A 72089-nucleotide genomic window follows, 5' to 3' on the forward strand; every position below is an offset into this window, starting at 1 on the left:
AGTATAGTCAAGATAGTTGTCAAGAGCAAAGTATAAACATTTCCAGCAAATGCACTTAATAGAAGTTTGTTCGCCAAGTGCTGCAGCCTCCTTTCTTGGTTATGGTGAGGAAAACGCCTTTTTCATTAAGTGGGGGAAAAAATCCCCTCCCCCCCCTTAAAAAAAATCCGAAACCTTTGAATGTAAAGCTTTTTCTAGCCTTTTGCTCTGTCGTCCATCGGCTTTAGCAGCAATCAGAACCTACTGATGACTCCAAAGTCTACCAGGGTACCCCCGTCATGTTCTCCTTTTCACAAACATTAGCTGTGATAGAACAGCCCTGCTCGCACACGGGCCCGAGCTGATCAGCAAAGGGATGCGGTGCGTGAACCTGCAACTGCCACCCAACGGGGATGCAGAAGAAGCCCCTGCTGTGCATAAAACATGGCCACATTCCGGGGAGACCAGCGTCCGTGGGAGTTTGGCCATTGGACTTCGCTGGGACCAGAGGTTGACCCCAGCCTCCAAGGGGGCTTAGGTGATAAGATCTGCCAAGAGATAGCTGAACACAGGAAAGAGAGACACTGCGGCAGCAATTGAGCTATAATCAGTATCTGCCTTTGCTTGAATCACTTTGCTCCACCCTGAACATGCAGTACAGCAGGGCTGGAAGCTCCTCCAGCCAAGAACTTGGGACTCCAGGGAAGGGGTGTGTTTGTTCCTCTTCTGAACTAACTACTTCGTTCCAAAAGCAACCACAGTTGTCTTGAGCTACTGTCACCAGTTCAATATGCCTTTAGCAGGAAACAGAAGCTTTCTGTGAATGAAAAAGGCCTGAAGACGATGCTTCAGTTTTAATTAACTAATGTACCCTATAGATTCATGCTTTTTCCTTGAAATGTCAGTTGGCTGCTCTAATTGCTGTTCTCAGTGACACAGTTTAATTCCCCCTCCCCAGACTGCCCTTGCCTTTTCCCAGGGCGCTCTCACTGAGAACACCCATGAGAGCCCTTGCTCGTAGCTGGAGTGTGGGAGGAGCTGCTTCCCATTAGGGAACCTACTGATGACTCCAAGATGACTCTACACAGACAGCTATAGAAAACTCTCCCAGACTACATCCCTCCTTGCTCCCACATGATAGAAATGTTGGCTGGAGAGGAGCTCTGGAGGTCTCTCATCCAACCTCCCACTCAAAGCAGGACTGTTGCCAACACTAGATCAAATCAGCCATGGCTTTGCCTCAAGAAGTCTTGAAAACCTCTAGGGGTGGAGATCCCACCACTTCTCTGGGTGTCTGTTCCGCCCACTTTCTGCTATTTCTATTTCTAGGAACTTACCCATCTCCAAAGCAACTCTATTCTACCAGAAGGACAATAATTTCTAGATGTTTTGCAATACACCCCACCCCCTGTCCTTCAAGGACCTGATGACCCAGAAACACACAAGAAGTTGAACACCTATTATGGGAACTAGGAACATTAAGCCTTCTGTTTAGATCCTCAAAATCCCCACCAGACTGTTCCTCAAGCTTACAGGCTGGAGGCACCTGCAGTATTAGCAGTAAAGTTCTTGGGGCCCCTGAAGTTCTGCTCCTGGGGTGGCCAGAAGCGGCTTGTTGCCTATCTCAAGCTTTGGTTTCGTTCACATACATGAAAATAAGATATTATTCTGCCTCTCTCAGCTTAAGGCTCAATTTGCTAACGTGTTCTCAGAGCATTCCCATCAGATCTACCTGACGTAGCAGGATTTATGTACTGACTGCATATGTAATATCCTACCCATTCACCTGTACACGCGTGTTTGCAATCTCTTTCCTTCCTTCTGGCCCAAGTGATTCTGTACAAAGCAGAATAGCTCTGACAGAGCAGAGCAGGAAGGTAACGGTGCCAGGCACCTCTGGGAATGGGTGCTTGCACCTTTGGGTGCAGTAGAAAACCCAGTCCCTGTCTCTTGGCCCCTCGGCAGGCAGCCAACGCTGGGTCTTCTGCTTGAAAGGACAGCTTTGTATGCCCACCTTTGGGACAAAAATCCGTATGTGACAGAGAGGCAGATTCCAATAGAGGGCTAAAAGGGGTGGATAATCCCCATGAGAGCATGATTTAAGCCATTGTTTTATTTCTTACCAGCTAGCATGGATGGCACGGTTGTTTAGCTGGTGGTAGGACTCATAGAAATGTTATGAGGATTATAGTGAAAACGTCAGTGTCCTGGTATTTTCACCACCAATTAGAAGCGTCAGTGGTGATATGGTTGCCATCAAGTCCACACAAAGGAAAAAAAAATCCCACAGAGGAAGGATCCAATATGTACAAATCAGAGGAAGTTGAAATTCCAGACTCAAACCAGAGGGTAGTTTTTCTTCTAATGATAAAGCTAAAATAATTGGTGACTGAAACAACTCAAGAGGAGTTGCAAAGGCATATTCCATTGCTTGGAAATTGTAGGGAAAGGAATGGATATTTCTCCAAGAGTCATTTTAATCAAATTAGGAATTAATCCAGACATGTCCTATGGTCTATCATACATGTGAAATCAGATTAGATGGTCACAGTGGTTTCTTCTGGTCTTACAATCAATGAAAAGAAATGCAATTGTGGTGATAGTGAAACAGTGAAGAAATACCCTGCTGAACTAGCAGGGAGGCTAACGGACATATGAAAATATTACGAATTCTAGAACTTATATAATAGATTGCATTCACTTCAGCAAGAATTCCACTATTGTTATTTTTTTCCACATTTAATTTAAAGAGGCAATATCCTTTTAAGCTTTCATTCTGCAGCGGGGTACATTAAATTTAAAATAGAAAAGTGCTGCAGAATAGATCTAGGGATGTTCAGGGCTGGAGGACAACTTAATGAAGCAGAAACTGAAATACCATACGTCTCCAATAGCTTTAATTTATACAAATATTATCTTTTTGTCTTTCATAACATGATGCAGAGGAGCTCAGAGTACAGTGTAATTTCTTTGCTTTTCAAGACAATTTTATCCATTTTAGTACCTGGGTTTGAAACCAGCCCAATTCAAACCAAAAGGGCTATAAAGATTCTTTGCTCTAATTGCTGAAACAGGCTTGCACATATAAAATCAGTTTAATGGCTGGAAAAGGCTGCGTGGTGTATAAAAAGGGATAAGTACCAGACCACCTAGAGTCCAGCCCTGCCACAGGTATTCCGGCTGGTCAGTGCTGTCAGGCGCAGATGGCTCAGCGTCGGTGGCAGAGCGGTGACAGCTCTTGCCTCACGCTGTGACGGAAACTGGAAACCTCCTAACACAGGTTACCCTTGCAGATCCACCACACCGTGCTTTAAAGGACTTGGTTTTGTAGGACTGTATTGGGCACACCTTTGCAATTTTTTTGGCCTTTCTTATTCCACCCCAAGCTCAGAAAGCCGGTAAATGGGACTGTGGCCCCAAACCATTCCATGCTGGCAATAAAGCCAAGAGCAGTAGCGGCAGCAGGAGGGAGCTGTGGTTGAGCATGCACTTGAGACGGGATTTATTCCCTGCTGGTGAAGGATGACCTGCTGGCATGGGCTCAGAGAAGGATCAGGGAGCAGTAAGGCTAATATCCCCAGCACCGGGGCAGCCACAGGCAGGCAGTCTCCTTTGGTGTGGCTCTTCCCGACCAGGGGTGAAGGACCAGTGTCACCCAAGCGGGCAACTTGCTCTATGCTGGGATCCTTGGAAGTCTCCCCTTGCCTCTCAGCCCTTCTGGTTGAGCGCAAAAGCAGTCAACGCTTTTAGGTCAGAAATAGTAACTTTTGATGTACTTGACCTCCCAGATATTTAGGGACGTCGGCGTACCACTTCATATACTCCATAGGATACCAGACCCATCTCTGCTTCTAGCTCACTGCACGATCTTGGTTAAAGCAACCTTCATGTAAATTAATTTTAATTTCTGTGAGGAGAAAAAATATCATGTACTAATCTCTGAAAAGGACTTTGAAACTTAAATAGCAGGTATTTAATGTCTAGCACCTTATTTATTCACAGATGCTCAAGACATGTAAAACTGGGCTTTTTTTTCCACTCAATGTGTTAGAAGTGGGGAGAAAGAGAGAGAAAGAAAAAACACATTGCTGGAAGACATCTTCATTCTGAATAAAAGTAGAGTTCATTAGTAAAGAGGGTTCATCTTTTCTTTATTCTTCATAACATGCGTTTTCATGATTGGTTACAAGTCTGGCATTTCTTCTTCCTTCATATGCTGCCAACAGTTTTCTATGATCTTAATTTTCCCCCTTCTATGAAAACCTCAGGAAAAAAAATTCCATATATTAGCCTGCAAGTATTTGATTGACACATAGATTAATGTTACACAATTAAGGAGTGTTATCAGGTGAGTGCTTCAAAAATCACAATATTTCACAGGCAGGCAGGCTTCCTGACACCACGGTAAGTAGAAATACTTTATAAAAATTATTTAGAATCACCATCTATCATCATGAGAAACCTTGTGTTGTGCTAAAATAATTGACAGGTTGATAGCTGTGAAATGTTTCCAATCCAATAAAATACAACACAGTATTTCCAATAACACCACCGATACACAAGGATTTACAATGGTTACCAATTTATTACCAAAAATGATGGAGTTCTAATTTGCGAGCAACTTGAGTGTATTTCAACTCCATGATCAGTGTCCTTCATACCATCACTAATCCAATCATTTATTTCATGAATAAACGAGCCATGAATATGCATATTAGATGTAGCTCAGCATGGGCTGCTCTGCCACCTTACATCCAGAAGGTCACGGACATAAATCTTCTAAGATGCTAAATATTCCCTTTACCTCGGCTAGGTATCGAGCAGCTCCCCAGTTCCCTAATGCCGTTAGAGAGCTGTAACTGGGTAGAAATGCTCACACATTCACCCCCTCATGGTTAGCGTGGACGAAAGAGAAGCTAGAATTAAAAGGATGAAGCACGAAAAGAACCCGCCAGGTTCTCACAGGCGGTTGGTTCATCAGTCACTTAATGTGAGCCTAATGGCTCTGCCTCTTCCAGGGGCGCTGCGGGGTCCCGCAGTGAGCATCAGGACTTCGTCTGCGCTTGCTTCAATGATCCATTTAAGCTGGGCTGGAAATGGGTCCTCTCCTCCACAACCAGTGCAGGAAACGCTTTTGGGGATCTTCAAAGAAAAGCCCAAATTGCTGCATCATTTGTGCCCCCTTGGTGCTGGTGGACGAGGCATCAGCTCAGGGCTGTGGGCCAGCCAGACCCTCTCCCCTGCCTCCTCCTCCTCCTTCTCCTGTGTTTCCTACTCTTCCCTTTCCTCCTGACAGGTTTGGAGGCAGTAGGAAGAGTATGGACTTCTCCTCTACTCAGAAGCATCAAAAAAAGAACTGGAAGATGCAACACCTCTTTTATTCACGCATTTCCCTTGCATCGTTGGAGTTATTTGGGCTAATTCAGATCTTGTTAAACAGGGGTTTAAGGCACAGAGAATCTCCGACATTGATGGGGGGTAAAGCTTCCGCTAATGTTAAAACAATCAAACAAAAAAAAATAGGTGTTCGTGATTCAGACCTGTTCTCTCAGCTATAGGAACAGCAAAAGCAGCAGGTAAAATTTTTGGCTTTTTATGCAAGTTTTTTTAAACTTTGGACTGTCGGGTTTTTTTTTCTTTTAAGACAAACATTTTTTTTCAAGCAGCCATTGAGATATTTCCAGCAAGGTTCAAGTATCAGGGATTTCCTTTCCCCACCCTGCCCCCAAAATTAACAACAGAGAGAAGGAACATAATATCCTAGAGTAACAATTAACCTTCAGCACGCTTGCTTGTCACGCAGCGTATGCAGATGCAGGAGGAAGAAAAGCTCAACTGAATGCACACTGAAGTACCGTCCTTTCAAATTCTCACTAGAGGACGCAGGTTTATAAAGGAGTCCATTAAAAAATGGGACCCAATTCTGCGTTAGGCTCTTGTGAGGCACGGAGGTAAACGTGGTCATCCTTCTCCAAGGTCTTCCTGCAAGAGGAGAACCTTCAACAGGAATATTCCTAACTCCTAGGTTATCAAAAAAATATACGTAGCTATATATATAACTATATATATAACTCTTGATATAATTACATATATAGCTATATATGTGTATAGCTATATATATAGTTATACAGATAGTTGTGATGAACATCGCTTCCAGCCCCCTTGCAGCTACCTGACATTTTTCACTAGATAAGCTCAACGAACATCAAAAAATCCTACTTGGACCCAAAAAGCGTTGTTCAGTTTTGCCAGCAGTAATCTGGGAAGGGTTATTGATAGCTGTTTGGCATTGCCTGTCTGTGCAGTCCCGCAGAGAGAGCTGGGTCTGAAACTTGGGAACCAGCGTGGGTTCCCTGCCTCCTGCCCCATGCGGTATTGCTCCGTCCCCCAGCAGTGAAAAAAAATTATCACTGTCCAAACTGTAGCAATTCCTGTCAGAAGGAGGTGTTTGCTTTCAGAGACGTGCTTTTTTCCCCAGTGTTATGTATAATTGTTCCAAAAAAAGAGATATTATAGTAGGTTATTGCATTATTTAGATGGTATGCAGAATTGGATTACAAATTCCAGGGGAAAGAAGCCCAACACCCGTCAGGAGTTATTCAAGCAGATTAAATATATCCACTGGTCTTAAATCCAGGCAGTGGGCTGGTTTCAACACCGCATGAAATAAATCTGGGCAGGTCAGGTTGGCTTTTTACCCCCCTTTTCTTTACCCAACCTGGCTTAGACAGCTTCACTCAAATATTTTCTTTCACATGTTGCTGGCAAAAGCATCAAAACCCTAGCTGGGCTTATATTACAGCCGACAAATCACAGTAATTCATGATCAGAGCTACTGTAGTTATTCAGAGCAACTAGTGCAGCCACGGGGGCTGAGAGTGACTGACTGCGCTGCAAAAATTACCTGCTAGAATTTCTCAGAGCAGCCAAGGAATTTCAGCTAGCAGCTCTTTTCCTTAAAGAAGCACCTTGCGAAAAGGGTTGGCCCCGTTGTACCTCATCTCTAGATCAGTCCCAGCTATCAGAGGAGCAGGATGACTGGGACTGAGTTGCCCACAGAGGTCTATGGTGTTGAAAACGTTGTTATTGTCAATGAAAAAAACGCAAAGTCAATTTAACAGTTCTCCAAGCATCCCTGGTTAATGAAGGAGGTTGTCCCTGGAAATGATAACAAATAGGATAATATTCCCACTTTTCATCCGCGCAGTCACCTGCTGTATTCCACTGATGGGGATGAACGGTCGCAGGTCCCTGCGCGGGGAGAGTCCTCGCTCCTCACCAGCACGTGCAGACCTTGCTACCACAGTCATCTCACGGCTTACAAAATTACGCTGTTTTTTAAATAGTGGCTTAAATTCCTTAACACACCGGTGCTGACGACATCTGAATAATCTACTTGTAATGAAAAGTGAAACTCTCATCACCATTTCAAGTTACAAACACCAGTTCTGTTCAGGAGAAGTTTCAGGGCCTCTTTTTCTAAATTTAGCCAGGTTTCAAAATTACTGGAGGACAACCAGTCACAGCCTGGATTCCTCATTTGATTTTACCCTCTCTTTTTAAGGGTTCCTTTATTTGTCTAGAGAGGTATAGAAAAGAGTTTAAAGTTGATGTATTTTGATCCTTCACATTTTAAACCCTCCTTTTTTAACTGGCAGCTTCTGGCTTTTCCAACAAGTGTTTCCAATACCTTTACAAACTGGTGCATTGTCTGATAGACTGCATCTTCAAAAGCTACCTCTTTGCAGGGGAACAGCGCTGTAGTTTTATTCCAGGAAGCTTGCTGAATGACACAAGGATCTTTTGTGGGCATTTTGCTCTTTTTCTTTCTAGGATTCCTTACTCTAAAATAGAAGTAACTTTAGAGAAAAAAAAAAAAAAAGTACAAGACTGCTCTTTGTGTATTCAGCTAGCTAACTGTCATGATTTTATGAGGAGTCTCATGACACTTGGTATTTTTCTTAAAACCCTAGACCTTGGAGTCGTGTGTATATACGAGAGTTTCGCCATTAATTAAGAGAAGAAGGTTTCCAGCCTGCATAGATGTGGCCAAAACCTGAAAATAGTGAACCCTGAGAGCCGAAGGGAAGAGTCCCTCAACTACTTTTAGAGAAGCTCACATTTTAGGAGCTAAAATCCTGGTTTCTGGAGGGGCAGGGAGGTGCCGAGGCAGGGGAGATGATAGGAATCATTTGCCTAACATTGAGCTATGATACCTCTGCCACTGAAACACCTCCTCTGAAACTCAGCCCTCTGTTTTTATTGTGTTAGGCTAATTGGAGTAAGAGGCCATTCAAACCTTCAATAGGAAATGAGATCTGGGGAAAGCCCACACCCAGAAGACAGGATTAAAAGGAGCTTCCTTGAATCCCAGCCCATCTCTTGCAGAGAGACCGTGAAAGTTTCAGGTGCACCCATTCTACTCTGAAAATTCAAATTCTAAAGTGGAATCAAGCAGAAGCAAAATGCTGTCCCTTACTCAGCTGACAAGTTAAGAGAGGAATTGGAGGGATCCTCACAGGCTGCAGGTCAGCATCCAGATTTATCATATCTGAGGCTTTCCATCTCTCAAGCTGCTCTAGGCCACCGAGAAGTTCACTTTAAAGACAGATGCTGCAGTCTCTTCTCCCATAGTTAGGCTTTATCAGGACAAAGGTTTTTTTGGTCAATACTGTAGACTCTTCCCTTAAAGCTCCCACAGGGAAGCAGAGAGTGGATAACCCACTTCGCAGAACAGGCCTTGCTCAGCTCAGTATTTTTTCCTGTGTCGTAACAGACATTTGATAACAAAGCAAACCTGCATAAGCAAGTCAGCCCATGGCAAAAAGAGTAATCCACTTAAGTTGGGTGGTTTCTGTGGTGCAATCCAGTGTAACACTGCTTCCCCTCTGGCAGTCCTTGCTAGAATCTAAGACATGTTATAAGTAAAACAAGTTTGTGAGGCTCAGACAAGAGACCACTTTGTAAAGTAACTTGTGCGTGCATGACTTGAAAGAGCGAGAAGAAAGCGCGTTTGGGACACATGATTACAGGAGCTGGCAGCAGGTAAAGGCCTCCTTTCCTGTTTTAGCTGGCTTATTAGTAATATGACTGCAGCACCTTAGATGCCAGCTGTGAATTAGGACTCCACTGGACCTGGCACCTAAAGATGTTCCTTGCCCTAAAACTCCTGTGTGTGGAGGGCCTCTTCTGAGTTGTGCAGATAAAGCAACTTAGCCCTTCAAATGCCTGGCACCTCGTTAGAGCTCATCGGAGAGCCCGGCATCTGCTCCTCTTGAGGTACACGTGTGAACAGTCACACTGTCAAACGGGGACTGGGAGGCACCTAAATGCAGTTGCAGATGAATATGGGACAGTTAGAGCACAGCCTCTGAAACCTTGCAAGGTTCAAGTCTTTTCTCCGTACATTTCTCTGTTACGCCCTGATCCTAGAAAGAACATCTTCATTTAACTTTTCTGCAGGCAGTTTCGGGTTTTGCAAGTGAGTCCAGGATAGGTTTGTACCAGACACGAGGCATCTGCTATAGCAACCTCTCAGTCCTGTTGCAGCTCTCGGGCTGGTCTGCCAGAGCCCTCACTACTCCCGAGCTGTGATCACGGGTTAAGCCACACGGAGCTGCTCTGCAGTATACACAAACGAAGCCATTGAGCTGCCTCCCATATGTGTAAGAGCTAGACCTGTCCTCAGCAGTCATCAGCTAAGGCACTAACTCTTCATCCTGCCCAGGTGTTTGCATTCCTCTACAGGAGGAACGATGCAGCCAGGCCTTTGGAGGAACATCACCTACTTTGGAAGAGGGATGTCACACTTTGCGTTCTTCCTCCCCGCTTTTACCAGCCGCTGTTTAGGTAGGGCCTCCAACACCATTCATTAGAGGGGTGGCAGAGACCCAGCTAGAATATACTTCACTGAGATCAAAGCATCATGCAAAAATCCCATATCCAGTGTATTTACAAGAGATCAAATAACATCTATAAAGCATATGATTTTTTTTTAAACTCTACTGATTCTACATTGAACAGCTGGTTATTTCATATATTATGGGGGTCTGTCTCCCAAGTACAGGGAGCTGAGGAAGAAAGATCAGTCATGTTTCACAACTCTCCCTTTTCCTGACTTTCTCTCCCATCCTTCTTTCAGCCCCTGCAAGCAGGAAATAAACAGCGCCTGAAGGATCTCTGTACCCTGTGACTACTTCTACCACCTCATAGCAACCAGCTAATTCTTGCTTATCAAAGACCCTCACATGAAATATAATAATCACCTACATTGAGAAAGAAGTTCTGGCACTATGCTTTCAAAACAAGAGTTTGCTGACCAGAAGACCTTTGCTCAAGAGACTCACCCGGTTTTCCCAAGCATCCCACTTTGAGAAGAGGCACAGGGGCTGTCTATAAACTCACAGCTGCTTGCCCTTTACTCCAGCCTTCCTCCATGGACATCAGCTGTTTTTCCCCACCAGCTCATCATGTTGCTTAAGATAAGAGACTTCTTTCCTTCCACTTTCCTAGAACACTTGTCGCAGTATCTGCAGGCAGTAATTTGTGGTCCAGACAGGCTGGGACAACTTTCTGAAGGGTTTTACTCTCCTGCAAGGCTATGCTTAGCTTGTTAAGCAGTCACTGGTGGAGGTTTATGGCAGGCCTTGCCAGGTAGGAAAGGATAATATGATACACTCTGGGAAATTTAAGAAGGGTAAGGGTAATTTTAGGCTCAATTTGGCAAACATTTTATACAGGCACCCAATGGGAAGAAAGAACAGTCATACAGTTAAAATACTGGCTTTGTACACAGCACTTGGCCTTTGGCTTTTCCAGAGGCTTCCTGTATAACCTCTGTCAAAATCACTTTGCGAAAATTCTTTTTGAAGTTCTTTAGGCAAGAAAAGTAATGAGGAAATTGCACTCAAGATTTATCTTGCATTCATACCTCAGTTTCCCTTATGTAAAAATGAAAGCAACAATGTTAGTTCTTCTCCGTCGTTGTTCGTTTCTCCCAGACTCAGGGTGGGGAGCTCCTCTGAGGAGAGGCTGCACTCTGCGATGAAGACTGAGCTTCAGATGATGTTCACCTGCGCCGTTGGCCCTTGTTGTGGTGTGGTGGGGCCGTGCCACCCTCACAAGGCACCAACTGGAGGATGTCTGGGGAAGGACCGGTCCGGTGGCACTTGGCCTCTTCCAGATACAGGTCTGAGATGGAGCTGGGGTTTGCTGAGCAGCTGGTGAGCAAGGCTGCTTGGAGAAGGCCCCCAATGTACATGCACCCAGTGGTGTTGGATGGTGTTGGGTTGATGCCCCACACAACAAGGACTCTGAGCTTCCAAGGTCCCTGTAGATCCTTACGCAGGGGTAAGGAGCAACTCAACGGGTTTGGGAGGAGTTTGTGCATTTGTTTTTTCTTGATGCCACTTGGGCTGAAATCACTTGACAGTGTTCTTTGATGAGTGGGAGGGAGTAGGTGAAGCCTTGTGGAAAATCTTTACTAAAATACTTGAGGTTACTCATTTTAGCATATCAATTTATTGAGACATTTGGCATAAATTCTGTAGCCATTCTCCCCAAAGACTTCAGCAATTCGATCCTTTTTTTTTCTAAAGCATTGTATACTTTAATTAATAGCTTTTATATTTTAGAATAGCCAAAGGCAAGCTTCTTTAACCAGAAAAATGTATATATTGACACACCTTTAAGGCAGTAAACTTTTCTGCATATTAATATTGAAAAGAAGCTCATTAATTAGGCAGTCACACACGCACACACACACAAATCTTCTGATAGAATAAGTGCATTGAAAGTTTTAGATCACTTGGGACAAGTTCTGCCTGGAGCAAAGCTGCAAAGTTAATGCTCTGTATTAACTCTAGCAATCAACCCCCAAAATGGCTGCATCCCTCAAGGCCAGTCGTTCCATTTGATCAGATTGCAAAGCAAATTAGCATTCTCTTTGCCCCGGCTATGATGCTTCCTATTCTTTTCATGAATGATTTATTGGTCTCCCCTGCCCAGGATATGCTTGTTTTACCATCTACCTTTTCAGTGATGTTTGCCCCAACAAAAGGTGTCCCCTGTGGTTTTGGTGCTGACTGGAACCTGCGCTAGATGCTACTCTCTCTTGTACTGAAAAGCAGCATTGTTGCATGGTGGCAGGAGTTCGCTCTAGTGACTGCTTTCCCATTCATCTTCCTTCAAATTCTGGCTTCTTTATTTGGATAAAACTCCCTTTTACAGAAATGCTCGCAGACTTCAGGGAAAGCCCTGCCTTTGCAAGGAGATGATAGCCAAACACTGCAGAGGTGACTCACGGCAGCTGGTCCTCTTGGAGGATATCTTGCAAAAAAAAAAAAAAAAACCTGGGAGTGAAGCAAGAATTCCCACACAGGGTGTTTTTCAGGTATTCCGAACCCTCACACAGAGGCTGCAGGGCAGAGGTGTTCCCCAGTGTGCCCTGCAGTGCTGGCCCCCACCCTGGCGATGCTGGTGGGTACCAGGGCTCCCTCACAGCCTGGGTCTCTTTGCCATGGAAACTCGGGTCAGGGGCGTTTGCGGGAGAAAATTGTCTCATTGCAGTCCTAGAATTGCTGCAAATTCTCCTCCGTTCTGCACTTCAGGTGTAGCAAAAGCGCATCTGCTAGAACAGCTGAAAGTCTTTGTTCTGGGGGTTCTTCAGCAACTTCTATTTTTTTGTTTGTTTTGAAAATAGCTGTAAAAAAACCAATGAGTAAAAATAAGATTGGGATGATGCTTTCGCCCTCTTCCTCTCCCATATCTCTGCACTGGCTTGAAAAGGTTCTTGAGAGACAAGAGTCCTACCCCACTTCTCGTTTCTCACTTCCTATTTCATGAAACTTTGTTATCAGTAAAACCCTGTCTGATTTTCAGGAAAACTCTCCTACAAGGTTTGGAAGAGTCAGTCACTTTGGCTAAAACCTGAGTTGTCTGTTCCTACACGTTCCTGAACAGAATAAGTCTTTTGTCTCGGTGTAGTCCTTTTTCCTTTGCTCCTGCAATTATTGACAAATAAATGAGGAATCAATTCTAATGAGCTCCACTAACCCACTGTACAGACCTGATGCACCATGTGTATTAAGTAGAGACCTGAACTTCAGACAGGTACCCCAAAATGAACATGAACTTCATCAGCTATAGTTTGACTACCACACATACCTACATTGATTTCCATGAGTTATTGCTTATTTTCATCTGTGCAATCAAGACTAAAATCACATCTGTGTCTTCTGATGTCCAGAGAACAGTGACATGAGAACTGGTCTCGTTAGCACTCATGGGAGATGCCGGTACAGCCTGGGAAGAGAACGTGCAGCTTCTGACTTCTTAAAATTTAATGACACAGTTTATGGGGCTTTGATCCTCTAAGTTATCTTTACTTACAAGCAGGCTCATGAAAGTCAATGGGACCTATTTACAATATAGAAAGTTAAACACAGGAGTCAGTCTGTGCAAGATCTATAGCTGCCAAACCAATATTGCCTTGTACAAATGTCACAACATTTTCTAATTCATTAATAAATGAAGAGATTTTTTCCTTTTCACCGAATATTGAAAACAATTGGATTCTCTGTGCCCGTTACAAGTGTCCCTCATGGGCTGGGGGGATATTTCTGCACTAGATCTGAATACATATTATTTTGTATTTTGAGCTGCTCTATACATCTCTCCTCATGGCTACATTTCTCTAAAATTCTTGAGGATGGTTCAATAATCCTATAGCATTGCTATAACTGTCAATGAAGTGCCTCTGGCCATTTTCATAGGTTTTAGGCATAGCTTAACAGCAGCTTATTTGAGTGAAAACAATCCAGGAATGGAAGAAATATTCCTCGCCAGCTGGAGTTATGCTGTGGGCAGCTTTGTGTTGTGTGCGAGTGTCCATTACCTGCTGTAGAAGAGAAGCTGTTAAACCAGTCAAACCAGCACATTGATCCCAAATGAGCTAACAAGTTCTTCTGTCCTGCAAAACTTTGTAGATAAAGGATTGGTTTCTATTCCATTCCATTCCATTCCATTCCATTCCTGTGGTCATCACCAAAGCACGGGAGAGTCTTTGCTCAGATGCTGAGAGAAACAGCTAATTCATTGAATTTTCTACGCTGGCAGATGACCAGTATGGAAGAACTTCGGCCTGAATGTTCTAGGTTTGGCAAAGTTATAATTAAGACAAAAAAACATTTGGTTACCTTAACAAAGGGCAGAGTTGCCTATAAATATGTGCCATTGTGCTGGGAGGTATCATAAAAAATAATTAAAACCAAACTGCTGTTGTCAATGTTGACAGACATTAGTCACGTCACCAGCCTGCGATGCATTGCCAGGATGAGGTAGGACTGCTCTCATCCTGAGGTAAGATGCCGAGTATCCAACCAGCTTAGCAGAAGATGCTGAGACAGCCTGGGCTTTCCTGGAGCTAAGCCCTGGAACCACATCGTCTGACACTGAAGGGTAGTGTAATGCTCCTGTATTCATAAAGGGCTTTCCTGAAGCCCAGTGATCTCACTCCTTCAGTTTTTTGAAGACCGAGCCCTGACTCTTTCCACAAACGACACGCCAAATAGACCAGTTAAACGGGGCAACTTGGAAAGACTACAGGAACCAGTAGTTCTGATGGCAGTTTCATTTTGTTCATTAGTGAAGAAGAATACCTACCGGGCCCTGACAAGATAAAAAAAAATGAATAGTTGTCTGAGAGTTGGGTGTTTCTTCAGATTTTGTGCTCACTTACTAACCCCGAGATAATGATAAATACATCTGCTCTGCTTCTTTGGGTGTCTACTTGTCTGTGCCCCTGCTTGTTACGTGCCTGTCCTTGCTTGCCCTCGTGTCTGTAGAAAAGGCACAGCGCTCAGCAGAGGCATGGGGCCAGCCCTTCCACACACGCGAGTGTGAAAAGGCACATGGCCTTTCCCCAGTGCACCTGCAGAATAAGAGAAAGAGGCTTTTCTTGATCTAGGCAAGACATGTGGCTGACCACACTTAGGTGGAAAAAAAAAAAAAAAAAAGATATATTCTACTGCTTTGCTTGAAACTTGGCATGGAGCTTCAAAGTTAGTTTTAAGTACAGGACGTTGCACTGCGCTGCCCTGGAGTTGCCAAAGTTGCTAATGGACAGTGGAGGCCTGGATACAGCCAGAAAAGACCTGCCAAGGCAACAGAAAGCTAAAAATCATTTTCTGGGAGAAGGTACTCACCATCAGCAGCACCCACATACTGCTCCCAGGAGTTCTTTTAGTTGTTTCCTTCTACTGAAAGGTTTCTTTGCAGCAGTCGTCCAGAGGATGGGTCTCCAGAAGTGCAGAACAGCTGCTGCATCCTGTGTTGGCAAACACAGGATTTTAAACTGTGTCCTGATGCTCTCCAGCGAAGCGTTGAGCATCAGCTAAACAGATTGCCTTCCTTTGTGGGATGCGTTAGTGACTGCTGAGGATGTCTTGTAGGGATCCCTCCCATGGGAATGTGGGACTAACTACTGTGAGGAACCCACCTTTCCCTCTCCAGGACACATGAGTCAACAGTAGTTCATCTTCCCGAGCCCCAGAAGAGCCCCTAGCCCTCACTAGCTCTCTGCAAAATGATGAAGAACTATGACACCTCCTGAGTCATGGCACTCTTGCAGCTTGAAGCTCCCAGGCTCTAGGGTCACTGCCCTGACGACTTGCTTCTGAAGTATGGTGAGCAGAAAATCACAAGTATTTCCCCACACAATATTTTGGAAAGAAAAAAAAAATCATTTTCACTTTTTCCATTCTTTTGGAAGAAACTTTCCAGCTACTTGCTTAAAAACAAACAAACAAACCCCAAAGCAGAAAACATCCAGCTTCTCGCTATTTCCAGTGTTTTCGAATTATCCTTTCAGTTTGGGGATTATTTTTTGATGTTGCTGAAAACCAAACTGTTTAGATATTTGCTTTTTTTAATGGTTTCAGCAAAACACATTGAAAAGATTTGGCTTCATCTGAATGTGGGTTAGGAACAAAATTCTCAAATATTTTGCAGGAAGAGAAATCCCTTTCCACCCAGCTCGGCCATCTGCCTGCCATAGTAATGCTCATTTCCTTGCTTACTTTACCCCTTTCCTCCCTCTTATGTTTGCACTGATTCTGAATTTCTCTGGACAGGGACTTTACCTTCCTTTACAATTGTTCGGCACTATATTTAGGGTATTACTTTCATGCAGATGAGAAGTAACGATAATGGATTTGAAAAAGTACATTTAAGTCTAAAGGCTATTTAAGATTCCCCATTCAATTTCATAGAATAATTAGCAGGCAAATCTATACAGAGCTTTAATTTTCAGTCTTTTCTGAGGTTAATTTCTTCAGGGTTCAGTCACAGTGCTAAGTGCTTTTTCTAGAAGTTTCTAGAAACATTTTTCTTGGTTGTTCCTCAGGACATAAGAATGCATTGGCCTTGATTCTTTGGCTTGTGGAAGCTGAATGTAAAAGCCCTTGGAAAAACTTGGACCACTGGACTTGGCTTAAAATGTTCAGCAATTCCATTTAGACATCCGGACTTTACTCAAAGTACTCAAGCCTAGAAATACAAGTTTTTCTCCCAAAGGGAAATAGAGTTTTTAGCAGGACTTCCTGACTGCTGCTGGTGGTGATATTACTGGGACAATCACCATTGTGGCAGTTCTTTGATGCTTCTCCTTCTGGCCCTTGCTGCAAAGTAGGAAGTAGCGAAGTGCCTGAAAACATAATTAATACCAGTAAAACTTTGATCAGTATTTTCATTAACGCATCTGCAAGTGTTTCAACTATATCAGGTAATAAAACCTCCCAGGGTCTTTTAATTGCCTTTTTATTACAGAAGGAGCTGATTGCACCACCACCAGTTACAGCAGGCTGAAACTTCACATGGCAAGCAAACGTGGTTAGGACAACCCAGCGCTCTCAGACCACAAGGCACGGAGTGGTGGAACTGGGAGCAAGCCCCATCAGCTTCAACTTGCCTATAGCAGTTTACTAGATAAATGCAGTTAAAAGACCTACCATTAGAAAAAAAAAAAAAAGATACTAGAATGTTATGGGTTCCAGTTTGCCAACATTTTCATGTGCCTTTGTTAACCAGATTGTTAATAATTGAATGACAATATCCCTTTGCAACACACAGGAGGTGACAGACACGCAAGTACTCTTTCCTAGCCTGGTTTCACAGTGTTAACGCCGTGTGCATGGCTGCTTGTGGCTATCAGTTTCTTCCTAGTAGCTTTTGGACCTGTTACCCAATTTCAACCTATTTGTCAGAGCATTCAAATACATTCAATGTGTATAAGTCTTAGGAAAATAGGTGCCTGGGTTCAGGAAAGTGATTTTGTCAGTGCTTCCACTAAACCTGCTGTATGAGCTCATCCCCTGTGAGACATCAGAAAATCGAGTCAGTCTTGAGCTACACGTCCAAGGGCTACATTGGTTCTGCTGCTCACGGGACTCTGGAAATGATTCATCTCACTCATGCACTCCTACACACACAGGCACTTTCCCTGCTCTCACCACAAGCAGTGCTTGGCAGGATGGTTTTCTGCAGCTGCATAGATACCCTTATGATCTCTTCTTTTCGCTGTCCTGTTTATCTCTGGGTAACAGGCATCACCTCTTCACGCCATCCTTCCCTGCTCTAATTTTATGCCATCTAGCTCTTCCTAATACCCAGGCCCCTTCATTAAATAATTGCTGTAAGGTGACTGACTGTGCATATGCTTCCTTTTCAGTGGTCCCATTTATGTTTTACCAACAAATGTCCCTAAAATACCGTCCCTGCTGCTTAAATGCTTTCTTGTCCTTATATGCTATTACTTGATCCATTTTTAATTCCACTTAGATCCCAGTTCTGCAACTTTCCTCTTGCATGTAATTTTTTTCTGAAGGCCTTTGGAGTATCTCTGTTTAGCATCTGTTGATTTGGAAATCACCTTCTTATCAACAGCAAGATCAAGTGAAAAATTATGTCAACCCTCTACTGCTGGGATCATTTATAGCACATTCCTCCTACCAGTTCATTCTTTTCCACACTTTTTCTTCATCCAGAAGAAGTGGGCCGGAGGGCAAAGGTGCAATCTGGTTCATAGTTGAACCTCCCCAAAGTGCAAAGGTGTGGGTAAGTATATTAGAGACACGGGGGTTAAATCCGCTATAGGGATCTCTGGTTTATTTTTCCCTAGAGCTTGGGTAACGTTTCCTCTTATTTTGTTCCCTCTCATGTTTTTATCCTGCAGTTTGAGGTAAAATCATCCTGAAGTCTCCCACGCCCTCCTAGTCATCTTTACTCCCTGCCATCTCAGCTCTTCTAAACCTTTCATTACTCAGAAACCCACTTCCACCTTCTCTCGTCTCTCTCACCTCTTTTGCACAAGTCTGTGACCTTCAGCCCCACTGGCTTTCCTTTCTCACCAGCGTTTTGTTACGTCTGATGTTGAAATCTCTTCTGTGTGCAGACGCTGTGAGTTCCCCTTTCCAGGTTGTCATGGTTCTTGTGTTGTTGTAAGAAAACAACCGATCGTGTTCCTACCACAAATCACTGTAAGACCATTTAGGGCAACTTGGCCTCCTTATCTGAGATCAGATCAGGGCCAGAACTAAAAACCTGTGCCACAAACTTTGGGGAGCCTGGATCCAATTCTGCATATTATGGCAAGATGTGGAAGCATCAGGCAGATGCACATTTTTATTCCACCACTTTATCTCTAGTCCACACAGTCTTAGTCACACCCAAGAACTTCTCAACACCCTAAAACAAGATCTTCAGTAAAAGCCATTAATATGGCACAGGAAAAGACCAGGAGACAATGAGAAGTCTGTTGATGTTCTAGGTCTTAGGTTAAATGACCAAAGCAGTCACTCCTTGGAAGCTGACAGCTGCCCATGCTACAGAAGAAAGCAAAGATGGTACCTTCTCCTCTGACCTTGGAGAAAATCTCGTCTCAACTCCAAGAAAAGGAAACAGCTTAACCTTACGTATATACATAAAAATGTCCGTGTGTCCAAAGTAAGACACACAAATAGAGAGAAACAGGGGATTTTTTTAATGTTCTTCATTGGGTAGGAAGTTCTCTCATGAATTTGCAGAAATGGACTCTCAAGAGAAGCTGGGGTTGTAACGTTTTCCCGAGCACCTGAACATAAAGACCTATTTCTCCTTGTAGCCTTTCTCCAAGGGCAGCCTGTTTGCTTTTTCATGAAACTGACTTGTTTTCTGCTCCCTCTGCTCTGGGATCTTCAGGGCTGCTCATCTTCCCATGCAGCCGGTTCTTCTGTCCATGTTCTCAGGAGCTCGTAGCGCGCACAGCTTCTCATTATCTGCTGCCAAACTAGTGATTTACTCGCAGCGGTGTTCCCATTGCAACACCACATTGCAATCCCCCGTTGTGGTGTCTCCAAAGAACCGTACGATTATAATACAAATGTTCAGAGGGTGGCTGCGAATCTGAAGGCGCAATGCTGGGTTGGGTTTGGCAGACTCGCAGGTAGCAAGCTTGGGTGGGTGCGGATTTCTGCCTGAATAATTAATCCATCCCTAGAAGCGTTATTTGAGGCTTGGGTGTCAGAGCAGATTTTGTTGAATTTTAATATTTCCTGTAACTCACACATCTCATCGTTGCCCAGTTATTGTTTCCAATGCTCTCTGGAACGATACCACCTTCCACTCGGTGGCAAGTTGCGGCTCTGTGAACACGTTAAATCTCTCATCCCATTCCAAAGTATTTTCAGCCCTCCAGCAAAGTATTTGTAATCTTGTCACCCCATGTGTTTTGATCTTCCAACACCCAGCAAGGGTGAATAAACTCGCCTTGTAACAGCTCCTCATTAAGGGAAAATGGCATATGACACACCCAATGAAACAAAGCAATGAGTAACAGTAATATTATAGACATATTTAAAATGTAGGTCTCAGATTCCAGCGATCATGGGTCCTGCTAAACCATTTCCATCCCAGCAACCCATCCTGTACCTACGAGTTATCCAAGCGAGGTGGGAAGCGTGAGGGAAGGGGAGACACCGCGGCGGTAGACCTGAATAAATGAGGCAGCCCCAGAGGCTGCTTTCCAGTTGCAACATTTTGGGATGAGTTGAGAAAGAAAGAAAATAAAGCAAGCAAAGTGCGTAGGAAGCACATTTCTTGTGGTAGTCAAGTGACACCCAAGTGTTCGGAAAAGCGCATGCCGACTGCATGTAGCTTCATGTGCAATTAGGAGGGACGTGGCCATTTACCGCAGCTGTGAATGCAGTTGCAATTAGTACAGTGAAAGTACAGGCCTGAAGTTTCCAAGTACAAAAATGCCATTTATACCGCTGTTTAGGAAAAGAAAAAAGGACATTAAACTGCAGTGGTTCCTGTTTCTTGGCAGGAATGGTAGAATTTTGTCACAGCACAAATTTGTGAATTCCCTTAAGATGTTATTGCTCATGCACAAACACCCGTGAGGTGATCCCTGTTTCTTTGGCAAACTGACCACTTTCTGGAGACTCTGCTCTGTAAAAATAAACCAAATGGAGTAGTTCTTTCCCTTTGGATTTTTCTCACTCAGGAAACACCTATGCCCAAATCCTTAGCTGGTGCAAATCTGCAAAGCTCCTCTGACTTCAGTAACGTGATGCCAAGTTCCTCCGTCAGAGAATGTGACCTGTTATTTTGGCTGAGCCTGTAAATGGCCAATTCTATGTTTTTGGACCAATTGTTAGGTAGCTAATCCTCCAATTTGCACATGCAGACTGTCTGAGCACTCCCCTGTGAGTTTGTGCCTGAGCAAAACTGTAGCCAACACAAAGCGAGTGGGCAAGCATCTAGGTGTGTGATTCAAAGCATGCAAACGTGAAGGCTGAGTTTAGATTTCCCCCAAACACAGCCCTTTAAATCTTTTTTTTTTTTTTTGCAAGCTCCTCACACACAAAAAACCCCACACATACACTCCCTCAAAACCCACTCTCGCAAAAACAGCTGTAAGAGAGGAAAAGACAATGAGGCGCATTGTGGAGGAGCAGTCAGTCAAATCTCCCCCTGCCTTCCCCACCCCGAGCCAGCACATGCCGGGAGTCAATCAGCTCTTCGGGGAGCACAGGGAAAACATACACCCACAGAAAGTACTCAGATAATCCCACTCCCTCAAATCCTTTCGGATTTCGGTGGTTTCAGTGTGGGACTTCCTTTCCACCGGCTTCTCTACTCCAAAACAATATTTTAAAATGAAGTTTTTTTGGGGAAAAGTGTATTTATTTTTTCTGGGTATCTTTTTCATCCTCATTGCGTTCTTCCAGAGAGAGAAAAGTCATTTTTACAAGGAGAGACTGATTAAGCCTGAGACTGTCGAAAGTGGAGCCTAAATGGAAGTTTATGCAGACACCTGCCAGTGCGGTCAGTGGAGGCTCTGCCGTAGCCAGCCCTGAAGAGGAAAAAGGAAGGTTCCTGGCCAGCGGCTTAAGAACCTAAACCATTAAGTTCTTCATTAGAAAAAAAATAACTCAGGGTTTTTACTTTAATTGTTTGACTCGTTCCTGAGAATAGCTGTGCAAACTACTTAGAATAATCTGAATTTTCAACAGGCTTGTTAGAGCCGCATGTGTCCAGCAAAGCCATCCCTGGCTGACCCCACTTGCAAGTGCTTCCACTGACCTCAGCGAGCTGGCCAGCGTGGAGAGGCTCACCCACATCGCTACTTGCAGTATTTTATTTACTACGGTAACGATGCAATGACACAAAGGCTCAGGAGCTATGGAACAATTACCTGTGAGATCGTGTGTGCCCGCTAAGCCCTTTTGAAAATGTGATTGAAGTGCTTGTGGAACAGGACTCCTTGCTGGTTGATGCTGATTTGTGGTACCCATCAGTATGTGGTGAGTCACAAGCAGCCTTTCTTCTGCTGTTTCCATCTTTCTTCTTCCAAGCAGCCTGGGGTCACGACGTGTCCAGCACTTAGAGTCTGTTTATGAACAAAATGCTGGGATTGCGAGATCCTCGTCTTTTGTGACGGAAGCAAGAGTCAGTGGAGCAAAAGGCAACTTTCCCTCCACATCCACTATCCAGTGACACATCCCTCCTTGTAGTGCCATTTCTGCCACTGGGAAGAGCAGGGGAGCGTTGAGCAAGCTCCGGGCCATCTGCATCCCAGGAGCACTTTTGGGCAGCTAGGGGATTTGCTGAGACCAGCAAGGAGGATGGGATGTGACAGGGCCCTGTCATGGTGGTGATGGTGGGACACCTGGCATGGTGGACCTTGTCCTTACCAACAAGGAAGGGCTGGTGGGGAGGGTCACAAACATGATCAGAGGGCTGGAGCACCTCTCCTGTGAGGACAGAGAGTTGGGATTGTTCAGCCTGGAGAAGAGAAGGCTCCCAGGAGTCCTTATAGCAGCCTTCCAGTACCTAAAGGGGTCCTACAGGAAGGATGGGGAGGGACTCTTGATCAGAGAGGGGAGTGATAGGATGAAGCGTAACGGTTTTAAACTGAAAGATGGTAGATTTAGATTAGATATTGGGAAGAAATTCTTTCCTGTGAGGGTGGTGAGGTCCTGGAACAGATTGTCCAGGGAGGCTGTGGCTGCCCCATCCCTGGAGGTGTTCAAGGCCAGGCTGGATGGGGCTTGGAGCAACCCCCCATGGCAAGGGGGTTGGAACTAGATGATCTTTAAGGTCCCTTCTAACCTGAATCATTCTATGATTCTATGATCCCAGCAAACACAGCTGCCTTGAGAAGGGAACTAGCTGATGGCAGTGTGCCCTGGTGCTGCCTGAGGCTGCCTGTGCCACCGGCTCCCCACAGCCCTACTCATGGTGGGATCCAAGGAATGAGAGCCATTCCTCGGTGCCCTGCAACCAGCACAGCTCGGGTGGGGTGTCTGGAAGAGATGGGCCAGCACATCATTGCTCTGTGTCCAAATACATCGCACAGGCATTTAATTTGTTCTCTAATTCCTGAGGATTTATGAGCCTCCATCTTCACTAATTTGCCTCAATACAACATCAGAAGGTGTTTGAGCATGTCCAGGAAGTATTAACATGGGACTAAGTGCTTCTAAAAATACTATGCCTGTTAGAGAGGGTTAAATTTAAAGTAAGGTTGGGTTTGGGGTTTTTTTTTTTTTGGTTTTGTTTTTGCCAGCAGCAGTACCCTTGAAGAGTCCAGTAACCTGTCTGCATCTTCAGAAAATTGCAGGTGTTTAAGCGGGCAGTGCTGAAAGGCAGACTGGGAGATAATACTTGTTTTTTACCCCTCCAAGGTTCTTCTGCTGCCGCTACGACTCCTCCGTGGGGTCCGATGGAGGATGCTTGGGCTCTGCATCAATGGGTCACCCCAAGCCTGTTGGGCAGGTTTGGCCGCCGAGGTGGGGATTATGTTCCGGGATGGTTCGCTGGGGCTGATTGTGCAGGACCCATCCTTTCCATGCACTTGCTTGCTGTCACCACAAACCCAATTCTGTGCTGTCCTGAAGCACAGCGGGTTCTTATCTCTCTTGCCTCTGTGGCTTCTGATTTACTGCGATTGAACTCCCAGCTAGTCTATTGCTGGGCAAACCTGCTGCAAATGCAGGCAATAAAACCAAAATGCTCCTTGCAGTTTGTAGTCTAGCACGCCGAAATAAAAAGGGTGAAAAGATTGTGCCTCTCTTCTTAGATAGGTTACCCCCAAGGATTTTTCTCTTCTACCCTCCTTTCTACCTGCCAGCCAGACAATATCTTTTACCAGTGCTCTCCCTTCCTTTTAAAAGACCTAGAGGCTCTAGAGGTTAGGAGATACCTTACTTGTTTTACTCTTCCTTCCCATTTTCTCCCCTCCATTTTTTTTTTTTTTTGCGCTCTTAAATATTGAATTCTGTCTTTAAAACTTCAAAACTTTGTCCTAATGTGATGCTAGAGCAAGGATGTCAGTCAGAGCCAGTCAGATTGGGAAAGGTTCCCCGTGACCACAGCGAGCCCTGCTCGGCCATCGCACCTTCTAGCCTTGAACTGCCCCGACGAGGAGCGGTTTGAGGGGAGGGAGACAGGGGAAAGTGATAGGGAACGAGAAATGGCTGCAGGTAGGCTCGAGGGAAAGGAAGCTCACTTCTGGGACACCTCAAACAGCTGCTGAGCAAAAGCATTAATAACTTGGGAAAAGAATAAAAGGGATGGGCGAAGCAAAACAAGAGGACCTGCCTGAATTCCCAGTCGGGTTTTGCACACACCAGTGACGATGATTCACTGTCTGGTTTTCACTTTGTTCCTTTCCTTTGGGACTTGGCAGTTTCCTAACTCCTGTAAAGCTCTGCCTGTCCTTTCACTTTTCCTGATCCTTTTGCTTTTTTCCTTTGGTTACTTTATTAGCAATGACCCAAACTACAGAAAATTTGCCCCCCTCCCCTTCTGTTTATTTAATTTAATTTAATTTAGTTTAATTATGCTATAAATTATTTAAGTGCTTTAAGAGCATAAATGAGAAAATAATTATTATTATTTTGTCAGACCTCGCCTCACTATTAAGAGGGCATTAATATTGGAAAGTTGATAAAAAATGTCTTCTTGGAAAGAGATATGTAGTGAAATGAAATCAGCCTCCATTATTCCTTTCCCATTTTTGTAGACATCTTCCCAAATTAAAATGGCCACCAAATATGCCTACTAAGCTATGGCAAGACTTACAGCAATGCTACTCCCCGAGCAAACCCTTCCCATTGAACCCTGGTGATCTCTCTGACTGGTGGCACTGGTGTGACATGTGGCTCCCCACACCTGGGTGGTGAAAGCTGGCACTGAGGCTTTGGTGGGGTGGGGATCTGGTCCTTTTTACTGGTAATGACAAAAATGTGGGTCTGGTCGCCCTGGCAGGGAGAAGAAAAGGCAGGATAAGACCTGCACACATCTCTTAACGCTGTTTTTTACCCTTTATGACTCTAAACCAAGCTGCAAGGCAGGCAGGAGGGAGGGCAGGGCGGCTGCCTGCATCTGCCGACGCCGCCAGCAAAGGACGAGGGAGCAGGTTGTCCCTGGAGAAATCACTTCTGGACTGTCAAAGACCTGCGGCAAACTTCCTGATAAGTGACATTTTTCCTCTAATGATTTTGCTTTAGTCAGAAAGAAAACATTGCCTTGTGTTTTGCTACAAGGTGAGTTGCCTCTCTTGTCTCACTCACTGCAAATTTCTTTTTCTTTTAAGCTTAGAACAGCGACATCCTCTTTACAGAAATCTACTTACTTTTCACTGAAGTTCACTAATTCGATCCCCAAACTTCCAAACTGAATATTTTAACCAGGTCTTTAATAAATACAGTGCTGGATGTCCCAGCCTGCAGCAGGAGGCTTCTCCTGCATGTCCCAGTAGTGCCGCAGCTTTCTCCACAGGAGAGCTGCCCGTGGCAGGTCCCGTGAGCCCCTTTTGCTCCATTTGGGTCCTGGTAATCCCTTTGATCTGTTCCCGTTCAGGTCCTGGTAATCCCTTTGGTCTGTTCCTCCAGCGCGTTGCAGAGGCGATGCCGGCTCCTCGGGAGAGCAGCCACCGCGAGGTGTTTGCTGCTGTCCCCCCTCGGCACCCAGACAACAGCCCCGACTCACAGGCAGCCACGTTCAGCCCCAAAGGGATGGTTTTAATAACACTTTCTGTTTCAAGGGGGAATAAAACTGTATTTTCTTCTCATCTCAGCCTCTGTTCCCTTCAGCTCTCATCAGGCAGCGGTTTGGGATGTTTATTGCTCTCTGTAATTTCTTTTGGGAACCCCTGATTTTTATTTTATGCAAGGCCTAATGCAAGTGTCTCCCAGTTTCAGAGAAGGGAAATTAATTTGTTTCCTCTTGATAGCAAAGTGTTTGCTTTTGCCATCAAGTTGAGCTCTAGATGGTATTCACCCTGGGCAGTGGCCTGGGCCTGCGGTCCTGCAGGGCTGAATTTGGGAATAAGCCTTGGTGAATAATTTATTTTTCAGTTTGGCTGCTGGGAGTCAAGGGGAAATTCAGTTTAATTCAAACTAAATCTCCCTCCTTCCCTGCACACATGTGTTTCCTTTTTTTTTTGCTGCACTTACCCAGGCTGCACAATGGGTAGTTTTGCTACCAGAGGCATGTATTTTGGCCTGTACATTTTTATATTTCTGTGCTGAGCTTGAAGACATCACTACCTATAGCCAGGGCGGGGGCCACAATGGAGCAAAACCACTCTCTGCATCCTGCCAAGATGCCAAAAGAATGTATTGTGATGGGGATAAAAAGGTGGCTTCAATCGCCATTCCCTCACCCACTTGCTGCTGCCGCGGGGCATGGCCAGACCCGGGGACGTTGTCGGTGGCCAGGGACAGATGCTGGGAGGTGGATGGTCCCTGCATGGCAGAAGGCAGCATCCACGTGAAGGGGACAGGAAAGTTCTTCGAGTCCTGTGCAAAGAGGAATCGGGAGTCTCTGAGCCCACCAACGTGTTTCACTTCCTCTGAAGATGGAAACTGGAAGCGATTCCTGGCAGTGACCTGCTTTATCATTGTGAACTGAACGTGGGTTTGACCTTGTTTGAAAGGTGAGGAAGGATCTCTCTGACTGTACATATTCTGCCTAGTGCGAGAGCTCTAGTATTTGACAAGTAAATATACTGCAAAAGGAACTTTGTTGCCATCGCTAATGTAGCCTGACAAAGTTCCTGGACCACTCCATAGCCACCAACTTGCTGCGGCTGTTTAAGGAGATGCTGATGAAATTTTTAGCCTAACAGTCTCCATCACCAGTTAATTCCTCTGCAGTGTTGAGTAGTGGTTATTTTTCAACTTACACTTGCTCCCCTCTCCACCTTAAAGGATTCCGGTACCTCCTTGCAGCCCATGTTTGCTGTAGGTGAGTCCATGCAGAGGAGGCTCCCAGGTCTTCCCGGGCTCCGTGCTGGACTGCTCCTCACAGCAGAAACGTGGGCTGTGTTGCTCCCATCTCACCCGTGCTCTCTGCAATGGAATTTATCCTTCCTGAGCAACAGGCGATGTGAGTCAGGACCGACCTTTTGAAAGGACAGTTGTTTTTTGCTGGCGAGGAATTCTTGAAAGAGGAAGTGGCTCTTGCACCCCAGTTCCTTTCGCTCAATTGGGTCACTTCTCAGAGTAACCCAAGGTAAGAGGATGAAAAATCACGTGCATCTCCCATCACGGTTCTCCTCTCCTTTCACAACTGTGCCACATACATTGGCAGTGCCCGTGGAAGTTCAGCACTGTTAAACCCTCCTGTCCTCCAGGGCAACAGAGAGTTTCCAGGGGCCTGCCCAGTTCAGCCTCTCCAGAAGCCAATGGGATTTTTCCAGGGGAAAAATGCAGCTTCAGTCACTTACTTTGGAGGTAGAAGATACCCAGAGTGAGGTTTTCAGTTTTACCCTTCTTGCAAATTTTCATTCAGAGACGCTTTCAGTCCAAATTCTTCTGTTTCAGGCAGAAAAAAAAGTTAACCTGAACTAAAGCTTCCCCAGCTGGGGTTAGCCGAGCACTGAACTTCTCTCTGGCGAAATAGGGCTACACGTGTCACTAAATCAGTAGGACATTATTTTGAAATGCCACTTGCCAAAGCAGGCTTGCTAAGAATAATATGTTTTTTATTCAAAACAGAGGGGCCGATTTCTCATTACTTTGTAGAGGTATTTACAGCTAAACCACCTTGTCTAGGTTATACAGGGTCACTCGGTGTCTGAATACCAGACAGGTGAGATACACGTGTATTACCTCCAGTTTGTTTTTTTTTACCATGCCTTCCATATAAGGTATATTTTCACTTCAAAACTTAACCTCTCTGTACATCAGGCTGGGGGAATTCACCATGCTGTGATTCAAAGCTCAGGCGAGCACCAGAGGAGATCACCCAGGGAGGGTGTGGATTTGTATCCCCAGATGCTTTTGAGAACAGGTTAGACAGACCAGGAGCTCCGTCAGTAGATCTGATCCCGCCTTAGGGAACTGAGGTGAACTACATGACCTCCCCGCGTCCCTTCCAGACTATTTTCCACAGCTCCAAGACCGGAGTTACAGCAGGAAAGGGAATTTGGCTCTTTGAGCATTTGGTTACTCTGCGAGTTCTGAATTTAACACATGCCGTTTTGTGGTCGGCAAAGCACCGGAGCACCGAGGATGGTACCGTGAAGGAGGCTCTTCTCTGGAATACAGAAATGCCAGCGGTCAACTCCAGGGAAGGTCTCCTACTGAGGACACAGGAGCATCACCAAAGCGTAGAAGCAGTCTCCAAAAGAGGTTGGACAACACCGGTGTCTGCTAATAAGAGGCTGAAGGGGGCCCTGCTGTAACTGCGGCATAACAGTCCCAGAAAGAAGCAACCTTTCTTTTTTTTTCCCCCCCACAAACACAGTGAGATTTGTTCTCCTCCTGTTAGCAACTGAAACATATATATCAGCCTTAACCCTCAGGCTAACATTAAGCTCATTGACTCATAGGCTTTTCAAATCAGGAGGGATTATTAGGCTCACCTTGTCTGCCCCCTTGCAGAGGCCTGAGAACCTCACCCAGGTATGCCTCCATAAAGTCATTAAATCCTGTTTGATCAAGTGCAAAGCCCTCACCTGACCTGGAGAGAGGAAAGGCAAGAGGGCAACGCAGCCACATGGCTGGTCCCATGTTGTATCACCAGGGGTGCGCACACTGCACAAGCTGTCTCTTGTACGTCTTCATCCACCATTACTTCTTCCAGTGAATCTGTACCTGACTGTCACATAACTTCCAGAGAGGGACAGAGTGACTAAGCCACCATCTCCCTTGGCTCTAACAGTCAAAGACTTCTTCTGTACATTTGCATCTGATTTGTAGTTTGAGTTTTCCCAGTTTTAGCCAAAAGAATTTTTGAGCAAAAAGCTACCTTTATTTTTGTCCTCAGTAATACTGCTTAGCTTTTATCCAGTACTCTTTATTGGCAGAGCTGAACGTGATCTACCAAGAGGGTCAGTATTTCCTCCCTGCCCCTCCGGGGAAAACTGGGACACAAAATAATTTAGGATAAGTTGTATTATTATGGGTTCATATTTCTAAAAAATAAAGGACCGCAAAAAGTGCTTTTTCTGTTCTCTTGATTGCACACAGTCTGATAATAATGGCATATGCAAAGTTATCTTCCTAAAAAAATATGATTTCTTGTCATCAATAACACTGTAAAAGCAGCTCTTTGGAAGATAATGCTCCATAAATCTGAACCATTCACTCCTGCATCTGCATTTTCTTTCTCTTTGAAAAGTTTTGTGATAGCAGAGAAATAAAGCCTACAAACTCAAATTAATCTAGTCTCCAGCTAGTCCTCAATAAAAGTGGTTAAATCAATAGGAAGCAATAGAATCAAAAAGTAGAGAGAAGTAATGGTACCCCAACAGAGGCATGAGAGAGGCAACTGCAGAGCCTATGGAGCTGTAACGCTGGGTAGTGGATTAGTCAGGAGGCACAAGCTGCTAAACAGAGCAGCACCCCCCCCTCCCCTTCAGTGTACTAATTAATCAGGCATAAAAAGCTCATCAAGGAGCAGTCCAGCAATGAGAACCAGACTGAAGCAAGGTTATCCTGAAGGTTAAAGGCACAGGATCTTCTTTTATTACTTAAAAAAAACAAAAGAAAATCCCCCTTGCCATCCTCCCCTGACACACTACTCAAGGGGTGACTTAAACCAACCCCCTCTTGCAGGGGAGGGAAGATTGACAGCTGTCGCTGAGGCATTAAATCTTCTCGGGAGGGGAAAGCGAACGACAAGGGCTAATACTGAGGATGGCTCATCAGCTTTGCCTTTCATTTTCCTGTCCTTTGTTCTTCAGCCTGGAGCTGTCATTGCATTTACATCGGTAGCCCTTGGTAGTTTGCTGGCTGTTGCCTTTTCATTTAAGCTGGAAAAGCTCAGCTCTCCAGGCAGACACCAAAATGAGCCCCTGCGCCTGGAAGTGCTCAGCATCATGTGAGCATGGTGGGAAAATCCAATTGCAGAGGTTTTATCCACTCCCATGATTTCTGACGTACACCCAAAACCTCAGTCTTCACTGGAGGTGCTAAACATTGGAGAATGGGGCCTTGCCTTCAGTTTTGGGAAATGTTTTTTGTTGATGACTGCGTGGAAGAAACCCCATGCATCATATGGCAGAGTGTTTTCTGGGCCTTTGGAGGACAAGCAAACTGCTATTGATCTTGTTCCTCAGGCCACCAGGAAATGGTCATTGTCAAGCAGGACCACCTTGGTTCTGTAAACGTTAGGGGTGATGTACACTACTGCCCTCTACTGCCATGATCACCCAGATTTAACCACAGGTCATGCGTTAGAGTCATACCTGAGTCGTCTTTAGCTCAAATGGGAAATCTGTTCTTGGAACAGGACTGTCTATGCTAGGTCCTTGCAACCCTTGTGAAGTTCTCGATGGCCATGGCACACAGCAGAGAAGCAGCCATGACATGCTAGTTAACAAGATATATTACAGCCTGGTAACTAACTTTAATATATCCCAAAACAGTCATTGATTCAATCAGCGTTGTCAACTAAGTGCTTCACAGAAGAACCGATGGTTGTCTTTTCTTCATATTGCTCCAGCTCATTGCAACTGCTCCTGAAGCGGGCAGTCTCAGAAGTGCAGCGAAGAGCCGGATTAGCCAGGACAGTGCCCTCATCCAGATGTCATGCCTGGCTTTTTTATGTGGACTGGAGTTAGGAACTTGCAGCCAGAACTTCAAAGGATCGATGGGATTAAATAATATAGTCTTTCCAGAATCTGTGCTTCTATTGACCTCTCTGCTCCTCAAAAGTAAGAACAATATCATTTCTTTCTCTTGGCCTCTGTCTCTTGTGGTTCTACCATAATCTTTTTCAGGCCTGCGTTAATGACTTATCAAATGTGATTAATGCCCCTAGCCTGAAGGGATGTTGGTATCAGAGAGTAACAGAAGGAGCAATGGTCGTAATGGAAGCGATGCTGGAGAAATGCCACTGCTTTGCAGCCCTGAGTTGTTGGAGAGCTGACTCGTCTGCAAAACTGCACTCTGTAACACTTCAGTGCTGCTGACCATGTTTGCCCAAAAGCAAGCATCATTTCTTGGGAAAAGGGAAGAGGACTCAGACCCCACACTCCGTTTGGTGGCTGCTGGCATCAGTCAGGGGATGAAGTGGCCGGAAAGACAAAACCCTAATATAAACAGGCAGAATGGAGAGGGGGGACAGGGAAGAGAGGCGAGGGAGGAAGTGCTAACCAAAGGAAATACAAATTAGATCTGAAGTATATAGCACTAAAAAGGTTACTTGGCTGTTACTGAGATAAATGAATGGAGAATGAGACAGACATGAAGAGCCTGAAAGTGTTTGCAGTGGGTTGAAGTACCAGGACTCTCACACTCTGTGCAATCTCTCTGCAAAGTAAAATACTTTAACGGCGCTGAGCTTTTCTGTTGACTACAAGCTGCTTTGGAGGAGGTGTCCTTCCGTCTTGTTCTTCTACTCCGTACTGGACTTCTCTTAATCAGGAATGAATACCCAGGTTAAACTAGGTAGGAGCTTTGCAATGCAGAGGAGAGATTATTGGCTCTTATGTTTTGGCTACAGGAGAAATGAAGCTAAACTGAAGCATGATGGAGTTATTGGAGAAGAGTGATGTTTTTTCCAAGCTTTATGTTCATGAGGAAGCAAATGCTGCTCCACCTTGGGCCAAAGGCTATGTCTACACCTAGCTAAGATAGACTACCCCAAGGATAGCCTGAAGCCAAGCACCTCATGTTGCTATTTTCTGCAGCCAGAACTCAGCCTGAGTCTGTGAGCTGGTAGATGCCATCTGCCTCTGCCAGGAGTAGTGCTTGGTCCCTCACAGGAAAGGCTCAAGCACATTTTGTCTGCCCTACATTGGTCATATAAGAGGCTGCAAGGCATAGCACGGAGTGCCATGGCTAAGCAGCAGAGGATACACCCAGGACCTCTCCTGTCCCACTGTCAGCTGGATCACCCACAACTAGCCTGAAGGATGCTTCCACAGGTGAGTGGAGTGAAAGGGAAGTGAACATTGCCTCAGGTGACACTTTGAGTTTGCGTTCACAGAGTAAAGTAGCTGCAGCCAGTGGATCCTTACTGGAATAATTGGAAAGTCTTGCATAGGGCACCTAAATCTACTTCTAAATTAGGTGCAAGAATGAGTTTCAATAAATGCACCAGAGAAGGAGTAGGATCATCAACCACAAAGCCCAAAGAGAAAATTTATAGCTTAGGTATAACTTCAGTGTTGACCTGTATTTACAAAATATGGAGACCCACCAGCATGTTAGGCGCAAATTTAGACACTGGTAAAGAAGTGCCCATAAAAGCTCCTCTATATCGAACAGAAAGATGTCATCACCACAAACTGCCTGTACCAAAACGAATCAAGAAGCTGTTGATGTACTTGGTACATGCCCTTTAGGTACCAAACATACATCCACATATTAAGCCATCACTAGGACGAGGAAGATGAGTGTGTTTGGAAAAAGAACCTTGAGGGCAGAACAACTGTCCCAGCATCAAAGCTGCAAGAAAGGCGGGAGTGCCAAGGTATAGTTTTCATCCAGTGTGCTTGTCTTGGTATTAAAATTATGATGATGACCAAGGGTAGTGAAGCTATGGATGCACAGCTGATAAGCAACTTCATGCTAACCGACCTGTAGGCTCAGCCCAGAAGTCATAAGACCAACTTAGAAAAAAAATAATCAGCTAATGCTGATCATCAGCAGTGAACTGAACTTGTCAAGGTGCTACTGTTATTTATTGCTATTAATAATAACAGTGACAAATAATATATTTTGCTGTGATAACCTCTGATCTTCAAAGATTAAAGTTTCCTTCCTTTTAAAACTATTAAATAGTATCTTGCTTAAAAGACATCACAGGTCACTGGCTCTTCTGGCTCTTTTCATACTCAACATAAGCAGTATTATTTGCATTGAACACAGTAGACCTTTCCCTCTGGAACTAAAGCAAAACCTTGGAAAGATGGGAAATGTGTACTCCTTCCTTGCCAAATGGGCTGAATTGATTGTTTTTTTTTAAGTTTTCATTGAGTCTTTGTCATTAGCTCTCTGTAAATAGGTTTGTCAACTTCTCATTTTGAAGCTGCCTGTGCACACTGAACTTCAGACCTCGTGGAAAGAGAGGAAAATAAAGGTGCACTATACTAATGGGTGCGCTGAGAACGGTGGGTGGTCTTCTAGGACATGGTCTACAGAAACACGTGCTGGGCTGTAAGAGCGACTGGCAGCAGGAGTGGCACGTGGAGAGGAAGAACAGGTAAGGACCAGGAAAGTCAGGGTATTACAAAGTCACAAAGTATCACAAATTGCAACTTTTGAACAGCGTTTCCATGGAGAAAACGGCAGGTAAACTCAGATTCTGCAACCCAAATCAATTTCTTTTAAGGAACAGAGTCAGTGAACAGGGAAGAGAAATCCTTTTTTAAGCACTTTTCAAATGCCACAGGTACAAACTGCATTTTTCTTGATTGAAATGTTTGTGGTGTTGGTTTTTTTTTCAGTCTGTTTTTTTTTGTTCGTTTGTTTTCTGATCGGGTTTTGATTTTTTTCTTTTTTCTTCCCCCCCCCCCCCCTCCATCCAGCTTTGCTAAGAGGTTTTGAATGATCACAACGTACAGAATATTGACACCCAAGCCTGGGCAGGAGAAGAACTTCTTAGTCCAGCATCCACCCTAGTGATACCTCTGAAGTTAGTAAATAGTAGGACCAGTCAAGATTGCTTTAGGTGAAAATACAATTATGGGAATGAACCAAATATGATGAAGAGTTGCTATGCAAGGGAGCTGGTTCACTTTCTCAGTTGGGGTCACCTTGGTGCTATGAAACTTAAGGGTTTTTTGTAGTGAGTGAGAGTGAGAAGAACAGAAACTTCATTTTGAATCAGGTTTGGCCTGAAACTCTGACTGTAGTTTTTGCTGTTAGAACTGGCAACTGGGACAGATCTGGTTAATTTTCTTTTTATTTTCCTGTGAAAATACAGACAAAAGTTGGTGAGGCTCGTAAAAAACTTGAAAGTCACTGTCAAAATAGACAGACCAAGTGCAGGTAGAACACAATAATTTGAAATGCTGAAATGGTGACTACTGCTGGCCTATACGCCTTGTAGTAATGGAGACACAATTTAGGTCTGAGATTGGCTGGATTATCTTCTGGTGTCACGTTCCTGTGACTGAACAGGAAGCCTTGGGAAAGCAGGGGTTTATTTCAGATACCTACCCAGGTAGGGTGAATCCATGCCTGAGGGGTTATTTTGTTCATCCGAGGCAAATCCATTCAGAGCTTTCATTTTTAGCTTAATCGTGGAGGTGAAAGGGGCGTTTTTATGACCAACTGAAATTGTGCTGCTTGGTATGAATTCTTGATCTTCTGAATGAGTTTATTTAAGGGACTGCAAGAGACACACAATACCTACTTCTTGCTGTTTTTCAGAGAGATCAAGAAAGTGCTAGTTCTTATCAAGAAAGAAGGATGAGAACAGAGAAGCCCGTTTTCCATATTCAGCTTTGCTGTAACCTATTGCAACTTACTGGAAAGGTAGCATTTGAGAGCAGTTCATGCCCAAGCATAGGAAATCTGTAGTTCACATAGTCATCCAACAGACAAAGTCCTGAACTGCCCTTTCTCAGAGCCCTGATGTGATCTGGCTTCAGGGTAGAGCACTCTTACGAAGTACCCAGATTAAATATACAGCAGATGTAGGCTATGACATGGGCATGTAGGCAACAGCTCTTATTAGAAAATTAAGTGTTGTTAGGGCCGTTCTCTGGCAATGAGGCCAACTGACCTGGAATGAGCCATGTCCATGTTACGAAGCTCTTCCAGCCACCACACAGGATGACTGAACACACGGCATCCCTTGGGAATGGTCTCTGGCTGTGCTAACTCCGAAATTCCTGGGACATATGTGGGAGAACACTAATTGATCCAGGCCAAAAATGTGCCAGGGCAGGTTCTAGGAATTTAACAGTATAGACTATCAAATTCCAAAGCCTGGGAATATTACCTGCCACTGTTTAATTTACTAGCAGCATAGGTGTAGCCCTAAGGGCTTATGCACACACACAGACACCTATGGTGCATTTGAGATGAGTTTCAAAAGGTGCTTGGCAGATAATGTGATGATCAAGAGACTCGCTTAAGAACAACAAACTCGCTGCTGCCTTTCGGAGTTCACATTAGAGCTTTTTTCATTGTGCTTCCCATGGCTAGAGATCGTTCTTTTACATACGGACAGCACCTAAAGTACTGCTGAGAATACTGGAGATAAACGCATAAATAAAATATGTCCCCTTTACTCTGCCTCATCCTGTATTCTAGTCCAGCAGACAGACATTAGAGATGCATTTCATGCAATCTGTGTTGAAAGTAAAAACCCGGTAGCATTTTCCTCCTGACTGTGTACGCCAGAGAGAGTGTGAGCCACCGGGGAAAGGAGAACACGGAAGGCTTATTTGTCCAGTTTTCAAGGAAATTCACTTCTCCCTGCAGATTAATTCTGATTGTACAATGGCAGGTTTAAAATGCTTGATTCTTGTTTGTGTCTGTTTTTTAACCCGTATCTCAAGAGGATTTAATTAGATTTGATGTTCATGATATGCTATTTACCGGATTATGATGAGATCAGCTGATAACGCTTGACACAAACTTGGCAACTTGTTTGGTGCTTTCTCAGTCTTTAGAATTTAATTATGGCAATTTCAAAACAGGAAGCTTGGAAACAACATGGGGATTAAGGACTTGCTCTTGCCCCACTGGGATCAATGAGTTGTGCCATTGGTCGTCACTGCTGTCACCGGCTCTCAGAGTGTGCAACCGCCTGGGATGTGTGCGCACGTGTCCCTGTTCTGCCTGGAATGGACCAAATGCCAACGACTTCTCTCCTTGGAAATGATTCTCCCAAGGGATCTCATCAACTTCTATATGTTTTCGTGGCTTAGGTGAGATCAGTGTTAAGTGACACTGTAAGGATACATGTAGACATACAAAAACCTGTGACTTAACGTTTTTAAGCAATTTCCCAGTGAATCTGCATGGATATATGCCCCAGTGCAGCATAAAATAAGTTCAAATGTGCAGGGCCAGAGCAGACAGAGTTCTTCATGGTAAGGACTATTTGCACGAAAGTGCTATTTTTCCACACTTCCACTCATTTTAAGATTTCTTTCCTTTTTACCATGAGAAACTACTTCTGGTGGAGGCTGCTCTGTCCCGTCTGTGAGCCATCCAAACGCCAAGAGCTCTGCACACTGCAGTGTACACAAGCAAGTTCCTTCCTAAATCTACCTATGGCTAAGGATCAAAAGATAGTGGTTGAAATACAGAATTGTTTCGTTTTATAGCTTTCCACAAGCATAGAGATCGCATCTCTCTCTGTTTAATCTGTATTTTAAGCACCTAATAAACGGCCTTGCAATCAAAGCATCTGAGCACCCACAGCTCTTATTGAAACCAAGGGGATGTAAGTTACTCCCAGAACCAAGTCCCAGGTCTCGTTTTTGAGCACACATCCCGCCGATGCATGGTGCCAGCTAAGTGGAGAGCCTTTCTCCTATTTTCCAGTGTAAAGAAATGAAGTAGGCATTTCTGATATTTTAGCCCCCAGACAGTTAAGCATGGATTCTCGGGCCATTTTAATAATGGCAAAAAAATGTAGATGTATGTATGGGGAGAGCCAAGGGGATTCAGGAGCAAACATCACAGCTGAGATGTGAGGGCTTCAGACACTTAAATGTTTTTGACAATCCACGTTTCTCACCTTCTTTGGAAGCAGCATCTGCTACAACTGCTGAATTCGCTGCTGCAGAGGAACACCCCAAGCCCAAGTATGAACCCAGCCCGTGCTCTGACAAAAGCTATTTCCGAAATACCTTTTCGAATTCATTGTCCTTCCATAAGGCACTGTGTTGTCCTTCCTTCTTTGGAAGTGGTGAGAAACAAAAAAAAGTCCTCTGCAAATTGAACTATAGTTGGTTAGAAAATATTACGAGGTTTGATCCCATTTCTACAGGTTTGCAGATAAGACGTAGACACGCTCTTCTAGACAAGTCCCAGTCTATCCACCATTACACGGCACGGTAAGTGAGGCAGTCTGCTCCGAGGTACTCTACCCACAGTCTACATCCTTATCTTAAAGTTGATAATTGCTTGTCAAATTGATTGACATTTGTAGAACTGTCTTTTCCATGAGACATTACTCCCTCCACACACACCCACCAAAAAAAGAATAGACAATTTGATTTTGTACTGTTTTTCCCCTCTTTTAAGCACAGTAACTTTTTCTGCCTAAAAGTAGTAATTACTTAATGAATAGTCCTCCATGTTTCCCTGTCAGTCACTCACTGTAATGAACAACTCGTTTTGTCTGCTTTGTTAACAATAAAAAAAGTATTAAACTACTACTAATAAAGATTTTCTAGGACTTCGCTGTTAACACACAGGGTGCCCCACGGAATGTATGATTGGGATAACAAGAGGGGGAGGGTGAATTTTCTCTCTAGACATCAAACAACAGTTTGTACTTTTCTTTGAGCTATGGAACTATTTTCCCCTGGCTTCTTCTCCTGTATCTTCTTATCTTCAACCATCCTGAATAATTGGAGCATATTTAGGGAACCAAGTCCAGCTATTATTTGTTCCCCCTCTGTGAAAGTTGTTTTTTTGTTGTTGTTGTTTTTTTTTAAAGCCAGATCTGTGAACCTCTGTTGAGCTGCCGGTATTGAGGTCAAGGCTTTTTACAAGCTAGAATTTTTATCATGAACTGGAGCCCAGAGTTAATTGTAGACAAAGACACATTGTTGTTTCCATTAGGATTTACAGTACCACTGAATTTTAATTATTGGGTAACATTTCTTCCATTATAGTGCTCACTCCTCCTCCCATTTTTGTGCCAACCCACGTTTCTTTTAGTGGCAGCAGCTTGCAATGCGAAGTGCAGAATACCCCCAATAAATAAACAAATTGTGATCTCAACTTTGACGAAACATTGTATTTGTCCCAGCTTAAAACATAAAAGCAACAACAACAAAAAAAAAGCCAAGAGAACAATTTAATGCAAACTACAAACTGCGATCTATTGTTTCCTGTTTATCGGCACCGGTTACTTTTAAAGTTCAAAGCCCAGTCCTAGACAAGAGCTATACAGGAGGTCTTTATCATTGCTGGGACAAAACACTCACTTCTTACTGACAAAAGCTCTTGTGGTCATTAAAATGTTCTCGTATTCTTTCTATTTGATGATAAAATAGACATGCTGAAATGCTTCATCAATTGCCATGAAGCAAATGCTTCTATGGAGTTTTCAGGCAAGTAAAACTAACAATTCACTCCTAGACTGTGAGCGGTTTCATAGACAGAGTGTTTGTATGATTGAGCCTCGAGTCTTCTTTAAAAAGCAACAAGCACTAGTTTCAAAAGGCATCTAACAAACATGAGACTGTATGTATTAATTGGCTTGGCTCTTAATTTTCCTCCCAGTCTCCATGCTTGAGTTCTGTGCAATATGTGGAGCCTCAGTCTGTGGAGCAGAGTTGATTTAAGTAGCCCCAAAAGTATAATGGGAAAAAATGAAGCATTCAATCAATAAAAATCCGCTTTCTGAACCAATTGTATAAATAGTTAACATTGGTTTATCACTTATTCTCTAGCCACTTCCGTCCTGTGTGTTGGTTTATGAGCCATGGATATACCTCGTATATAAACAAAAAGAAAAAAGAAAAGTTTTTTGGGCTGGACCAGTCAACTTGAAATGAATTCAAGCCCCAGTGGGGGATGACATCATAGGCGTGGTGGGTTTCTAAGCTGAAATAAACCCAGAGAGGGCCCTGGCGAGGTTTTGTGCGTGGGAGGACTGTGTGTGCAATGCACGGGGTAGGTCCCTGTTGTGTGCATCCCAGAGGCAGAGCCTTGCCAAATGCTTGTGTCCAGTCTGCGGTGCCAATAGTCAGCAAGGAGGGAATAAGAAGGCTCCTTTTTAATGATTTTATGAACCTTTCACCCCCTTTTATTCTTCCTGCTGTGTTCTTCTCTCTCTTCCCTCCCATTTGTCTTCCAGCTCCCACCCACAGCGCAGCTCGGATTCTGCCGCTGGATAAGGTGGTCTCCGTGCAGTTCTCCCAAGTGCCCATATTTGCCTTTTGCTCACCAGGTCGGAGTGTGGTCTTTGGGTGCGTGGGAGGAATTATTCCCTTTCTCACATCCAGCTGACCATGGCTGCTGCCTCCATGGACAAGCCAAGTTCTGGTCAGCCAAAGGGGTGGGCAAATACTTGTTTCCCTTCAAAACTTCTTGATAATGAGGAGAACCTATGAGCTGGTCCCTGGGGGAACGCCAGCAGGAGCTGTAGAATTGCAGTGGGACTGTCTTTTCTTCCTCCACTCCCATATCGGGACCGAGTGAAAGGCTTAGATGAGTTCAGCAAAAAATATCAAAGTCAAGGAGAAGGAGAAAGGGGTCTGTACCTCTTATGAAAATGTAAATTGCCTAAGGAAAATATGTCACCCAGCAGCATCACTGCAGAGATGGAGGTCAGTCTCCTGGCCTGTTCTCTTTGGTTTAACTGCAGTGGTAAATGTTTAAAGAGATTGAGGTCCAGCCTCTTTCTGTGGCTGTCATTTCTTGTGCATATGTAGAGTGGATCACATACACATCTTTAAGGACCTGATTTAGTTACATGCTTAAAAAACAAAACAAAATTGATTTGGAGGAAGGGATACCAGCAATCAAGTCACAGGGGGACCTTTTTCCTCCTGTTGGCTTACTGATAACAGCGTGGATGCGCTGAGGCGAAGCAGCAGCATCGCCATTACAAGCAATATTGTCTTGTCTCTCTGCCTCTGCAAGATCTGGATCCTCATTCCTGCAGGATGCAGGACCAGACTTCGGTTCCCCATTGCTTTAGCTCTTCTTCTATGAGAACAGACCAGTTCTGAGGGCTAAAATTTGAGAGTGGAACACAGAGGAAACCCATGCCCAAAGGAAACTCTTCAGCAAGATATCAGCAGTTGTTCTGAATCTTGCAGTTGATAAGAACATTGTCTTTACAGTCTAATTCCCATTGCTTTCACCTCAGATACAAACACTACCCTCCTGACAGACTGTTCCTTAACAACCCCTACTATCTTTGGAAGACACAGATTGACCCTTGAGATAAATCAATGCCAGTCAATTCTGGGCGTGTAAACACACCAGTTTGACTTAAAAAAAAAAGTTATGCAGTTGGTTGAGATTTCTGAAACTCATCTGCAAGGGGAGAAGCCAACGCACGGCATGGGTGCTGTGCTGAAGGCTGCCTGTCCTTGCTCTTACAGATGACTGCATGAGGCAATTCTGTGTGAAGGAGGCAACGGGACTTCCCAGGGACCCAAGGGGGGCTTAGCTACTGTAACCACAGAGCCAATAATAATAAAAAAAAAATTAGGGAAGAGGTAGGTACTGGCCACTGTGTACCGATGGCTGGGAGAAGTGAGATTTCCTGTACCCTGTTATGGGTCAACGAAAAAAGCACGACAGATGGCTGTTGGGTTGAGTCTTAGGAAAGAAACCCCAAATGGGATGGTGCCTTTCAAAGAGCCTTCTGTGCCTCAGAAGAGCAAATATGAGAGGATGGGTCATAGCTCTGTTCTGCCGTGTCACGTTGGGAAGTGATGAGAGAAGGGTTCCTATTGTAAAAACAGCAAAAGATCAAGTCTTTCATCAATGATGCGAGGGCAAGGCTTTAACGGAGAGGTGACTAAGATCACCAACGGCTCTCATGCTTGCAACAGCTCAAGAAGTGATCCGGTTCTCCAAGGGGCAGAGCACACAGCAGGACCCGCTGGCAGCTGGTGAACAGAGGGTGACTCAGTTATTTGGAAAATGACTTTCCTCAACTGCTGGTTTTGGAGCCTTACTTCGAAACTCCCGGTTTTGCAAATATCACTTTTGCTGATTATGCATGACTTGGCGTTCTTGGAGAGAAATGCAGAGAGGTCTTTCCCGGCATCCAGCGACTGCTCAGAGAGTGAACCATGGTCTTTGCCATGAAGGTACCATTTATTCCTGGCAAATCTGTTTGGCAGGATATATACGTTTTGTCATGTAAAGTGACCACTGTCTTTCTTTTGCTGGCAAGCCTAGTAGCCAGGCAGCAGCCATATGTCTAAAGAGAATCCATCTTAGCTGTTCCAGAAGTAACATGGCTGAAAAGTGAGATCCTGATAATGATTTGGGAGTTGCTGTTAGCACAACTGATTGTGGCAGAGCAAACAATTCCCTGTGTAATAAAGACATTTTCCCCTGTCAATAAACTTCTTGCCAGAGCTCAATAAAACAGGATACACTGAATTGACAGAAGGTCCCAGATTTACAGAGTGTAACTGAAGGATAGTTTTCAACATTCGGTTTTCCACTGCAATCTGAATTTTTTTTGGTAAAAAAAGGAAAAAAGAAAGAGGGAATTTCCTCTTTCCTCTCTCTCTTCCTAATTTTAACTGGTTTTCTTGGAATCTTTATAACTATGGGGATTAAACTGAGCTCTGCATGTGCATTTTCTGTACATGCAATTAACAAATGCTTGTCTTTCAGCTCTTTTAGTAAGCAAAAGAAAACAGAACAGGATTAACTTTGCTATCCTCCATTGAAAATGAGTTCCCCTACTGAGCAGTAAGCACAACCATGGAATACGTGGTACTTACTTAATACTCTGGAAAAATATTCTTTGTTGGACTTGTGTGATCTTTCCTAAATTATTTTGCTTGTTGTTTTTTGGGGTTGCTTTTTTTGGTTTTTTTTGTTTTTTTTTTTTTTTTTTTCACCCAGAAGGGACAATCAACATAATTGCCGTATACACACTGGACACGTATATTTTTTCCAGTAACTTTAATGAGAGCCAGGCTTGTGTAAGGAATCTAAGGGTGAGTTTTTTCCTGCTCCCTCTCACATCAAAAGAAAAGTCTTCATTGACTTCATTACTGCTAGGTCAGGATGGAGTAAGATATTGGGAAATAACACTCTGAGAAGAAAAGTAGCATCAGCAAGATGCTGTAGTATCATTCTCTTATCGCAAGTGACTATCAAATTTATATAAATGTAAATCACTAGTTGCACTAATATTTTGCAGAGTACCTAATGCAGCAGCTATTTAATGAAGCAGAGGAGTAGTAGCAATGCAGTAGACGAATCCTCCCAGTGTTTTTATGCAAGTTTTATCAAGTCTAGAGAACCCACCGAGTTGGAAAGACTACTGCCCTTCATTAATGCAGTAATGCAACAATGAATAAATCAGCGTGTCCTTCAAAATCCCAGGAGTCCTCCAGGCCTACACACAGCGTGATTGTAAGACGAGGGGAAGGAAGGCAGGGAAGTCCTAAAGATTAATCAGATAATAAGGGAAATTCCTTAGTCCTGAGCACAAGGTCTTTTCCCTCCCCAGCCTCCCTGAGAACCCGCAGAGGCCGTATTGCCCCCAGTTTGCATCAGAGATAAGGATGCCCTGGCCACAGTGAGATGTTCAACAAACACAACTTTGTCTCCACCACCACACACAGGCTCAGGATCAATAAGCAGTCATCACTTAAACATCGTGCAGGATGGATCTGCCAGATGAAACACCCCCTCGTGCCCCGCCTTTCCCAGCCTTAGAAATTCCCGGGTCACATAAGTGGGGCCTTGGAAAAGACAGGAAAAACTCTTATCCCAGGTACGAGCCTGGGTCTCGGCAGCAGCAGCTGAACAGACGACAAAGGAGGAAAGTGCTTGATTTTGACTGTGTTTGTTTTTTCTTATTTGTAGAGTTTGCTCCTCAAAGCTACCATTGGAGAGCGGTTTCATTCTGTGTGTGCTTTCCTGTAGGCCTGGCAGGAAAACAGAGACCAAAAGAAAGGAAAAAAAAATTAAAAATCCTGATGCTGGAAACATCTGGATTTTTATATGTGCTTAACGTCTTGGGAGAGTCTGTTTTTGTTTGTCCTTCTTGCCAATAAATTCAATGCTTTTCCCTGAAATATATGGGAGCAGGAAATATATATTAAAGACAAGTATTCCTGTTTAAACTCAAGCTTGGGTTATTAACAACAGTGGGGCCGCGATGAGAAGCAGCAAGATGATAACCTTTATGAGCAATATTATGCTATCTCTCAGCCTCTGCAGAGTTAGCTGTAATCGTTGTGCAACCCAGCCCATCAAAGGGAAGATAAGATCAGATAAGCAAAATACTGTTGTGATTTTGCATCAATGCTGTTTAAGTTATAATTATTACTTTTTCTATCTTCGGTTAAAATGAGGGTGAAAACCATATTTTTATTTGCACACATTTACATATATACATGTATATCTTTAACCTATCAGACCTGTAAAAAAAAAAAAGTCCCTATATTATACAACCTCAGAAAGACCCCGTTTAAATTGCTGGTGGCTCAGTCAAATGGTTTAGCACACAAGCAGGCAAGACACAGCCTTCACCGTATAGAGGAAGCCAGCTTTGAGAAAGGCAAAGTCTCCTTCAAAAAACAGCCAAGAGCCGCCAGCATGAGTAACTGTCTTCACTAGGTGAGCACTGACCTGGAGCTTATGGTCATACCGACTGGGGCTGTCCCCGTTCCCCAAAGGAGTTATGATTTCCGAGACCCAGAATAATCACGACTTGGCAAAGAATGAGACAGATGACTGGAAATGCCTCATCTGCTGCATTTGAACGCCCATCCCAGCCCCCACCTCCAAATAGACAGACGGGGGCCCAAAGAGATATTCCCCACGAGGTGCACTTCTACAGGTCTCAAGTATCTGTAAGCTCTATGAAATGATAGCAATTTGGGTGCTTACCTAAATCTTTTCTGAGCTAGACAGAATCCCTTTGTTTGCACAACCAGGGGGTGATCCCATGCCCAGCGAGATAACTGGGTGCTTTATCACTGCTTTCGGCTGACAGCAGCTCACACCCTCACCCTGTAACTTTCTTGAGGTCAAGTTTGCTTCCTATATTTCCAGCACTTCTGCTTCTGGTCCTGAGTGGAACAGACTTTCTTGTGGGTATGTTTGTACTTCCCAGTCATTTGCATGTAATTTTATGCAAACATTTTTATCACAGATCAGTTCACACAACCACAAGCTGTGTTTTTATTTTCTCTGTCAGCTGAAAGCTTCGTCTACATTGCTTTGTTTCCTCTCCTTGCTCCAGTATGACTACATCAAAGTAATTGCACAGGTGCAAACCCTGACTCTAGATACTCTGCATTCGTGCAGCAAAATATTCTGCTTTCCATCTACCTTATGTTGCTCTGAGCCTAGGTTTCTCAGCACCAGTATTTTTGGAGTTTCAGTGAAACATATGCATTAGTGTAATGGCAGCAGGGCAAAACTTGGGCAGGCAAGCAGGTCTTTAAGACATTTGCGGTCACAGGAGAGAAGTAAATTCTTTACAAAGCAGGCAGTTCTTGTGTTGGTGGATCATTTCTTCAAAAGGCTTGAATCAAAAGATCAAACGATGCTATAAAATCTTCCATTTGCCTGTTAATGACATACATGCACTTGAAGTGCCTCTGCAGTGTCTGTCCCAAAGCGGACGAGAGGACGAGAGGATGCACTGGTGGAAGCAGAGGCTGCAGGACCAGGAGCAGACTGTGCCGAGGCCCCCTGCGGGGAGGGAGACGATGGGCTTGTGCAGAGTGATTGAAACCTTTTTTTTTTTTTTGCCACTCCAGAGAGCAGAAACTTCATGATTTCACAAGTAACCGGCAATAGTGATCCCGAGTGCAGAGCTCAGACCAAGTCAGACTGACGAAAAACATCAGCAAGCTTCAATTTAAAATTGTTGGGTTGGAGCTGGTACCTCCACAAGAATAACGCTTATTATATGGTATCCATTTCACCTAGTTCTAGTTGATTAAATACTAGCTCTTATCTTACAGAACTGGGGAAGCTGTTGCTACATCACAGTGGGGATTTATCAATAACTAATTCTCAGTTGGAGAAGTATGTATTTCGTGTACGTATACACAAGGTGCTCATTGCTCAACTTAAAACACGCCTGATCTGAAGTTAATAGTCAGATTTTTTCACCCTTTCTTTCAGTGACTCTTACCAGTTTCAGGTACAAGGAAATAGAAATTCACCCTTTGAAGACGCCAGAATCTGGCGCAATATGAGCAACTGACTCCCCAGATGAGCCTCGAAATGCCAAGTTTCAGCCCGTTGAATTTTTTTCCCAGCCCAATTTTAAATCCTGGAAAACAGGCGTTTGTGGTGGATCTGCTGAGGCAGCTCTCAGGGAACTGTAAAAGCACAGACTGCACCACGATGCCATGAGGGGCCAGGAACTGCTCATGGAAAAGCTCCATGTTTTCACACGCAAAACGGAGTGTAAGGTCTTTGTTAGTACAGCCCCGAGTATTTCACGTTATGGCTCCAGGAAGAGCAGCACATTTAGCACAGCGCTGTGATCATGGACAATGCGGCTGCATTCATCCGGTGGTGGATGGCCATAGGAAAGGGGATCACGATTAACTCCATCCGTGCTGAACGATACACCTAGCTTGTGCTCCAGATAATGCCCCTTTCTCAAGATGAACAATAAAATCAAAATTAAACCCCATGGCATCAGGAGCTTTTTTTTTTCTGGTTATTCATGTAATTTTTTTTTTTTTTCTGAAAAATTATCAGAGCTGAAGTATGAGCAGGTGCTGCAGGATCCAAGCTGCACTGTCAGCCTCTTTAATGTGACCTTGACCTACCAACCACAAGTGCAGACCAGAATGTGCTGGAGTGTGCTCTACAAAGGAATATTCACAGAAGACTCGGATCAGGTTTTAAGATTGTATTCACCATTATTTCTTTAACTCACATCTCTGCAAGTAAAACCACACCAGAAAAAGAAACTGCTCCGCCTTAGTAAAATTAATTCCTTTTTAGTCCCCCCCCCTTTTTTTTTCCCCCCCAAGATTTCAGTGGGGAAAAGTTTCCTGAGTTGTTGGAATGAAACTGGGAAGCTTTTTGATCCAGGAGCAAATGGGTTAAAACAGCTTCGGAGTTTAAAGCTCTGCTTTGCTCATCCTTAATGGAAACTCAGGGACTGAATTTAGAATTGTGTTTGTTGAGAACAAGGAAAAAGCGTCAGAGAGGAGGCTGGCAAAGAGAGATGGTATGCACAGGAATTAAATGCGGTTGGGTGTCACTGCGCAGGGCGAGTCTGAACTATGTATGTGCGTGTAAGAATTTGTAGTAGTCTGTGTGCTGGCAAAAGAACTGGCAACCTGCCCTAAAATACCTAATAGGCTCCTCCTGAGTTTTTGAATCCTTCCTCAGTGCTCAGTGACACAGGAGAATCTGATTCCCGTTTTAAAGCATCCCTAAGTTAGGAGTACGCGGGCTATGCATGAGGTGTCATTCCGATTGAAAACACAAAAAAAATCAGTTTTGACCTTAATAGAACTAGGGACAATTTGTAGCATTCGGAACCAGCTCTTCCCACGTCAGAATCTGGTGATGCCTGGAGATCGGTCCTGTGCCTACTTCAGAGCTGGGCTCCAATTTCAGATGCCTTCTCCGTCCCCAGAATCCATCACTGTTTGCAGACTGCATTTCATGATTCAAATAGCATTTTCTGCATAGAGAAATCAAACGAGCTGTGCTAGTTCCTCTGAAAGCTGCTTTCTCAATCTCTACATATGCAAGAGAGCTTGAAGTTGCCTCCTAAAAAAGAAGTAAGCCTGGCTGATGTCACTTGGTGGCTTCTTTACTTCTTGCAGAAATCAGCTGACTAGTCCAGCTTTGGCCATAGCCTTTGAAAATGTAGTTAATAATTTCAGAGGTTGAAGACTCAACAGAAGAGCAACTGCAGCGGCTTGATCCATTTGCTCTCTGTCTTGATCACGGCTCTTCTGCATTGCTGACTGATGCTTGCCCATGTTGGTAACTGTAAGTGCTGCAAGAGCTGAGGAAGACTTCAACAGAGGACATCTGTGGGTAGACCAGCCTAGCCACACTTGGTCCATCTGGATGCCCTGAGGTCTCCAAGCCACAAGGTTCCTGAATAGTCTTCATCTGCGCATGGGTTTGCATGAATAGGAGGTGTGCCTGGCGAGGAGAAAGGGCTCTGACCTGCTCTGGATGAAGAGTGTTCAATACCTAAAGACACTGAAGACAAGATGGATAAGAGGAAGAGAGGACATCTCAAAACAGCATTCCTCGTGTCATACGGACTCACAGAAAGCCCCTGATTGCCCAGCACCAAGGGTCTGTATTACTAGATCAGTTTTGCACAAGTCTCTAGTGAAAGCCATTGGACTTCTGCAGAATCCCTGTAAGGGGAACAAACCCAGTCACCAAAACCAGCTGTGCTGAGAACTCTCCATCTGCCTCTGATGGCCTTACATGGCACCCACAGAGAAGCATTCATCCGCCTATTTATTGCAACTGTGTAAATACATCTTTATGTGAAAGCCCAGAATAGCTTCAAAAGCTTCTATCTTAGGAAAACAGCATGCATTTAATAGCCTTCCAGGAAAGTATCACATATAAATTGAACAATATCATTTAGCCAAGTGCACCTAATTACAGCCAGCAGAGTGGCACCCAAACTCCATGGAGCTCCTCTGTGGAGGAGCTCTTCTTCCTTGGGCAGAGACTGTAAAATCCAATAGTTCTGTGTAAATTCAGCAGGCTCCCTGACAAATGAAGATGCAGTTGAAGGCTCCTGCATTTTCTAGCCCTTCATCACCCAGCCCAGCCCCATGCTCAGCTTTTTCTAGACCCCAACAGATTGGAACTGCACCCGGGAGGAGAGTTGCACCGATGCCTGTGCAGAAGCACTGTGGGACTTAGAGGTGGTATTAACTGACTAAGACAGTCAAAGAATATACCAATCAAGGTGTTTCCCTCTACTAATTAAGGTCCTGTGCGACGTCACCTGTGTTTTAATGCTTCCCTTACCCACAAGATCTTCCCAGAAGGCCGCAGTGGAAAAACGGCTGCCTTCCAGCAAGCTTCAAACTTTCTATCCACCTTCACTGAAGCAGGTCAAAGCAGTTGTCACCTCCCTAAAATGGAATATTTGAGTGGTTAAACTGAAGGTCAAAGAGCCTAAATTAGTTAAATTTTTAGCCAAAGTTTTCTTCGATTCAGCAGAAAACTGCTAGTTCAGCCAGCATATTGTTTCATACATAAATATACGGCAGCTTTTGGTGCTTGGCGAGACAGGTGGGCTCTCTATGAGGCTTAGAAGGCCAGGAGAGGAGTGAGAAGTACTGCATCGCCATCACATGTCCAGGAGGCGATACAAGACTGGGATATAGGGAAGGTCTGGGAGAAATTGCCCTCCCAGACAAATGGCAGAGCCTGTCCTCAGCACCAACGTGGCAGAGAAATCCCTCCTGGTCCCTGGGGGCAAGCTGCTCCTCTTGCATCAGTCTCTTGGTGAAGAAACAGGGACAGCTCGGCATTGCTTGAGGGACTGACCCAGGCCAGCATCCCAGGAGAAAGGCGGTGGGAGCAAAGTGCCTGCAGTGTCTGTCGCGGGCACCTGTGTCAGTGCCTTAGTCACCTGTGATGGCACCGACCCTCACTTCTCAACGATGGGAGGACTCCGGCCTCCTGAATCACCTGCCTCCCTCTCCCCACTCCATCGCCGGGGCTGGCACTGACCAAACGCTCCCGCTGACGGTTCCCATCAGTGTCCCCTCGGCACTGGGGGGTCCGGGTACCCCAGGGGAGCGACCGCCAGCTCCCGCGCTGTTCCTGTCTCCGGCTGGCATGAGGCGAAGATGAGGAATGCCAGATTTAGATTTTCGTAGACTTCTCTAGTGTTGATTAGTTTCGGTGATACTAAATATTAACATTTGTGTCCCCTGAGTTCTTTGCCTTTCAGAACAGAACGCCTACTCGTTAATTAGTTCAGGCTTTTACCCGAAGGGTTATTTTGGGGATAGGCTTAGCGTTACAAAGTGCTCAGTCTGTGTTCTGACCAAGTAGTTCGCTGTGAATACGTAGTTGACATCACGTCATTTAGTTCATTTATTTAAGTGTTGATTTGTAGCTGATGCACCCACGGGTAACGCTGACAGCAGCTCCAATTTCTTCATTAAAATACAGTGAAATAAACACAGCCCTCACACCTCGTCTTTCCTTAGCTGTAACCTGCTCACACAAGGAATAGTCATAGCATCACTGATGACAGCTAGGGCCACTCAGCAGTGGTATCACTCTCATCCCTGATGTTTCTGGATGGCATCTGAGATAAGAGAATACCTGGGACTCCACCCAACAAAAAGATGCTGTCAGTATCTCCGCAGACACAGGAAATCTCCTGCTTAATTTAGGACTTGAATGAGATCGTTGGTATGGACACAAAACCTGCTGGCGGAGATCTGGACCCGTGCTGGAAGGATGGCTTGGCCCTGGGGAGGCTGAGGTTCTGGTTCCTGGCCCTGCTGTTGTCCTTTCTTGTGCCTCCAGCAAGCTGGACCACCACCCCATGGTCTTGGCTTTCCCCCCACTCCTTTTCCCAACCTTTTTATTTCTTTCAGATATCATTTTGCCCTGTGTGAGCACCTCACTAGTTTTAATAGCACCTTGTAACACCACTGGCCATGGTAAGTAAAAGATCCCATGAAATCACCTGTATGTGTTCCAGTCAGGGAGTGAGGAACACAGAAACTGTGTTGTTCCCAACAGCAGTAAGAAAACTGTTTACTCCTGAATATCTCAAAGATATAACTTCAGAGAGGGGAAACTGAGGCAATGACAGGTTTTTGCGAAACATCTGTGATACATCAAAGAACTAGATCCAGCTCCCCCAAGAATCAATTTAATACACAGTTCACTAGACTACTCTTCTTCTTTAGCCATATAAACAGGGGGTTTGTCAGGGCCTGGACAGCTTGCGCAGCTCCTAGCATGTCTCAGGCTCATTGTGGTGGCTCCCCTGTAAAGCGCTGCATGAACCCCTAAGTCCTGGTTTCTCCCACAGCTGGCATTCAACATGGTCATAGGAGAGGTTGGGTTCCTCGTGCTCAGCTGTGGTTTGGAGCTCGTTGCTCCTACAAGCCATGGCCATGCTGTGGCTGCAGGGTCAGTCCCATGGCTCTGCTCTGGGACCCCGTGTTGCGGCAGTGGCCGAGTCTGGACAAAGAGACATGTGTCAGGGGCATTGTGGGGGGTGGAAGTGCTGTGGCAGGAGGGTGTAAGCCAAAAACTAGACGAGTGAGTTTCACTTACAGATCACATGAGGCTCAGTGGTTTGCTGTCACTGCTGGGAACCATCCAGAGTATCATCTTGGGTCAAACACTGACACAGGGAAAGCTAAAAGCTGGCAAAAGCAGCCCACTTCCAGCAGCTGCTAAGGCAGTGGAGCACTGGGTAAAGGCTTTGGCGAGAGGCTGGAGGTCTTACTGGGCCATGGCACCTCCTCTAACCTGTGCAGAAGGATAACTCAGCTGTAGATGTCTGGGCATGACCATCATCAGACGACGAGTTTGGAGGGTATAGGTGAAGTTGCCGGGATCACCATTTTCCCTTCCCCTCCTCGTGGGCACTGTGCAGCCACATTGCTGCTCTTGGCTTATGAGAGAATTGACTCCCAGTAGCACCAGTGAAGTATAGTATAGCTGGTGATACGTACTGGGCTCCTTTGGGAAGCAACATACTACAGAGCAAATAGCCATACTGGTAATAGCAGTAGCTGTGTCTAACACCATGGCATTGTGAACATCACCCTGATTAATGTTGGTTCCTCTCACGGATTGTTACTACAATTCAAAGCAAAACCTTAAATCACGGAATTATCCCTAAATATTTGTGGAACGTCTTCTTCTATCTTCCTCAGATTTATCTGGTTTGGATTGCTGTCACTATCAAGATAATAGATGAAGTGCATGACAAGTCTTATCCTAACTACCAGGTCCTATCCTCCCCTGCAATTTGAGTTTGTATCTGTTTGTGGATCCTGAGCTGGCCCACCTCCAGCTGGAACCGATGCCTAAATCAGAAGGAACATTGGGTCCCCTTAAACCCTGAGCAATTTAAAAGTTCTCTCCCATCACAACAGCTTTCACCTGGACCGCCTTCTTTAAACTGCCTCCAGAATATTTTGTTTCATAACCAAATTGTTCATCATTGTTGCTGTCTCCAAACTACCTTTTCCTGCTTGCTGAATTTAATGGGACTCCTCTTTGAGTTGGGCCTTGCTCAGAAGCAGTCTTGACGTCTCATTTTGGCCGTTCTGTGTCTGAATGACCTCTGTATGGGAAAGTTGGTGACAACAGAACAACACCTCTCGCGATAAGAACACTCTGTTCATTCTGTGTTTATAAGTGCACAGTAACATCATGCTACTTTAATTATATGTTTTCCTGCCCCTTCTCTTTCATCTTTCTGTAACTTTGTCAAGGTTGTAAACACACCTAGGCCTTAAGGCTCCTTCAACAAGAATTGCTTTTGAATCCATCTACGCATTTTCCTTCTATGGAGCTCAGTGTTCTGCACTTCTCTGAATTGCAGGGCCACAGTAAATGCCCGAGAATAATGCATGCGTATAAAGCATATACTATAAAAGCAGAATCGTGTGACAGCGTTAGCAAGCATCTCTGATGAAAGATGAACACAGAGGCTGCAAGAGGCTTTCTCACATGTAGTTCGTGAGTGCTGGCAGACTTTTCATTTTTTTGATGCTCTGGTTTATTAAAAACTCACTGAAATATCAGCCTGTTTCACAATGGGTTACAATTATTCAGAGGCCCATTCTTTGTGCATGAGGCTGACAACTCCTGTGAAGGTTTTCTGTCCCATACTGGATTGCTATTGAAATTGTTTGGTTTAATTTGCCTTGTGGGCTTTTTGGGTTAAATGAATGTAGAATTGATTCACTGGGAAGACATGGGATTTTTCTGCAATAAAACTATTATCCTTCAAGAAATCCAGGCTGCTCGAAGATGCTGCCCCTTTAAACAAGACACAAAAAGAAATCAACCATCGCCTGGATAATGCCATTCTCATCAACATGCAAGGAGCTTGCTTGTCTGTCACGTCGCCCACATCTTCTCAATCACTCCCTTTCATTTATCCCATTATGCCCCTATTTTAACTCATGCTGTGGCTGATACTCAATGACAGACAGAAGAAATCCAGCTGAGCATCATCCCTCCTTTGCTTCCCCACTGGAGGTGTAGAGTAGGACCTTACCTGAGGGACATGAGTACCCACGCACCTGTCGGAGCTGGAGTGGGGAGAGACTTTTTACAGCCAGAGGAAGACACTGGCTACTTAGAGGAATCTGGGTGACGAGATCTATTACAGGCAAATTGTTTTTGTGACTTTTCCCCCCTTCTCCATGTGTGAAGAGACAGTAGGTGTTTTGCAAGCATTTGCAGTTTGGAAGACGTGATCATAAACCCTGAGTAATGTTTGTGGTTGGTGGGTCTGTGGCAACAAGTCAAAGCAAGCGCTAATTACTATGGTTATTGCTGCTATTTTATTATTTAATTTCACACTACGAGTGTGGCATCGAAGGGCCCTAACCTTGAGGCACGGCCCCACAGGCAGGACACTATCCAAACACAGAACAAAGCAACGGTCCCTGCTGCTAGGAACTTGCAACCTAAATATACTGGTATGTTGACCCCTGGCCCGTAACCTAGAGGTGTTTGAGCCTCCTGACTCCTGGGATCCCAGAGCTCCTACTGCTCAGAGTGCAGTGGGGCTCTGTGGTTGAGCAATGGTGTTACTGACCCAAGTTGCCCAACCAGGAGGAGGTACCAGCCCAGGTACTTGCACATGCAGGTGGGGAGATCTGTGGGAAAGCAGTGGGTCTCACAGATAAATGAGAAAAATAAATATTTCTGGTCTTCAGCAGGAACCTGAGGCTCAAATCTGAGCCTGGAGCGGTTTGCTCCCATTTAGAAAACACCACCTCTTACATATGGCTGATTCATGGCAATCTCTTCCTCAAGCTGTCTAGCACATGTCTACAAGTTGATGCATTGATACACAGCAGCTTAGGACAAAGTTATTTCTCCCTGGCATGCGTATATATGAATGGCAGCCAAATGAAGCAGCCAGCTCCGATGCTGCTCTCTAATTGATCCAGTTCATGAAGACCTGCCCAGCATTTCCATGTGTTTTGTGTGAGGATTAACACACCGTCCTGTCAAGCAGCGCCCCACAGCACTGCAGAAGAAATCCTTCGGTTAACCCTGCGCTTTGTGAACAGCTGGAACTGGCCATTTTAATGAATCTGGTGGGTTTTCTATTATAAATGATCTAAAGGCATTCTGCTAATTGTGTTGCTTAGTTTCCTGGGTCCCTTCAAGACATAAAATAATGCTGAGAGCCCATGGGTCTTTCATTGGCTTATGTCAACTTAAGATACTCTTCCCATTCTAGTGGGAACCTTGCAACTGTCAGTGATAATAATAATAAAAATACTTAGTGTTACCATTTCTATCTCTCCTTTGATTCAACAACACTATAATTACCTAGAAAGATTTCTAATACATGAAACAATTTAGGCCAGAATCCTGGAGGCACTGAATGGGAATTTCCGAAGAAAAAGAGATTCCACTCCTTCTGTACAAGAAGGCTCACGCCCATTGTGAACTGTTTAGAGTTTGAAATCTCTCTCTTTAAGTCTATTTTTTATTCTGGATTAGGCTGTCCTTGCTGGTAATTCAGATTCTTGGGGTGGGAGGAGGAGGCAGTGACCGATAGGATGCACAGATCAGGTTTTGTTCAGACTTGCAAGCACCGGTGTAGTCCAACCTCACAGCTGGCTCCGGGACATCATCTGCAATATTTGCTTCCCTGCTTTGGCCGTTGCTTGGGTATGTCAAAGTCAGAAGGAACTGAGTCTATGGGGATGAAAAGGAGAGGGAGAGAGGCACGGGGAAATCAGTGTAAGTGTGCTCCGAACAGCCCCTGCCCTCCAAACAGCCCCTCAGCTGGGAAAAGCAACTCCTGCTCAGCATCTTCCAGAATCAGTGAGGATACTTGTGGCCCTTTGCTGGGTGATGTGAGGTCACCAGAGTCTGACCTCTAGAAGGGAGGAAGAGAGAAAGCAAGCACAAGATCATGCCAGTCAACGCACTGTCACGGCTTGTTCCTCAAGCCCCAGGAAGCTCCACACCCATTTTGCTCTTTGCTCTTTCCTCACCATCCTTGCGTGAGACGCTCCCGGGGGATGGATTTAGGAAAACCCTGTCATTTACACCTTAATGGCACATGGGGAAGCAGTAGCAATCTCCACGGGAACGGGGCTACCCCAGCCCGGCTCCGCCCAGCCGGCGAGGATGGACGACCTGCCAGCTCATCACACACGGAATTGCAGGGACGGACGGACAGACGGGGGGATGTCAGACCTGTGGGAAGCTCACTGCTAGCCATCCTGCCTGTTTGCTCTCTGTAGAGAAGATTTCTCTCTGGCTAACTTACAAGACAGCCATCTGGCACATGCATAAAGAATACATGATGGCTGATCACTCCGAGGGCATTTATCTTCATGAATGAGGAGGAGAGGGTTATAGTGGCGAAGCCCCGAGGAGTTGGCCTGTCTCTCCTTGCGAGTGAAGATTAATGTGTTGTGAGATGTTGGCTAACATGTATCACGCAGACATAGTGTACCTTCCCCCCCGTCCCCCTCGCCTTCCCTCAGCTCTCTCCTCATGGATTAATACAGCTTTGAATGATGACGGGTTACAAGGAACACACTCCCTCTCCCCACAAAATGCAGGGGAAATCTGTGAGAAACAAAGTGCTTAAAATGGTTAAAGGGAACTCTGATATCCTGTATTACTGACTTCTAACTGAAAAGAAGAGCAGCCTATGGAAAGGATTTCACATCTCTGTCTCTGGTACAAGCTAGATGGAGGGTATCTTTTTTAAATACATAGCCCATAAATTAAGTTCTTGCATTTTTTATGTCCCCTGACTAAAGGGCAAATTGAGGTATCACAGCTCACATTTGTACCTAAACCAGCAGACTGACTTCCTGTGAAAGTTCAAGTATAGAGGAGAGTTTTTACCTGAAAATAAAGATTTTTGAAGCTGGATAGGTACATCAAGGCCACTAAGAAACTGCGTTTGATATTGGCCCTGCACATCTCTTTGCATTGTCTACTTCAATAATCGTTCAGGTACACATCACCTACAAAATCACTGCATGCGAAGGACAGAAACGAGCAAGGGGGAAAACTTATAAGAAAAGAGGATGAAATAGCAAAACTAAGCAGACAGCTGCCTAATTTGTACCCGGTATATATTTTGCCTCAATAACACAGCTTTCAAATTCTGCAGAGGCTGATCTGTGCAAAGCCGCTCAGTTTTGGAAGCATGTATTTTACAGGTGAAATTAATGCTCTTTGTAGGCAGTGCAACTCCAAGCCTATGGGGAGCTGTGGTTTTTCGAGTACGGAAAAAGCAGGGCAGTGTGTCTATCTCCAGGCCCTGATCTGGGCCACTATAGGCAACGGCAAAACTCCCTGTTGCACTGGTGGCGAAACATCTGGCTGGTCCACACAAGTCGGGAAGAGAGAAATTAGAGTAACTATGGGGCTACGGGCACAAGAGAATATGCACAGCCTTTACTGGTGGAATGAACACATTAAAAGTGATAGCAGGCACGAGACGGGAAATTAAAGGGGGACTTGAATGATGTGAGTTTGTGGCTGAACTGGGAGAGGAGTACTTGTGTTTTGAAGTGTCTTGAGGCAGAGGGAGCTGCCAAGGCCGGGCAGAAGCATTATTAGCGTTAAGGTGAAAGATGACCAGCCTTTCTCCAGAGGCAAAGACATCCTCACAAGGAGCGTGCCCTGCTGCAATCTGCTGCCTCAAAGATACCAGATTTCCAAACCCTGCTGAGCGTACACAGGAGGCAATTATTCTGAAAAGGGGGTACTTCTCATCAAATCCATTTTCTCAGCCAGTCTATCACTTACAAAGTCTGAGGTAGGAAACTGATAATCTACATAAAAGTGAAAGGAATGTCATGCAGAATAGCTTGAAATATGGATCCCCCATCACAGAGCCTGTCATGTCTTCCTACTGTATTTCCATCACTGCAGACAACATAATGCCACTGCACCAGTCATGTTTCAACTAACACCTCAAGTCAGGTAGACACATAGCAGGTTAATTAGGGGCTTTGGCAAATTGAGTCCACGGGCTGTAATTACCAGCACTCAAGACCTACAATTTCTGTTTTAATTAAAATAAACAGTGTGGAGAAGCTGACATCACACCAGAGTAACCAGCGTGTAAGTCACAGTTAATTATATTAAGCTGTGGCCTCCATCATAAAAAATACTCGGTTTGGATCTGGATTTATAGAGACTGGCTTTACCATTTCGGCAAAGTTTAATTGTTGTACAGAAGCCACTGACTGGTCCGGACAAGTCAGTCTGTTGGGGTGATGGGATGTGGAAGAGCTCCTTCTCCTCTCGGGGTGGAAGCAAGCAGTGCCAGTCCTTGAATCGTCCCTTCGCTGCCTCCTGCCAGCCCCTTCCACCCAGACAAGCCCCGGTTGTGCCCCGTCAATGCTTGAGCTGACTCTGTCCCATCAAACGCTGCTGCCTTTCCCAAAGAGCACTGCCAAGGAAAACGACCCTGGGGGAGAAAGCTGGAAAGTGAGCTTTCGGGGAGTGTGGTCAGAGGTGCAGGGCACTGAGGTGCTCTGGGCACCCCTGGGTGCAGGGAAGCCCCCGGTGATGGGCAGCCCATTTGTTCACTGCATCAAATAAACACTTCTGCTCTGGAACAGCTCTTTTCTTTTCCTCCACGCTCACTCTCCAGCTAATTCCTCAGGCAGCATTGCAGGGCACGGCGTAAAGCTACCACGGCCCACACTCCAGCCTCTCATCTGCCACCTCTCCCGTTTCTCCACCCAAGCTTCTCTCCCAGCCCTGCTTTTTGTCTCCTTCACCCACTTTCAACCTTGTGCCTCCTTTGATGCCACCCGACATGCTAGGTGCAGCCAGATCCACCCTGCCCAGCCAAAAACACACCTGTTTTGCAAACCGGCCCAGGTGTATTGGACATACGCTGTTCTAGGGTGGCTTTTATTGCGTTACACAATCCCGCTCCATGCGAGGCTCCAGCCTCAGCAGCTGTGAAGGAGCAGACATCTCGCGGGCTTGCCAGGACTTCTCAGCAGTGCCATGCAATATACGGGCATATAATTAGGCACGCAGGAGTGTAGATGTAACAAATCTCAGGCTTGTACTTTTCCAGTCTGGTTCTGAGAAGCTGGCAGGTGTCCCCACAGCCGTTCAGTTAATCCACAGGATGAGGAAGCCCTTGGCAGTGTCCTCTCCCTGCAGGTCCTGGGTCCCCAGGGGACTCACCTGTGTCATTGTTGCTACCTGGAACTTCCAAGGATCATCAACAAAACGCTGGAACAGTCATCTGAGGATTTCCTGGGGGATGTGATGGTAACTCCAGCCAAAACAGCAAAATAATGCCATGTCTCCTGGCAGTGCCATTTGGGTTACGAGAACCCCCTGGAAGTGTCACATTCAGCTGTTGCAGTGGAGCTTGGGAAGTGAAACACTCTGAATTTCCATATGTCCCCATATCATGAAATCAATGCACTTTACCTTTAGGACAGAAACTGCCTGCAGAATCCCTGGAAAACAACATTTCAATGGAGCTTCGATGACCTAATCTCCCTGGGGAGAGAGAGAGGATGGAGCGTAGGACCAGGCATGCTGCCGTTTTCTCTTGTGAAATGTGTGGACTTTGTTAATCAACTGTTGGATGGACAGCTCAGGCTCGGGATGGACAACGTTTTTTCTTTCGCTTCTCCTGAACAAGAGAACGTTTTTTTTTAAATCATTCTTTATTACAGTCCGTTTTCAAGCCTGAAAAAAAGCAATGGGAAATACCATTTTTTAATTTTTTCACAAACCTAACCTTTTTTTTTTCATGAAAAGAAAACACAAAACTAATATGCTCAGGCAGTACCAGTGGAGACAGTTGCAATTTACTCATTCAGTCACTTCAGGATTCTGACTTATACTAACACTGGCTGATCCCTATTTAGTTAAGTATAGTTTCCCTGCCACCTCTCCATATGAAATTGCGACTCTCTATGATGTTTTGATTAGCATACTATTAACCAATGATTTTTACTATGTCATAGGCCGCATGCTGAAATTCTTCTTTTCAACATTTCTTCCGTTGTTCTGCCACTATTTCCTAACAGTTACTGCAACCTGCGGCCTAATTTCATTTCCATGATATTTTGAGACCAATCGAATAGCGTGATGAGTTTTAAACTCAGTAGTTAATCTGCAAAATAGATCTCATCAAACACAACTGTCTAACTGATCTTGGGTATTGCTGTTTACTTGCAGCTCACCTACAAAGCACCAGAGAAAGATGGTGTTTGTTTGTTTGTTTGTGTTGTTTTGATGCAGGATTCTTGCCTTCTTTGGTAATCAGGTGAGACACCCCATGCAAGCTCAGACACCGGTGTTTGGTGTAGACCTGTTCGTTGCCCAAGAAGGAAGATTGCCCTGTGCTCCCCGCTGTGGGTTACTAATGCTTTTGGCTTCTTGCAGGTGAAAGCAAAAAGACAAAGCAGCCCTGAAACGTGTGAGTTCTGGCACTGCCTGCCCTCGGCAGGGACCGGTGTGGCTGACATGATGTGGGCATTGCCTTCATTGCTGATTAGACCATCCTGGAAAGCCATGGGTGCTCCTTCGCCATTGAGGGAGGAGGAGGAGACGCGGTGTTTCAGAGGAGCATCAGAGCCTTTGGGGTTCTCCAGCGCCCCAGCCCCTCTCCCCAGCTGTGCCCATGGGCTCGGCCAGCCCCTCGTTGCCTTCAAAGTACCCAACTGCAGAAGGAGCCACTTTCCCACAGACGTGCAATGCTCCACCAGCCTTCTGCCTCCCCAGAGTCGTGTCACCAACTTCATGACATGCCTGAGCCTTCCTGCTACCACCCCTGGCCTCCTTAGCCACCTCACCAGAGTGTCACAGAGAGGCAGGGAGGGGGGCACAGGGTGGCTACCCGAGGCAGTGGCAATGCACCGAGACCTGGGGCAGGGCCACCTTCTCTCCTGGAAAACAGCAGCTTCTAAAAGCCAGGACACCCAAATGACTATTCTTCATGCTGCCAGGATACCACGGGGTTATTCAGGGTTTTATTCCGGAGGTATGGGCCACTCCACGGCCATGTGTGCTGCCCCGCATTTAGGCTTTCACTGGCTCTGAGGATATGTGGGTTTAGATTATTTTACCTAATTGTAATGAGCTATTTGGGTTTTTTCCTCCTCCTTTTAGAGCTGTTGCCAGGCAGTTTGTCCTGATAATGCTAATTATGGTGTTGGGTTTTTTTTTTTTTTTATTGTTCTCCTCTTATCAAAGCAGGATGCCAAGAGACAAAATTACTGTCCTGACTCTGTAACGTCCTCTTTCATATCCTCCCTTCCACGCTCTGGGAAGAGCAAAGTGCCAGGACATCAGGTCCTGGATGGGCCGGGTCAGAGCGGCCGGTGAGCAGGCAGGAGCACGCCACAGACCGCGCTCATGAAAGGCTCTTACTAAACCCCATTGGAGTGATGGGAGGAGCCTTCCCTGACTTCATCAGGCTTGGGAAAGGGGCCAATATCCTCCTTGAACCCTTGGTCCTTACATAAACTATATATACCTTTCCTTTCATGTCTGTGGCTGGGCCACAGCATGGACAACGACGTGAGGAACCTGAGGGGGTCTGAGTAGCAAAGTGGGTTTGCGTCTCTGAGATGTTAGTAGGGAGAGCCAGCGCTTGGGATGGAGATTGCAGAGGCTGGAGGGGAGAAGGAGGGGAGAGAGGCACTGAAGAAATATGCTACAGGATGCTGCTGCTGGGAAAGGGGCAAAAAATCCTTTTCATGCTACTGAAGTTTTGGTGTCCGTGAATCATAATCCATTTTAGTTCAGATTATGATATAGAGACACTTATATGTCCTTCTCATGCTTCTCAGACAGACTTTCAGCCCATGCAAGCAGTGGTGCTGTAGGTGACAGGTCAGGTATCACATCATGGTGAAGATTTTATCATCCTTTCTCATAAATTGCTCTTTTTCACTTTTTCTCTCTGCGAGAGGGGCAGGGCGTGATTTGCTAAAGCCACCCTGAAGTAAGCAACGGCCCTGATTCCTAAATGAGCAAAATACTGGAAATTTGCACAATTGCAGCATCTGGAGCCCTGCAGACCCTTGGGGCAGGGGGACTGGAAGAAGCCAGAGCCCCGTGTGTCCCCCGCACAGGGGGGTGCCAGCCCCAGCAGTGATGCTGCTCTCCTGCCCGGACACTCGGGGCTGGCAGCGAGCACCCCGCCAGCCGAAGGGTTAACGCTGCCTTTTTCCTTGTGAAAGTGCTTTCTGTTAAAATGAGCATCGGGTCGCCTGCTCCGTTTTTTTGGCTGCTCCTTCCACCTCTTTCCATCCACCCACTCCCCCCCCCCTGCATTCAGTAAAGAGGAGCTAAAGGAAACACCTTTGCCTGCAGTGAATAGGTAGCGGCTTTTGTACTTCCCTTCGCTCTCCTGCCCTTCCCAGCCCCGCTGACGTGGGGATTTCAGAGATTTCCTGAGCAGCTGCTGGATGCTACACCTTTAGGAGCTCCAGCACTGACTCCTCCACACCCTTTCCCCTTCAGCACAATTCACACAAAACCAGGGGATTAAAAAAAAAACAACCAAAAAAACCCCAGCTGTAAAGCGCAGGCTGGCGCTCACTGGGACGGAGGGACTCCGCTCTCAGCTGCCCGCGGAAATCTGGTGCAACCCTGGTGTTTCGAAGGCACTTTTGGGGCGAGGTGGGCAATTGTGGCGTTCAGACAATACATCCCAGCCCCTCCTGAGTTTACTGGCATGGCTTGTTAAATTAGGTGTGGTAAAAATATCTTTTTTCTTAATGAATAGGCGTGCTGTGCTGCTTCTTCCTTTTTTTTTTGTACACCTTCCTTCTAAATAAATGTCAGGATCCAGGCGCTCTCTGCCATCTGCACACGGGGTCAGGTCGAATCAGCCCTGGGCTTGTTTTGTTCTTGGTAGGTGCTGCTCCTCTGACGCCCCTCAGATCACACTGACAGGGAAAACTTTCATTCCTCAGCCTGTAATTCCTGCCTCTGTGTGTGGGACAAGCTCACACACCTTGTAACTATTTAACTTCGGCTCAGAACTCATCTCCTCATTACCCAGATATAATTACATCTGACAAAAGTATTCAATGCACCAAAGGAAAAGGCAGAGGGATTAAACTGATACAGGTCTTTCGCCACTGTGAACATTGTGTCCCCACAAAGAACTCGAGGAGGAAGATGAATGATTGTTGAAGGATCATGACCATGATTACAGGGTGCGATCTCTCCTACGGCACCTGAACACTCAGACAATTATGGAAATTATAAAGGAAAATCAATTTCAGTGCTAAGACAGGAGCAGGGGGATTTTTGGCAGGGTGTTGTTTGGCTGTTTTTTTTTTTTCTTTTTTTTTTGTTTGGGTTTTTTTTCTTTTCTAATGGCAAACCAGAGAGCCTGAAGCATGACTTAACACAACATTTAACTTTACATTACAGGTGGGTTTTCAAAGGCACTTAGGGACAGTGTGACAGCTGCCACGAAACCTATGGCTAAAAAAACAAATAAATAGAAAATAATTTGAGAAGCGTGACTGGCAATAACGTTAGTCCTGTGCCAAGCGCTTCTGAAAACAGGGCTAGGTGGGGGAGCGCGTGGCTGATGCCTTTGCTGGGGAGCGATGACCTGCCGTGGTCAGGAATGCCAGTGAGGTTGGTGACGTGAAGGCCCTAGTGGGTGGCTGGTGGCCGGGGGCCACTGTTTGCCCCCTCCCAGAGCACCTGCCTGCCCTGCCTGTGCCGGGCTGCCCCAGTCCTGGGCAGTAGCCTGACTGCCACAGGCCTTGAATAAACTTTGCAGCAAGTTTATGTGCTGTTGAAAACTCGCAAAAAAGGTCGTGGCGAGAGGACGGCACAATTTTCTTGTAAAAACTTTGCTGACACGTGGTAGGCAAAAAAAATTAGGAGCAGCTGCTGATCACTGGCTGAAATGCAGTTTCCTTGTCAGCTCTCCTGTTTTCTTTTAATTAAGAAAAGGGGAGGCGGGGAAGGGGGAAACAACCCAGGTATCTCCTTGTAACGAATGGAAGAAAATAAAAAATAGACACATAAAGAAGTGCCAAAAAAATTACCTGGGAAATTCCAAAATGAAGCTATTTTGTTTAAAAATTTCAATTAAGGTTGCTAAGTAACAACAATGTATCTACTTATCAGGTCATTTGCAAAATCTAAGCACTGAAAAGCCAAGAAATTAACGGTGGTGGATATCATAAATCTTACACTGCCAACATAATAAACGTACATGCATTATTCTTATCAAGTACAAAGAAAGCAAAATGCATATTTCATCATAACAAGCTTAACGCTGACCTCTAAATAAATAGCTGTCTTTCATTAGCAATCTCAAAATAAAACATAAAGCAAACCCTATTAAAAAGAGCCATAAAAATTATGTATGTAGACACTAATGGCACATATTGATCAGCTTCACGTGCAAAGCCATACACATGCATAATCCTGCCACAAATCAACACGGTAATGCATTTTTTTTCCTCAAATCAGACATTCAATAATATTCTCAAGAAAACACGATTATAAAGAATTAACTGAAAGTCAGCTGTCAGTTTAATAAATATATATACTTTATATAAACACACACGTAAGTCTCAGTATTCACCATATCTCTTTTAGAGCACTTCCCTACTCTAACCAGAATTACCAAACTAATATGATTTTAAGGGTCGGAGTTAAGGCTGCCGAGTTCTGGTGGGACGTACTGCATCGCTGTGTTTTATGCTTCATAAAGCTCCGTCTCTCTGCTGGTGCTAATTAGGATAGTCCCTTGTAATCAGTGGCGCTATTCCAATTTCCATTAGCTAAGATTCGGACTCAACGGGCTTTTACTTCTATGGTTGCCCCATTTCAGCCGAGCGCTTAACCATATGCCAAGCCTTATGCAGGTACTTAAGCTCTGAGAAGTGCTTATTTTTAAGTGTTGTGATGGATCACACGGGCGACGCGGGAACATGGAGGAACATGTGCTCGTCATACTTCAGAACCCCAAATCTAAGGTGTTCTGCCAAGCACTCTTCATATCTTTCAAGCATTTTGGCAATTCCCAGGAGCAGACGCCAATCCTCCAGCCGGGTCCGTGTTGGCAGACGTCTGCTTCTCCGCGGAGCCCGGGTGACACCAGGCTGGCGCAGCACAAAGGGGGTGGCAAGGGCAGGTGCAGAAGGGTAACAGTGCACTTGTCTTGATGCTCCCTGGGGTAATTCATGGTTTGAGCAGACGACATAAATTTTGCCGAGGGTTTTTAACCAGCATCGGTGGGGCTCCAGCTCCCAGTCGACGTGCCTGGCCGTCCCAAGGTCTCCCTGCCGAGCCTTCCCACGTCACATCGATGGACTGTGACTTTCTGATGGATGAACAACTGATTTCACCTCCTTATAGGTAGCATTTGCTCTGTGGTTATTGCCACAATATAGCAAATCCTTTTTTTAAAAAAAAAATCACTAAGTGCACCGAGGATCATATCATCGCTGAAAGAAACTTCTGAAAACTTGCAGATAATAGTTAAATCCATTCAGCTTTGAACACTTTAGAAACTGATCAGACCTCTTTCTTAAAGCCCTGAAGTGCTTTTAACTCCCACTGAAGCCAATCAGGGCTCTTTGAAAGAAGTGAATGGCAGAACTAGCCCCTGAAACATGTGAGCCCTGCTACGGAGAGTGGAAGCAGAAAATAGGTTACCCCTCCCAGCACAAAAATGCAGATGTGAATTAACGCCACATATGTAATGACATTTAAAAGCTACATTCAGTAACTCTTATTCAGAGTGAGGAAGAAATATGAAAGAAATCCATCAACATTAATTTAACTCAGACAAATAACTATTACTCAATGTACGCCAAATTGCAAAATGCAAAGAGTCGTGTATCTAGTCAGTAAGTTTTAATGATCCTCCTCCCCCCGCAAATGTTTAGACAAAAAATGGATAAAGTAGCCCTTTCATTCAATATCTCATAAAAAAAAAAAAGAGAGAGAGAGAAAAAATGTGCTGAAATTTGAAACAAAGTGCTCATTTTGAAGTAATGAAGAGCCGTAAAAAAATCTCTTCTCTCAGGTTCTTGACTTCTCTCCTCCTGGGAGAAAGAGAGGGGAAGCTAAAGAAGTGTGTATAGCTGTTTGCATTGTGCAGAAAGAGAGGCCTTTTCAAAGTGTTTCAGCACTGCTGATGAGGAAAAAAGTTCTTCTTTGAAACTAGTTGCGTTGCCCGCTTTTCCCCGCTTTCCCCTCCCTGTATTTCTTGGATGGAGCACCGGGGAGCGAGGGGTGATGAGAGGAAGAAAGTGTCCGGGTGGGCAGAGGATGACTGAGATGGGATTTCCCTTTAAGATTTCTCCTTTTGTGCTTTTTGAGTAAGCCAGGAAGGGGTAGAAACATGTGAGAAAACAGGGAAAAACCCCAGGCTTCTTGCCCAGTAAGACTGACTCTCATTTGGGCTGCCTCCTCTTCCCCATAAACCCCTTCATTTTCCCCACTGAAAAAACCAAAAGGCCTGTGCTGGAATCAGCAGCGATGATAACAAGAGCAACGTTGGTCCCAGATTAACGCCAACCAAGGAATTATCGATTAAAATGCTGATTGCAGCCATGGCAAGTCCCTTTCCTTCCCCATCACTCGCGAGAGCACAACGGCCGTCCAACAGTGATGTGCAGTCAAGGGAGAAAAGTATTTTAAGGCAGATGTAGGGAAAAAAGTGCCTGTGTGTGGGAGATTTCTATATTAAAACTGGAGGGAATACCCTGCGTACGCAAATGACAACATACGCCGTGTGCTATGTGTATGTCAAAGACTTTTTTTTAAAATAACGAATATGTAAAATAATGATATTTCAACCTTAATCATTTTACAGACTATAATTAGTTTGTGTTAATCTGTCTAAACATTTCAGTGATGACAGCATTTCCTAGTAGCCAGATAATAAATCAGGGTCTAAGAAGCAAAGAAATTCAGAGAATTTTTATTTGGTATGGTTTGTATGCTGGAAGAAGTAATTTATATCCATTTAGATTCACTTGGATATACTTTGGCTTGCATCTGAATTTATCTTTAAAATGTTTAGATATGGGATACTGAGAGAGCAAATGCTTTACACCTGCTGATACCTGCCCCTGTCTCTGTGCCACTAATACTCTGTTTATTTTATGAAAACGTGCTTTGTTGGGTTTTTTTGTGATCCCTTTAAGAGGGTGCAGAACTAATTTTTAGCTCATTATGGAGGTAATCTTCCCTTGCTTATTTGACTTGGGCTGTTTCCATAACATCTGCTTTCATGCAAAGGCGCTCTGCACTATATGGATGTAAGCAGTACTGTATGTGGTTACATTCACATGTTGTTCACTTAATGAAATCCTGGCAATTGTCCCATGTTTGAAACACATCTGAACCACAGAAAACTACTCAGCGCTGTTGCTCTCCAGGAACCTAGAGAGGAGGGAGATGGCATTGTCCGTGCTTTCTTAAGGGAGCTCGGCTGGAAATACTGGGGAGGAAAGCGCGCACAGGATTTTCTAAAAAACCAAGAACACACGGGTCAATTCTGGATCGCGTGCTAAAGGCTCTTCTTAAATAGGGACTCCAGAAAACATTCTTGCCAACTCTTTTAAATCGATTTACGCTGATTATCCTGACCCGTCCCCTGCTGTGATGGCTCTCGGTGCCCTGCACAGAAATCTGGCTTTTGCCAGGCTCTCGGGCAGAAGTGGATGAACTTGTTCCCAGCCTTCCGAGTCAGCCCAAGCCTGAATTCTCGACGTACCTGTGTCCTCCCCTCTCCCCACAGCGACCGGCATCGGCACCCCACTGGGCAGCGCAGGAGTTTTCCCTTCCAGAGACCGTGTCGCCTGGAACACACTCGGGGGCTTTTCTCTCTCTCTTTACATATGTTTTCAAATTTATATCATTTCAGCTAGGGGAAAAAAAGCAACCATAAAATGCCAAAACAGAATTTTTCCCTGTGAAAACCACAGAGAAGTTCAAGTTTTAAACATTTTCACCCAAAAGCAAAGATGTCGTTTTCTTCACTGCGTTTTTTTCAAAAATATTTCCACTATTTCAATGAAACCTTTTAGTCAGTGAAGTGGGGAAGGAGGGAAGAGGGCGCTGACAGGGAACAAGAGCTATTAAAGGCTAAGATAACTATTGAACTCTTAAAATAATTTTCTGGGGAATAGGTACGATCGGACAGGGCTGTTCCTCCCTCCTGCGGCAGTGCTAAGGTAGGAGCCGGCCTTTCAAAAAGCCGCGCAGTGTCCTCGCTGTGATACAAATCCCGTTGTGTGCTGTTTGCGAATGTGAAGATGTCTGTACTCCTCAAATCACAGCAGAAATAAACTGAGACATTCTGAAGCCAACCCAAACCCAAAGGCTTCTTTAAGTATTTGTTCGCAAGCTGTTGTTTTATCGCAGGGCATGTGTCGACCAGCAATTCATTCCTTTCCGTCAGAGGGATTTCATGCTATGGGACGTGATGGGGGTTTTTTTGAATGAGGCATTAGAGAAAACCAGCGTTGGGGCTGTCAGGAGAGGCAGAGGGACGTAGCAGGGAGAGCAACGCGTAAAGGGTGAGGAAGAGGCAGAAAGCTTCTCAGGGTTTATGCCGTTTGCATCATTGCTCAGAGTGCCACCTCACCAGAAGATAATGCAATCCCTGCGGTGTTGCTTCACAGGGCTGCATCACTACCAGGAACAGCAGAGATCAGTGGGCGTTCAGGTGGAGATGCCCTGAGTCAGAGAAGACATCAGCTGATGGAGCAGATCGAGGGCCTAGTCGGTTTTTTGGGTTCTTCCCCCCCCCCCGCCCTCCCCCAAGATGATACGATAGACCTTAATCTCCTACACTAGAGCTTGGTGAGATGAAAGTGCTCTCGTACCATACTGCTCCCAGCTCGCGAATCTAAACCAGATACATGCCTACACAGAAAGTGCTGGCATTTTTTGCTCAAATAAGGCATTAGGTTTTTTGTTTGGGGTTTTTTTTTTTTTTTGGCACTTTCAACAAAATGCAGCTAGCAGCTACATATTTCCAGAAGGATTTGAATGTGCGGACTTGCGAGAGCAGATTTTGGTCGCCAGCGGTGCCCAGGTTGTGGCAGCTGGAGCCTCCTTCCTCGGGAACCCACCATCTGGGCAGCGTGCGGGGCTGCGGCCGCGGGTGCTAAGCGCTCGCATAACCGACCTTGAGATCTTCTAAAATCTAAACCAGAAGAGACTGTGGCTGCACAAGACTCTGTAGGTGTGTTTGAGAGAGATAATTATTGGGAAAGGCAAGAAAACATTTACCCACCGCTGTAAAGTGTTCTCAGAAGACAAGAAGAATCCCTATCCTTTAGCCTTTTAATTGATTTTAATTATTCAAAGCTCTTTCTCTCCTTGCTCAAATAGCAGTATGATACAATATTGTTGCAAGTATCTCGGTGCCTTTTGAGATACTTAAATATGAATGGCTGGGAAGCTGGTGCCTGCTCTCCCTCTGCAAGCACGCAGCAAAACCTTGCTGAGCAAGGCAGAGCCCACTGCACAACAGCCAGATTATTCTAACAGCTCTCTTCATTTCATGGGGATTCGTTTAAGTGGATTTCACACAATACTCTAAAAATGTTATGAGAGATGATTCTAATAAGGCAGAAGCCACTACGGCATTTAAGGGGAATTTAATCTTATTCTACTACCACATAAAAAGGAGAGAAGTGCTGACATTTCAGCCCGCCACTGGCCTGTTTCGCAAACATTTCAAACTGTGTTTTTCCATTCTACGGGTGTGTATTCCACTGATACGCAAGTGTATGTCCCATCAAGACCCTTTTTGTCCCCTGTGATGCCTAGTTCACCTTCCTCCTGTTTGGAAAAGGCAGACACAGAGAACGGTCTGGTAACAGTCTTCGCATGTAGACATGACTGCAGTTTGAGGAGCTGGGGACTGCCGAGCTGAGAGCTGACAGCGCTATTGCAGCAGTGAACGGGCGGCATCTGCACCCCTCTCGATGCGATCCAGTCAGGAACATTTAAGAGGTGCATGCTGGCACAGGAGGCAGCGATGCTCGAGCACGCACAGGGTTATTGCCGTGATTCACTGCTGGCTAGGCATGGCTATCCAGTCCACCGCAGTTATAATGCCGGGAGAAAACTGCTGAATCCGTGCTCTTGTTCCTCTCAGCCTTTCTGGTTCCAGCTACACTGTAAGAGACCCTCTGCCGGAACCTGTCCCAGTGCTCTGGAGCTCTCGCATTTCTCACTGACCAGTTTGTCACACCCCAAGCACAAAGGTGAACGGAGGGGGATCACCAAACCCAAGGACGTGGCAAGTAAGGGGTGGTCTGAGCGCTCGCACACAAGTTCCCTGGAAGAGTTTGCAGGGGAGGGAGGACACATACATCCCAAGGAGCAAAACCTGCAGTGGTTGGAAGTGAAGGGCTGCCCAGGCGCACGGCTCGGGGTGCGACTGGCTCCCTCAGCACAGCTGGCGTGCGCTTCCGTCTCCCTCTCATGAGCGGTCCCTACAACACAGGCTGGTTTTCTAAAGAGGACTTAGCCCTCAAACCTCTCCATGCAGTGCCTGGACCTCCCTGCTCCTGTGGCCACCCCACTGCTCTGAGCCACGCAGCCCCCCAAGCAAGGCAGAGGATGCCCGAGGCATCGGAGGGCCTTCTCTGGGATCGCTCTTCCCACTGCTTCTCCCACTCACTGTTGCACAAACCAACCCTCCTCCTTCCTGAGGCTTATACCTGCCAGTATGCTTCCTGGGAGCTGCCTTCCTGGGGTAGCCTTCATCCCTATCATTGAGTTGACTTACCTAATGCTGTTCTTACTCCTCCCTCTGATAATACTGTCCTATCTCTTGCAGATGCCAGGTATAAAGTTACAAAGGTAGTTACCCTTCCAGCCATCCTCTGGAGAGACTGCTTTTCCAATTCTGTCTCTTTGGGCAAGCCATATTTGAAGGGTAGCTCTCTAACAGCAGTGTGTTCAACACTCAGCCAGAAGGTGCCTATACAGAGGCGTTTGTGAGCTGTTGAAGATAAGGATCATTTTTCATAGAGGTTTGCATAGCATCCACCAGAAAGCTCTTGCTCTTGTTTGCATTTCTAGGCACTACCATAACACTAATGCCAAAAGGATCAGTCGTACTGGCGTTAGCTTCTGTTCCTTGTGCGGTAGTGATGCTGTCGGGTGGGGATGGAAGCACTGTGGGTTTGGCTAGGGGATGCCCCAAATGCCTGTACCAAGCGACAAGGGAAGGGGGTACAACCCTTTAGTTTGTCCATTCCTGCTTAATCTGGACGAACAAAGAGTTGTGAAAATAGTCCCAGTATAAAAGGGAAAGGGACAAACCCAAACTAGGATCCCCAGATTTGAGTCTTGGCTCAGACAATTTTCCTTTCATCCTTATGCAAATCAGACAACTCCTACTTATTTCATCATGAAGTGGGAGGCAGGGTAAGGCTTACGTAGCCTACGGTACCTCCCAGGAGTATTAGGAAGGTTAATTAGTTAATGTTTCCAAAGTGTTATTATACAAGTGCCAAACAAAACTAACAACAAGAGGAAAAAATGACATGACAAAGAAAATAAACAAACATGAAGCCAAATTAAACATTGTTAAGGGAGGTAACTCTATGATATTAAATGTGATATTGTAGAATAAAAATAGAGACTGATGTAATTTGCATGATCTACAGGATACTGAATGCAAAACTGTTTGTTGGTTGCATTGTATGACCAGACAGACTGATTCTAGAAAGCAAGCTTTTACTTAAGTTTTAGGCTTCTGTGGCAGTGATTTATTTTAATGATACGCAATACTTCACTTTGCATTTGTGATTTCAAGACATCTATAAGTTTATGTAAATCCTAGCTGCTAGGGCACAAGATAAAATCACGGCTCTTACTTACTTTCACAGTGTCACATAAACGTGAAAAATTGAAGAGTTGCTCCAGGCCAGCATGCTACATTTTGACATTGTGAGAATCTCTGTACCCTACATACCCTGCTCTGATCAGGGAAAATCTGTACCAGCGTGTACTGAGAAAGAAACAGAAAGCAAAGGACAAAGCAGCTGGTATTATCGAGGATCCAGAAGCAGTGTTCCCTAATTCCTGTGCAATTTCACTGTGTGAGACATCAGGAAAAGAGGAGAAAAAAAAAAAAAAATAATCAGCAGGCATTGCAAGTGTATGAAATATCCTCAGTGGGATCCAAATAAGATCAGAATATTTTTCTTGATTATGTCACTTGGCAAACTCAGAATCGATCCTCTCTCCTTGCAATCCTCAGGCTGAAATGGGGCTAGTTCGGAGTAAAATCGCATGGTGGAAACATGTCTTGCTCTGTGATTTTGCCTGGTTCTGTAATCAGATTTCACAATAATGAAAACTGTAAGTCAAGAAATTGAGGACATGTCAGGAAAAAGAAACCCCAAAATAAACATGCGTTGAATAAATCCATCCACATTGACTTGGAAGAAACAGGAATAGTGGCTAGCACAGCACGTCTGCTTTCTCAGCTGATCACTGAATCACAGTCTGACTTTGAGCACATCACGTAAATCTTGCTTAGCTTTGGTTTTGTCCTCCAGGAAGGGGAGAGAACAAAGGACATGTGCACCAGGCTTGCTCTAAGCAGAGCCACAGCAGGTCCTGGCCAGCAGCAGCAGCAAAGGACAAGCCGAGCCCTGCTCCACGCAGCCCCACGGGCTCAGGGAGAGGGAGCTGCCTTTGGGAGGATGCTCTTTTGGGACATCCAAGGCAGCACCACATTTTGGTTGGCTGAACTTCAGGACTGGTGACAAAGGATTGTAGTGAGGGCAACACCCGTTTGCACCCTGGGGATGCCCTTGGGCACTTTGAACTCGTTGTCCCTTTCCTTCTGCCTTCCTTTTTCCTGCAAACAAGCCCCAGGCCAGCTCTGCACGTGCACAAGGAGCTCGGAAGGCTCTACATGAGAGCAGTTCAGTCTGTTACTGCTTTTACAATCATTGTAAGTGACTGCTGCTGGCTTTAAATATGTATTTGCACTGTGTGGGACAACGTTTCTTTCAAGGCTGAGTTACACGCTGAAGTCTGCACTGGGACCAGTTGAAACCTGGTCTGCACTGGGACCAGTTGAACCAGAGCTGAAACCACTGAGGCTCACTCGGTTTCATTCAAAATCCTTGCAAACATGGCTGCAAACTCCAAGGGATGTGCCAAGCTTGTCAGTCACTTTGAGCTTTACCCACACAAACCCCAGCAAACTGGTCAAGGACATGGGTGCACTTTTGTGCTTCCAACAGTTTCTCCCTCAAAAGGTGAACCCGGCAGCCTGTGCGTGGGTCTCTTTGCCTTTTCCCAGGGCTGAGGGAGAGGTATCACTGATTACCAGTGTGAAGTGTGTGCCGTGCAAATTAAAAATTAGTATGACATAAAAATGACAACTCTCAACCCAGACGAGGCCCTGGGAGTCTTTCTGCTGCTGCAGGGAATCCTTTGGACAGCCCTACCTGGATTTACCGCACATGCACTGAAATCCAGTGTCCCCAGCTACATGCTATCCATTTTCACCCAACGGAAAATTTCCTCCAGCTGATTAGTATTGCCGGAAAGTGACATTTATACAGACACACATCTACCCCCTTCCAGGCTGTGCTGAAGCTCACATCCTATCTGTTTTCTCCTCCACCCCATGAACTTGCAGTGCATCAAGCTGGAAGTGCATTAAGCTGAAGGGGTTTAGTCCATTTCAGGTCCCATAAAAGCCACGGTTAATAGTTTGTTTCACCTGGGCAATCCTGTAGATGCCCCTCTGAGTGCCTCCACGTCATACAAGCCAAAGAAAGTGGAGATCAGGCTAGATTGAAGGAGATTCTACTGAGTTAGCTTTGGTTGAGCACAGTTCTGAATTTGGCCCATCTTTTGTCTCTGACATACCAACGCGTGTGCATATTGCATACCTGGTAGCAACACTCAAAGCACACTGTGAAGGAGGAGAGAGGAAGGGGAAAGAAAATGCGATTATGAAGTATCAGAGTAGATCTGATCATGTCAAATTCCTCTGGAGGAAAAGACAGAGAAAAATTACCAGCACGCAGTGTTTGAACTCAA

General features: G+C 45.1%; 1 long non-coding RNA gene across 1 annotated transcript; it reads right to left on the bottom strand.

The window, feature by feature from the left end:
• Positions 1–12052: 12052 nt before the first annotated feature.
• LOC128916641 (uncharacterized) lies at positions 12053–43825 on the bottom strand. The gene is made up of 3 exons (XR_008469028.1): positions 43722–43825; positions 15183–15304; positions 12053–12679 (listed from the first exon to the last, which is right to left on the bottom strand). It is a non-coding gene; the product is annotated as an uncharacterized LOC128916641 (long non-coding RNA).
• Between the last annotated feature and the right edge of the window lie 28264 nt (positions 43826–72089).

The sequence above is a fragment of the Rissa tridactyla genome, chromosome 12 (genome assembly GCF_028500815.1).
Source record: "Rissa tridactyla isolate bRisTri1 chromosome 12, bRisTri1.patW.cur.20221130, whole genome shotgun sequence".
Classification (NCBI taxonomy): Eukaryota; Metazoa; Chordata; class Aves; order Charadriiformes; family Laridae; genus Rissa; species Rissa tridactyla.